General features: G+C 62.6%; 1 protein-coding gene across 1 annotated transcript; it reads right to left on the minus strand.

Annotated features, from left to right (window-relative positions):
• Positions 1–5,982: 5,982 nt before the first annotated feature.
• Positions 5,983–36,109, minus strand: FOXO6 (forkhead box O6). Its single transcript, XM_080566594.1, has 2 exons — positions 34,979–36,109; positions 5,983–10,724 (listed from the first exon to the last, which is right to left on the minus strand). The coding sequence occupies exons 1-2, from the start codon at positions 35,423–35,425 to the stop codon at positions 9,312–9,314; spliced, it is 1,860 nt and encodes a 619-aa protein (XP_080422720.1). The 5' UTR covers positions 35,426–36,109; the 3' UTR covers positions 5,983–9,311.
• Between the last annotated feature and the right edge of the window lie 33,287 nt (positions 36,110–69,396).

A 69,396-nucleotide genomic window follows, 5' to 3' on the forward strand; every position in this document is an offset into this window, starting at 1 on the left:
ATGCCAGGTGGGGTGGGGACATGGGTGTCACCCCTCGGCTCACACCCGGACAGGAGCAGACCACGCTCCCTTCGGGGACAGTTTTACTGCTGGCTTCACTGCCCCAGGACTGGGGGACGTGGGTGCAATCGAGTCCTTGCCATGCAGGGCAGGGCAGCTGGCCAGGAGGAGCAGTGAGAGGGGCTGGTGCTCGCCGTGCGGAGCAGGTTTGCTCCTACCGCAGGTGCTCCGCAGCTGCCAGGTGTGTTCGTGGCCAGGGGCTGTGCACCAGAGCTGCGTGCACACAGGGGCTGAACGCCTAGACACAAAGCTGTCTGCCAGGAGAGGCTCTGCCTCGTCCGCCTGGCTGTGGCCTCGCGGCCCCCCCGGGTGGTGGTGGGTTTGGGAAGGGCAATGCGCTGCCCCTGGACCAGGCACATCACCAGCACTGCTCCCCAGCCCTGTGCAGGCAGCGCTCTGCGGCTCCGCATTAAAGTCTGCGCCACGGCAGCAGCACAGGGCAGCCAGGAAGGCCACGAGCCCGCAGACTCACTGGCTATTAATCAGCCGGCCACAAGCCCTGAAGCCCTGCTCTCAGGTCTGTGGATTAAATTACGGCGTGGTGAGGAGCCGGAGGGCACCGGCCCCGCTGCTGTGGGAGCTGGGGCTGTGCTCGGGGCAGCGCCGAGCAACACTGCCACAGCCAGCATGGGCTAAGCTGCCCTGAGAGGATTTGGGGTCGACGGAGGGAAAAAAACAGTGGAAAAAAAAAACGGTTATGAAAATGGGTAGGGCCATACTGAGCAGGGACAAAGCCTGGCCTGTGTCCTTGGAGAGGGACGAGGACGCAGCACTGCACGCTCACACTCCCCAGGGGCCAGCAGAAGCCTGGCAGGGACAGCAAACGGGCACCGAACGGCCGGACCCGACCCGAAGGAGTCTAATGTCCCTGCATGGGTGGCCCCGGGGTGCCTGTGTCACTGCTGCTCCTGGCAGGCTGTGTCTGTCCCCGCACAGAGCTGAAGGGCCCTATCGAGCCCCCCCGGGACGAGCAGCCCCCGCTCTCCAGGGTCAGGATCTGGTCTCAGGGGACACCTCGCCGTGCCGCGGGCCCTGCACTGCGGGCACGGAGCGCTGCCGGCACCGGGTGCCAGCCAGGCTCCAGATGGAGCTCGATGGGCTTCGAGCTGCCTCTGACCCCGCTGGGCTTTCCCAGCAGATCTCTCCCTCTCTCCCTTCTGGCCCTCACTGCGGGGGAATTCAGGTTTCCTGGGGACAGCCCAGCGGGAGGCTCCTCGCTCCTCCTCCGGGTCTCCCAGCCCACAGCTCGCTGTCAGCAGCGCTCACGGCGTTCCCATGCCGAGGAGGCACAGGGGAGGCTGCAGCAGGGGGAGAAGCTCGCCTGCCCTCCCGCTGCCTCCCCTGTCCTGTCTGCGCATGCAGCCCCTGGGCCAGGTGGTTGGGTTGCTTCCTTGGGCATAATTCAGCAAAAGCAGCTTGTGATGTTTCTCCTTCTCCCCGGGGTGGGCTGCTCATTTTTGCCCCATAAGACAATGCCCTCTTTGAAAAACAAAGAAATTATAAAGTACATATGAACATATGGTAACATATATTCTAGGCTGCCTATGTGGCCAATTTTCTGTATGTTACCATATGGTGCCGCGTATTTAGCAAAAATATAACTTGACTGTTTCTCTTTCCATATGGGGATTCTTTTGCCTTAATTAATAACATTGAGCAAAAACTCTTTCTAAGGTTTCCAAGATTTCTGCAAGGGAATATCTTATGACAGACACATGCTCCTGAAGGCTTTCCTCCTCGTTTGTCTCTAGCCTTCTGTCCTCATCCTCTTCCACATGCTTCGAGGGCGGCTGTGGATACATCTGCCTGCGGGATGCGGATCTGCGCCCAGCCTCGGCTCTGCCCTGTGTCCCGTGGGTGCCCGTGGGCACCGCTGTCCCCTCCCCAGGGCCTGGCACTCAGCCCCGGTGACAAAGCAGCGCCGTGCCTGGGTCCCCCGGCTTGCCCAGGGGCTCTGAGGAGCCGAGCTGACGACGCACGGGGGTAGCGGGGAGGCCGCTGGTGCAGCCGAGCGAGCATCCGTGGCCACGCGGGGACTGCTTTCTTCAAAGAGTAGGAAGCAGCACACTTCTGCAGCTCTCCAAGTAAGCCTCTCAAGTGCCAGTTATCTCATGCAATAGCAAAATGTGTCAAAGCATCCTCTCAGGACAAGCCTGCCGCCAGTGCTGGTGAGGAGGAACCAGTCCCGGCTCCACCGTGGCACCCCGGCTGCCATGAGGATGAAGGCAAACCTCCCCCCGGGGCTGCCTCCCGCCGGCTCACAGGGCCCTGAGGATGCTCTGCTCTGGTGCTCTCAGCCTGCCCCGACTTCCCTCCTCCTGGATCCACGAGGCCGATGTCCCCATGCTGCTGCCCGGTGCCACCGGGCTGCGGGAATGGGACAGGGCCGTGGAGACCCCTGGCTGGGCGTGAGGGAGGTGGGGGCACCCGGCCTCCCTGCCCCTTCCCTGCTCAGAGCCCAGCGCAGCCCCTGCGGAGGTGTTTTTGTGGCAAAAATGAAGGCTTTGGGGTCAGTGGGAAGCAGCACCTCCTCGCCGGGCTGCCCTGGGGCCCTGGCTCCTCACATCCCAGCACTCTGCCTGAGGAGGTCACCAGGGACTCCTCCAACTCCTCCTGCCCCTGCCCCATGCATTTCCCCTCCTGCTCCCCCACAGCGCTGCGGGATGCCCACAGGGAGGCCTCCTGGTGGGGATTATTTGTGAATCCCATGGAGGGCAGGGCCTGGGCAAGGATCACGGAGGGGCATCCTCTTCCCAGGCTGCAGGAGAGGCAGCTGTTCTTGTCTCTTCTCAGGCAGAAGGAAGGGCTCTCATGGACCTTGTGCTTCCTACAAGGTCTCAGAGGGCTCCCTGGGTAGCCGGGGAAGATGTGTGTGCAGTGGCCACATCGGTTGGTGGGTTAGCTCCTGGTCTCAGCCTTGCTTGCCATCCCCAGAGCTTTCCTCCTCATGACACTAGGCTTAAATCCCGCTCACGCTTAAATCCCACCCAACTCACAGCCATCTGTCATCCTCTTGGTGTCCACCCCAAGTCCATCCTGGCTGAGGGTCTCCACGGTGGTCCCTGCAGCCTGGGGCGTGAGCAGAGCCGTCGGAGCCGTGTTCCCAGGAGCCGTGGGCGCAGCACCCCACCGCCACGGCCGGGGGAGCAGGGCGCAACCAGCACCTCGCCTGCAGCTGCTCCCAGCTCGGCACCGTGCAGCTGCTCGCGGTCCTCCTCCACCATTTCCTCCCGAGCCCCAGAGCAAGACAGGGGGTGGGACATGTGCAGAGCATCTTCACAGCCAGATGGAAATCATCCATAGCCCGAGAGGGGACCGCTGCGTCCTGCCGGGGACTGCGCGTGGTCGGCAGCCCCTCCGTTTGCAGCAGGGCTTTGAGCTCCTGGCTGGGAAGGCACAGCCACAGTCAGGGCACCAGGGCATCATCGGCCGGCTTCCTACATCTGTGTGGTAGCTGGCTGCATCCCCACGTGCCGTGGCAGAGGTACCAGTGGGACCTGGGGATGCCCCTGGGAGCAGCCTTGCAGGGAGGAAGCCACCACCCGGAGACCTTGGCTTCTGCACTGCCGCTGAGTTTTGGTAAGGCGCACACGGGGGTTTCCAGGGCCCTGGGAGAAAAGTGGAGGTTGGCCCAACATTTTAAAAGGGGAAACAGGACGACGCAGGTAATTACAGGTCTGTCATCCTGACATTGATCCCAGGCAAAATAATGGGATGGCTGATATGGAATGCAATGAATAAAGTATCAGAAAGGGTGATATAATTAATGCCAATCAACAGGGATTTATGGAAAATAGATCCTGTCAAACCAATCTGATGTCTTTCTTCCTGTTTTTTGTGTTTTTTTTTTTTCTTTTTTTTTAACTAGGTTTACATGTTTCCCTGGTGAGGCAGTGGGGTTTGCTGAGGACACAGGTAACAGCAGCAAGGCACCTGGGCTACAGAAACGTGGGGGGCTCAGGTGAGAAGGTGCTGGGCTGGAGCGCTCCCAGGTCGGGCAGACACCGCAGGCTGCTCGTGGTCCCACAGGGGACTCTTCTCCTCGGCAGGTCCCACCGGGTGTCACCGTCCCAGCAGCGCCCGCTGGGGTCCAACCATGGTGTAAAGTCCGGGCAGGGACCCTGGGGCTGACAGCCCAAGGGTGAAGGTGCTGCTCGTGGTGAAGGTGCATCCTGGCTTTGTGTCTCTGGCGCAGCAGGAGCACCAGTGACACAGAGGAGCTGGTGCTGTGCCCCCGCCACGTGCTTCTGCTGGGCACCCTGGGGTCCCCATCCCTTGTGCACTAGTGGGAGAGTGGTGCTCGAGGGCAGCCTCGCCCCTCGCTGCACGCGGAGTTGCTGCAGCACTCCATAGGACGCCACAGGAGCTCGTGCTGGGGCATTCAGGCCTGGTGGCCTCTGGTTTGGATCAAATCCTTGGTTCAATCCTGATCTCTCAGGCCTCGGTTCTGCCCCTGGCTCCTGCAGACTGCTGAGCTCCCCCTGCCCAGCAGAGAGACCCGCACCAGCTGGCTCACGGCCATCGCCACGTCCTCGCCAGGCCCTGCAACCTCTGCGGATGCCATCAGCAGGCACCTGGAGTTGTAGGGCAGGGTTCCTCATGGGGCACCCTGGGCAGCTTTGCCTCAAGCACAGTTTCCTACGGAAAGCTGCGAGGAGAACGCAGCCCCGTGTGCCCCCCAGATAACACCACGGGTCTGCTCCTTCGCGCCCCCCCAGCCGTTCAGCCCCGTGTGACAAACAGGTCCCCAGGGTGGCACTGTGTGCTGTGCTGGAGCCGGGCAGCACAGGGACCCTCGCGCCACCAGCACCGCCTCGTCCTGCAGCTGCCCCGGGCACAGACCTGGGGGTGCCCCAGTGCCGGCCCCAGGGCTGGCAGCACCATGTCCCCATGGGGCAAGCCCCTGTGTCCTCCTGCAGCCGGCTCGGGGAGGCCCTGTCCTCCACAAAGCCAAGGCAATTAGGGTCACCGCTGATTGTGTTCTCTGATAGGAAAGTCTTTAGTCCTTAGCTGATACGTAGCTGTGACCTGGGGACGACACCGGACCCACCAGAGCAGAGTGGAAGATGCTCAACCAGCAGCTGGTGGGGGTGGCTGAATGTCACCTGGCTCGGGGGCTCGGAGCAGTGGTCCAGGTGGCCTGGCCCATCCCTTGGTCTGCCAGGTGCTGCCCTCCCCGCACAGCCCACGGAGAAACCTTCTGGAAATCCACCTGAGGGGAGGGCGGGAGGATGGGCGCCGGGTTTTGGAGGGGACCTCTCCCTCAGCAGCAATGTTCTGCTTCGGGCCTCTGAGAACCCCTTAAACGGGTTTTAGCTTCTCCAGCCTGCTTGGATGAGTGGCGGGGAGCCCCTCGGGTGGCTGAGTCCTGCTTCTGGGGACAGCTGAGGGGTCTGGCAGCAAAGACCCATCCCTGGACTGAGCCGCGTTGCCCCAAGACCCTAAATCACTGCCTAAAGCAGGAGGTGCAGCTGCTTGGGAAGTTTCGGGAATTTTTCCTGGGGCAGGAAATGAATTCAGCCACCAAAGGGGAAGTTCCAGCCCAAACAGCCCAGGCAACTGCACAGAAGGGGATTTCTGGGGCTGCGCCCAGGGAACACCCCGCGGGGCAGCGGGTGCAGGGCGTGCGCATCCCCATGCCCTGGGCAGGGCAGGGCTGGCCATGACGCTGCAGCTGGCCACCAGCCTCAGAAAATATTGGCAAATTCAGTAAATGGATCTATTTACAGGCTGCCAAGGAGTATCTCCAGAGGCTTCGGCCAGCGAGGACTGCCTGGACCCCCCCACAGCCCAGCGGGGGGACAAGCCCTGCTTCCGCAGACATCGCGGCTTCTCTGTGGGTGTCCCCAGGTCCCTCCAGTCCAGCACAGTCCCCGCCATCCCAGCCCAGGCACACTAAGCGCTGAAGCCAGCAGCCCAGCCTTGTAATATTTAAAACAATTTTATTCATGAAAATATGCTGTACAATGCACTATACACAGTTCTTTACATTGCCACATACACAAACTCTAATAGCACAACCAAGAAAGTTACCATTGCCTACGATAGATGCGTGGTGAGAGATGACGCCTGTCAGAGACCCTCCCCCCCCAGTCTGTACAGTTATAAATACGAGGGAAAGGACGGACCGAAGCCGCCGTATGAAGCAAACCAGTGGGCCCCCCCCAGCGTCCCCTCGACGCCGGCTCCTGGCTCCGGGCAGGGCTGGGGCTCGGTGGGCGCAGGGCTGGGAGCAGCGGGCGCTCCCTGCCCCATGGGCTGTCCTGTGGGGCAGGGACGGGGCTTGGGGGACAGGAGGGGCTGCGGGCAGGGGGGTTGCTGCAGCCGGGCGAGGTGGGAGGCGATGGGCTGGTGCCCGGGGAGCTGTTGGTGGAGGTTCCAGAGCGAAACCCGGCCCCGATTTCCATCCGGCAGCAGTGCAGGCAGCGGGGTGCTGGGAGCATCCAGGCTCACCAGGGCTCTGCCAGCCCCACGGGCATCACCAGCTCCCCCCACGCCGTGGTCCAAGCACCCAGGTCCAGCCCATCCCCGTCCCCTCCACCCAGAGCCCCCCAGCTCCTGCCCACCCCTCCCCGGGGTGCTTTCTGGGGGGGCCCACGCCCCGGCTCCCGCTGTCCCTCGCACCGCACCGCACGACGACTGTACACACGACGCTTACCAACACGACTCCACCGCACACACGACAACCCCACGGTCACGAACCACAAAGACAGCTTCGCAATGGGACCTGCCCCGGGGGTGCACGCCCGGGGCCACCGCGCCGCGGGGCAGGGGGAGGCGAGCGGGGCTGGGGCTGGGGGCTCTTCTCTTTCTGCTGGTGTGGACGGGGGTCCCTGGGCACGGGCATCCCCGTCTGCAAACGCCCGCGTGCCGGGTGCTGGTGAGCTGCTGGGTGTGCCCATCATGCAGACACCCCCCCCCCATTTCTCCCCTGCTTGGGGGGCACACGGGACAGGACCCCCGCTCTCTCCCGTGGCAGCCCCAGTGCCTTCCCTGCCTCTCCTCACCAGCTCCTTCACACCCCCATGCAGAGCTGGGGGGGCCGGGTACTAAATAGCCATTTGCAATCGCAATCGGTTTCCGATGATTTAAATACGCCTGAAACAAGAGGTGGTGTATAAAATGAATGATCCTGACCCAAAGAATAATTCTTTTTAAAAAAGCATTCAAGAAAGATTATATATAATAGAATATATTAAATTCTGTACATGATCAAATAATGTAAACATAATTAATTAACCTGTAAGAATGTCTTTAGAGACTATGCCCGCTGTGTGCCCAGGGCGGAGGTGAGCGGTGGCACGTGGGGCTCCCCTGGCACGCTCTGCCACAGACCCGGGGCCAGGAGAGGCGCAGGGGGTGCCCACCCACGGGTCCCCCTGCCCCAGCTCCGAGCACCCATGCTGTCCCTGTGGCTCAGTGGGACCCAGCACTGGCACCACGGTGGGAAGGGAAGAGCCGGGCTGGGAAAACACGCTGGTTTCGCACAGCTGCCCTCGCTGCTTCCCAGGGGCAGGGTGTACAAGAGAGCCTGCAATGCCCAGGAGGAAGACAGATCCCATGGGCCAGAGCAGCGGCTCCCACCGCCCCCTCCTCCCAGCCCCTCCATCTCCTCTGGACTGTGCTCCTGCCTGGCTGCCCTGCTCCAGAAACCCCCCTGTGCCCGGGCTCAGCAGGGCAGGACGCAGCAGTCCAAGGGCTCAGCCCTGCTCCATTTGAATTGTGGTCCCAGTCCCCACTGAGCACCAGCCCCTGGCAGACTGGTGCACCGGGGCTGACCTCTTGCTGACTCCTCCGGCCCCTCTGCCCAGACCAGCTCTCCACCGTCTAGTTCCTGGGGACAGGAGCTCCTCCTGAAGCCAGTAACAACCCCAGGAGCTCCTGTCCCAGCCGTGAGCCCCATGGCACCTCCCTGAGCTCTGCCCATGGGGCCAGCAGCATGGGTCACACTGGCCTGGGAACCTGGGGAGGGGAGGGCAGGGTGGGCACTGCTTTCCCCCTCTCACACACAGACAGAAACATAGCCAGGGTGACCCACACCACAGCCCCCCAACTTCTGCCCATAGCCCTGGCATCCAACACCGCAGCCGAGCCAAGACAGGACGTGCGATGGGCACAGCCCCCGCTGAGCACGCACTGCCCCCGGCCTCTCTCCTCTCCCTAAGCTAGACCCTTCCTTCCAATGCAATAACTCAATGACAAAAGAGTGCACGAAATCAAATAAATACGCCCCCCCCTCCCCGACCCTGTGACTCCCCCTGGCCTGCACCGGCACAGGGCACGCGGCTAGCAGCACATCCTCTGGCACGGCCACCACGGCACAGCCCACACCAGTGACCGCAGTTCTGCAGCACAGCCACGGCACTGCAGCACAACCACGGCATTGCAGCATGACCGTGGCATTGCAGCATGATCGTGGCACTGCAGCACCACCACAGCACTGCAGCATGACCACAGAGCTGCAGCACAACCGTGGCACTGCAGTGTGACCGTGGCAATGCAGCATGGCCATGGCACTGCAGCACAACCACGGCATCACAGCGTGACCATGGCGTTGCAGCATGACCGCGGCACTGCTGTGTAACTGTGGCACTACAGCATGACCTCTGGCTTGCACAGTGCACATGTGCTGCTGCAGCTTGCACACCCTTCCTTCCATCACCAACCCTTCGTGTTGCTTGGTAGACAAACCTGCCAGAAACGCAGCAGCGGAGGGGGCCTGGGCACGCGGGTTACACTCAGGTCCCCAGAAGGGTTTGGGGAGTGATGAGCTCCCCGGCCTGGGGCAGGCTCCCTTCTCCTGACACTTCAGCTTGGAGGACTCGCTTCCTAAGGTGGCTCTGAGAAAAGGGTCCCCTTCTGGAACATGACGCGCACGGAGCAGGTCCCTGCACCACCAGCTGTCCCTGCTCCACCACCCAGCCCCAGGACCTCCGGCACAGGGCCGAGCCAAGCCGGCACCGGCGTTCGGACCCCCTGGAGAGGGCTTCCCCCCCTGCTCCCCTGCCCGCCCTGGGACCGCCTGGCTCCACCACTCCTGCCTGCCCCGTGTCCCCTGGCGCCGCCGTGCCCATCTGGGGCCGGACCCTGCCCCATCTCAACGTTTGACCCTAGGGTTTGTGTTTCATCGCGAGTTTGACCCGATGGCTCTAGCCCATCTGAACAAATAAAGGCAGAAGAGAAAGGAAAAAAAAAAAGTTTGTCTCGGCGTTCCCCTCGCGACGTCTCGGTGGCGGGCGCCTGGGCGGGCGTCACCCAGGCACCCAGCTCTGGTTCGTGGGCTGCGGGCCCCCGGGCAGCGCGGGCACGTTGAGCGCGTTCTGCGGCGGAAGCGCCGAGTCGAAGTTGAAGTCCATCTCGTCGCTGTCCATGAAGTCATTCAGGATGATGGACTCCACGTCACACTCCAGGCTCCCGTTGAACATGTCCAGGTCCAGGTCTGCTGGGAACCTGTCTTGGCCCAACACGGGGGGGTGGACGGCCCCCGGGTAGGGGCCCTGCAGCGAATCCAGCAAGCTCATGTGTGCCCCTTGGTTAGTAGCGTAGGAATGCAGGTGCCCGTGGTGCGGCATGGCCGTCATGCTGCACGTGTCACTGGGCAGGCTCATAAGGCTGACAGGATTGGCTAAGGCACTGGTGTTGACCGCAGGGTGGTGGCTGGCTGGTGACGGGTGGTACAAAGCGCTGCTCTTCATGAGCGAGGCCGAGTGGGCTGGGTAGGAGGACAAGCCCTGCTCCCCGCCGCCGCACAGCAGCGGGGTCTGTCTGTGGCCACGGGCCGGCACCATGGGGCCGGCCTGCGGCAGGGGCAGGTCCCCCGGGACCATGCTCTCCTTGTGCGCGTAGGAGATGGAGGAGAGCAGGTCCTGCAGCGAGGCGTTCCTGTAGGAGCTGACCGGCGAGAAGGTGGCCTGCTTGTTCTCCTGGATGGTCTGCATGGGCAGGCGGCGCATGAGGCTCATGGCCGGCTGGCTGTAGATGGTCCCGCAGTACGTGTTGGTGGCGGCCCCCATGCTGGAGCACTTGGAGTTGAAGGTGAAGCTGGAGCTCCGCTGCCGCAGGGCGGCTGGGGGCAGCTGCTGCGAAGGGCTCATGCTGTAGCCGTCCTGCAGGTCCTCCAGCAAGCTCTCCCCGAGGCTCTCGTTCAGGCTGATGGTGCCGGTCAGGTCGGTCAGCCGGGGCAGCTCCACGGAGCAGCGGGCGCTCAGGGAAGGAGACATGGTGCTGGAGGGGCTGGGGTACATCAGCGGGGAGGACGGCGTGCCATCGTCCTCCTCCAGCTCGTCGGGCTCGTGGTTGGACATGATGGGCGAGAGGCGCCCGCTCAGCGTGCTGGCCGAGGAGTTGGCCCGCGTCCTGAAGTCCGCCCAGGCGTCGTACTCGTCGCTGGCGTGGGACGCGGGGCTCTCCGACCACTTGGCCTGCTGGGAGGACGGGCTGTCCTCCCCGCGCTCCTGCGTCACCTGCAGCTGCTTCTTCTTGCTGGCCTTCCCCTTGATGCGCAGGAACTTGCTGTTGTTGTCCATCGAGACCGCCCGCCGCCGGGGCGTCTTCCCCGTCTTGCCGCCCTCAGGGTTCAGCATCCACCAGGAGCTCTTGCCCGTGCCCTCGTTCTGCACGCGGATGAAGCGGGTGTGCAGGGAGAGGTTGTGCCGGATGGAGTTCTGCGGGGACAAGAAGCAGAGGGGGCGGTCAGACATGGCTGGGGGCAAGGGCAGCTGGGGGGGGGGGAACGTGGGCTCCATCCCCTGGGTCTGTCTGGGCCGGAGGGGCAGAGGCAGCTGCAGCAGGGGCAGACTCAGGTCCCGCACTGCACCGAAGCCAGCGAGGTCTGCACGGGGGTCCCACTCTTCTCCATCCCTCCCATCCCCACCGCCCACGTGCCCAGCAGAGCTCAGCAGCACCCCCAGCCCATGGGGAGCAGCAGCAGCAGCCGCCTGCTGTCCCCACCACCACGCACCCTGCACCCTCGCCAGCTCCATCGGCAGAGGGACACCCTCCACCTGCAAATCTTTGGCTGCCAGCCCCCTGCACCCTGCCCAAGGCCGCTCCCGGCAGTGAGAGGCACTGGTGCTACAGCACGGGGGCTCTGCAAGCCCAGCTTCATCCCCCCGGGGCTGGCAGGGAGCGCTGTCCCCGGGCACGCTCTGCCCGCGTCTGCACCACGCGGGGTGACGGGTCGGGTGGTCCTGGGGAGCTGCCTTCCTAGTGCCGGGCAGGGAAGGAGAGGGGCCAAGGACACGTGCTGATCTTTGCAGCCCCCGGGGAGCCACTGCAGCTCCCTGCTTTCCCCAGGAGGACGGAGGGATGCGGAGGGGGAAGGAACCAAGGTGCTGGGGAGAAAGTTTGGTGCCGTCGCCGGCGTACAGTGGAATACTAATGAAGAGGCGAGTGAGCTCCAGCCTCATCTATCATATTATGTAATGGCTTACTTCTCTGCACTTCATTTATTTGGAGATTGCTCCCAGGCTGGCTCCTCGCCAGCAGCCACCAAATCCAAGTCTACAGAAATCAATCTCGCGCTGACTGATTAAGCCGTGTTTAGAACTAATTGCTCCTTCGTGTGTGGGGAGAATAAATTACGGGCTTTAATTTCACATCTTTAAAATGCAACTGCAGGTATGGGCTAGCCATTAACCCCTTCCTGCATGGCCCCACGCACAGCTGGGGAGGGGGCAGGCGGTGGCTGGGACAGCTCGGGGACAGGCTGGGAGCGGCGGTGTCTGCCCGCACCACCCACCAGCACCTCCAGCTGCAGCAAAGCGAGCGCAGCAGGGAGAGTCCCCCCCCTGCCCCCCCTGCCCTTCCCTGGGGACACCTGATGGCCCAAGCCCCCCTCCGTGTAACCGCACCGCGGTGCAAACTGCAGGGGAACGAAGCGGAGCACGTGGCTGTCACCAGGTTTGCAGAGCCAGCAGCCAGCTTTGCCCCGCGGTGCCACCTCGCACTCAGGTGTGGACACCCAGGGATAGGGACACCCGAGGACATGGACACTCGGGGATGGGGACATGGGAGCAGGACCGGCTGGGTGCTCCCAGGGGTCCCAGCACGGCCCCGCTCCCGCCCTGCCAGGCAGGTGATGCAGCAGCCCTCGGCTGGGGGCAGCTGCCCTGCACAGAGCAGGGACAGGGGCCAATTTCTGGGGTCCTTGCCTTCACCTCAGCTGGCTACGGGGGACAGTCAGCGCGGGGCCAGCCTCCTCCCCAGCTCCTGCCTGCCTCCCGCTCTCAGCTCGGGGCAGGACCCCCGGGGGCACCTGCACCACCCGTGCCCAGGCTGGCATCAGGCAGGGACCCGGCTGGACGGAGGAGGCTGGCGTGGGGAGAGGAGGCGAGGCTGCTGCCTCTTCTGCAGCAGAGCTTCATTAAGAGCCAAAAGACAGCAGCAATTAAGCGCGAGGCGCGGCGAGTCCGGCTCTCTCCTCATTAGCACCCCGACGCACCGGGCCCTGGGTGCAGGGCGCAGGGCAGGGGCAGGCAGGAGCTGATTAGCAGCGGCGGGCGGGGAGCTGCTGCCCCCGCGGGCGGGGAGCTGCTGCCCCCACGGGCGGGGAGCTGCTGTACCCACCCCACTGCCCCCGCCACCCCACTGCCACCTACAGCGCCCAGCCCCGGGCCTGATCACCTGCCCCAAAACATGGGGCTCAGCAGGGCAGGGATGTGCAGGGGACATCGCAGCCTGCAGGGCCGGCAGCCTTCATGCCAGTACCTGCCTGGGGCGTACTGGCAGGTTTTGGCAGGGTGCAGGGGTGCATGCAAAGGCCGATGCCAATCGCAGGGACCCCACTGTGCCTCCCGCACCGCTCTGCCCTGCTTTGTCCTGCAGTCCTGTATCACCTCTCTGTCCAGCCTGCGCCCCCTCCCTGTCCCCACGTGTGCCCACCACACCCCAGACCATCCAGCACCTCATGCCCCTCGCCAAGGCTCAGCATCCTGTCCCCCAACAGCCCCACGGCGGAGGGCAAGGACCCCCCCAGCCCCACGATGGACAGCAGGTACCCCCCTCACAGCCCCACGGCGGAGGGCAGGGACCCCCCATCTCCAAAGCTCCTCCGCAGCATGCCAGGGCTCCCCCCGGCCACAGCAGCCCACCACCATCTCGGGCAGCAGCCTGGAGGGGCAGGAGGTGCCCTGGGCCGTGCACCTCGCTGCCCAAACGCTGCAGGCAGCCCCCCAAGCCCTGTGCACCCCGGGGGGGCGATGCCGGAGGCTTCCCCAGCGCCGCAGAGCCCCGAGCCCGGCTGCTCCCTGCGCCCTGGTCCGGGGCGGGGGGGGGGGGCTCCCTTGGAGCACCCTCGCCCCCTTCGCCGCCGAGCCTCATTGTCAGGGGAACAGGCAGTGTGAAATCGGTCTGATTAGCAATTAGTCCCATTGTAAAAGGATTAGCCGGACCCCATTGTTTGGATGAGTGACTCGACTGGCAATTTGCATCTGGCAGCGCCGGGAGCGTTTTCCCCCCGCGTCCTTTTGACCGGCCGGGGGCTGCCTGCGGGGGGCCGTGCCCGGCACAACCCGGGGGGCTGGGGGCGACCTGGGCGGGACTCCCCTTGCAAGGGCCCCCAGCACCCAGCTGCTCCCCACACCCCTGTGCCTGCCCTGCATCCCCTCCAGCCTCGGGGTCTGCAGGCTTTGGGGTGCGGGGGGGGTGGGAGGCTGACATCCCATAGGGGTGCACGGGGCACGGCACGAGTGCAACCCAAGCGAGAGCAGGAGTGCACAAGGCCCAGCTGGGCACAGGGCAGGCACCGCCAGGCAGCGCCCATAGTGCCGAGGGTGCCACCCCGTGCCCCCATCCCCTGCCCCGCGGTGAGCCGCTGGAAGCCGGTGATCGGCACCTGGGAAACCCAGCGGAGACATCGGCTGCATTGCGGCACCCCGAGCTATGCCACGGCCGTGCCAAGCCCCTGGAAAGAGCCGGATCCGACGTCATTTGGGGTGCCCACCCTGCAGGGCCCCAACTCGCTGACCCCCTGCTCCCCCCCCGTCATGCCCACCCTGCCCCATCCCTGCCTCGACCCGCCCGCAGCACACAGATTTTGGGCACTTTCCCTGACGGAGAGCTGGGCAGCGGGCATCCAACGGACCTCTCTGGAGCCACCTGCGAGTTTCTCTGTGCCAAGAGCTTGGGCAAACTGGGGCTCATCTGCGACATGCTCACGTGCCGTGTCCCTGCCACGTTCCCTGCTCCTGCGTGCTGTTCCCAGCACCAACCCTTGGCCTGCCACCCTTCCATCCATCACCTGGGGACCTTCTGAGCAAAACCTCAAAAGCCCAACACCACAAAAACCCCAAAACCAGCCCCTGTCCTGCATGTCCTGCACCCTCCTGTGGCCCCACACGCTGGCCACATCTGCCCTGGCTGCAGCTGCAGCCCACTAATGAGCCCGGTGCCTGGCGGGGCCCCACACGCAGGCTGACGGGAGGAAGCAGTGTAGGGCCACTAACGAGCACTCTGCCGCCCGCTCTCCGGCAGCATGAGTGTGGCTCTGGGGGTTAATTGATGCTTATTTACTCCTCACACACAAAAATTGCCAGTATTGGAGGAAATATTTGCGGGGGCAGAGGCTGCCAACAGCCTTGATGGTGCCCTGTCCCAGGGGGATGCCACGCAGGGGTGACAGAGAGGCTGGAGGTGGCACAGGGCGCTCGCTGCCAGGTGACAGCAGCACAAGACATCGTCCTCACGCGGGTGACAGCACAGCCCACACGCACCAGCACCGAGAAGCCGTTATCCCCAGGGCAGCCACCAACCTCCTGCCACCGTCCCCTGGGGACAGCCAAGCCCCACTGCCTGCCGGCAACGTCACCGTGCCCCCCGCTGTCCCAGCGTGGGCACAGCCCCTGCGCTCAGCCCACCAGCCCTGGCACCGCCGCAGCGCATCCCGCGCGCGGCCCACGCCTGCCTGGCGAGCAGATGGCAGCGGCACGGTGTGGCAGCGCCGCGTGCCAGGGGGTGGCAGCGCCCCTGGTGCCCGCGGCACCTCCCGCCACCGAGCACTGCCAGGTGCCGGCAGGGAGCGGGGACGCCACCCCTGTCACCGCCGGTGGTGGCTCTGCGGCACCACGGCTGGGGGAACCCAAACTTTGACTCCTGCCCAAGCTGCCAGCGGCACCGGCGGCAGGAGGGAGGCAGGAGCGGGCCTAGGTGAGGCAGAGAACGGAGCAGCTGGGGTGGGGATGCTCACGGGGGGCTCGTGCCCCCAGTGCCACCCCAACCAACTCCTTGCAGGAGGCAGGGAGCCCAGTGGAGGCTTGCCCTCACCAGCCTGGACAGAGGCACTGCTCCCTTCTTCCATAATGAATTTTCCAGCCTCTGCCCCATTCTCCCTGTGTCCACCTGCTGGGAGCTGGCAGCCCTCCGGCCGGTGGGACGCAGCATGGCTGCATGTGCCCCATGCTGCCCCATAGCTGCTGGCGCTACTGCCCCATAGCACCCCCTGCCAACTGCCCCATAGCCACACAGCCAGCCCCCGATGCTGCCCCACAGCACCTCAAGCTGTGCCCCACAGCTGTCTCTGCAGCACCCTACAGCCACCCCCCGCAATGCCCCACAACACCCCCATGGGGACCCAGCGCCCTCCCCAGCCCGTCCTTCCCCCGAGCACCGCTCCTGCAGCCGGGCAGGGCAGGGGGGCCCAGGGGGGGCCGGGTGCCCCCGGGAAGGGCACTGGGGGGGCAGAGCGAGGCCGCCAGCCTCCCCGGGGAGCCCCACACCGTGCGGGAGCAGCCGCCCACCACGGGGGTCTCGCCGGCGGCTGCCGAGCAGAGGCGAGCGAATTCGGGTCAGCGCACCGGCTGAGCAGAGCCGGGCTGACTGCTGCTAATTGAGCCAGGCGCCCATTAGAGGCGTGATGGGCCGCGGCCGTCCCGAGCCCTCCGTCGCAGGTGGCTGGCACGCGAGGAGGCTGGCGGCAGCCTGGAGGCTGTCGGCGCGGCCGGTGCTGGGCCTCGCCTGCCTCCTGTGTTACGGGCAGCGTGAGGCTGTCAGACAAAGCCCAGCCAGCATCTCGTTAGGGGCCGCTAATCACCCCTGGGGGGGGCAGAGGGGCAGCTGGGGCTCGGGGAGGCCCCACGCAGGTGGGGCAGAGCTGGGCCAGGCCCGGCAGGGATCAGGGGCCGGGGGCCTGGCCCTGCCCAGCCCCACAGATCGGTGCTGCCGTAGGGCAAAGGCTGGCTCCGGGCCTGCCCCATGCTTTGGGGTACAGGAGAGGGGCTGGGAGCCTGGGCAGAGCCCACACACCCCATGCTGGGGTCACGGCGTGCCCCACACCGACCTCGCCGTTTCCCGGTGGACACCGGCACCGCTCCCCCTGCCAGGCCCCGCCAGCCCCACCCCAAGCCCCCAAAGCCAGGAGGAGGCCCGCTGCTCCCCCTGCCCCCCGTGTTGATCTCAGAGCGGGCCCTGCCCCACCTCTGCCCCACGGCCGTGGGTCTGAGCCCCAGCCCGGCCCCGCCATGCCCGCGGAGCTGCCCCATGGCCGGGCGCTCCCCCCCGCTGCCCCTGTGGGCCAGGCGGCAGGGCCTGAGCATCGCGGCTGGCACTGTGCCTCCCTCCCCTCGTGGCCACGAGCAGCCCCAGCTATTTTCAAACCAGCAGGAAAAGGCGCTGACACAAACCCAGCCACGGCCCCCGCCTGCCCCCCATTGCCCCCCGTGCCCAGCGTTTGCCCCACAGCCCCCAGCAGCACCCTCCATGCGCTGCAGCCTCCACGCAGTGCGGGGACAAGCTGGGACCCCCAGGTGGGGGCCGGAGCCCCCAGGTGGGTGCCGAACCCCCGGACAAACGGCACACGGCCGCTCGGTTCAGCGCTCCCCACACACCGGGGCTGCCCGTAGGGGACATGGGGGCGGCAGGGGGCAGGTCGGCCTCTGCCAGCCTCATCCTCGGGAGGCTCCTCGTGGCGGCAGCGGTGGCAGCAGGGGAGGCAGGCGCGGGGCGGCCGCGCATCCCTCTCCCGGCCCTGGTTACCGCCGCTGCCAAACAGCTGGTTGCTACGAGTTGTGCAGTGGGAGTGTGTCCGTCGCCATGGCAGCCGATTTATTTTATTTTAGCCAGCTGCCGTCGCTCCGTGCCCCCTCCAAAAAGCATCCTCCCCGTGCCCCCGCCTCGTCCCCAGCGCTGAGAGCCCCCCACGGTGGGACAGCCTCTCCCCGCTGCTCCTGGGGGCACAAGCACAGCACCAGCGTCCTCCCCGGTCAGGGACGAGGCTCAGGGGACGAGGCTGGGTGCATGGGGACAGCACCAGGTGATGCTGGAGGCAGCACCCAGGTGCCCGAACGTGGGGCTGGGGGTGCCTGGGGACGGGTGCGGGGGTGCCCTGGGGCTGGCGGCGCTGCCCAGGAGCTGCACGGGGCTGGGACAGGGAGGACCCAGCCTCAGCCAAAGCAGACACGAAGGAGGCTGAGCCCACGCTGGCTGCCACCCAAAGGGTCCAAGCAAGGAGGTGACCCCCTCCCCCCGGGCAGCTGCCGCAGCCCACCCCAGGGTGTGCTCCACTCCTCCTTTGGCTAGCACCTGGGGCTTCTCCCGGAACAGACCCAAAACCCACCAGGGCCTCCCCAGGGCCACCTCCTCCTCCAGCCACAGCCTCTCCCAGGTGCGCTGAGGTCAGAAGGGGCCAAAATAGTCCCCATGCTGCTGGGACCATCCCCACACTGCCGGGCTCTGCTGGGGTGCACGCTGCGGGAGCGACCTGCGCCGCTGCCATCCTGCGCTGCTGCGCTGCCTCTGATCCCCGAGCACCTCGGGGCCGCCCCACTTGCTCCCCAAGGGCTCGTTAGATCACTGCAGGACAGACTTGGATAACGAACATGGCACTCGCCTCCCAGGGCAGCTGGCACAGGGCTGGGTCCCCCAGGTGGGTCGCTGAGCCCCGGCTGTGGGTCCGTGCCCGCAGGATACGGCCCGGTGCCAGCCTCCAGCCCCACCAGTCCCACGTCCCTGCCCCATAGCGCAGAGCCAAGGGAGGGAAGGGGGGCAGGCAGGGTGCTGGGAGGGGGCTGTGGGGCAGACGAGCCCCAGCCGTGTGCTGGTGCTGCCTGCCCCTGCCAGACGCTGCGACCTGGTGGCAGTGCCCAGCCCATGCCAGAGCCCGCTGCTCGCCCCTGCTTCTGATGTGCCCCCATCCCACGGTGATGCCGTGGGGGGGGCAGCAGCAGCAGGGGTGGCTGCAGGTGATGGGGTGGGCACGGGGTCAGGCCACACTTCCTTTGCAGCCCCCTGGCAGCGCTGCCCACCCAGCCCCACATGCAGCACTGAGCCAGCCCCGGAGCAAACCACATCCTCCCCCGGCGCCCCACAAATTCCACGCGCTGGGAAATCCCACCAGCACCGCTCCCCAAGGGACCCAACACACAGAGCCGTGCTTTCACCCCGCAACAAGACTCCCCAGAGCTGGAGAAGCCCCGGTGCCTCCCTCCGGGGTCCCAAGGGCGCCGGCACCACCAGGGATGCCGTGCACGGCGCCTGCCTCCCGCTGGAGGCAGCGAGGCTCCCAGCCCTCAGGGGCTGCTGCGTCCCCGCCAGCGCCCCAGCTCCGGCCTGCCCGGACCCCTCCACTGCTCCACACCGGCTGGGACGCCTTGGAAAGACCCTCTCCACCATCAGCCACTTATCCAGTAATACTCTAATTACACCCCAGAGTTGGCCACCAAAATAGCTGCAGTAAATCACACGGAGCTGCCATGTAATTTTTGCATGAAATTACAGTATTTTTTCCCCTGGGTTCAATTTCCTCCACACCAAGTTCTTACCGCAGCCAAATAATTAAAGCAGCCACGCTCCCTTTTCCTCGGGTACCGTTTCAACTCCCCGCTGGCTGCCCCCCCAGCCAGGTACCAGGGCACAGCTGGCTGGGGACGGAGCTGCAAAACCCCACAAAAAAAAAACATTTTGGGGGTTCTCCCAAGGGAACCACGGGACCCAGCCATGCGGTGTTCCTGCTTTCTGGGCTGTGATCTACTCTGGAGCTGGACTGTGCCCAAAAGCGGCCCAGGAAGCTGGGCACGGGGCCATGCACCGGGGCACAGAAGTCCCTGAGGACCCACAGGAGGGAGCCTGCCCTGCTCTGGATCTGCCCGGCCTCACCATGGCCCCTTGGCCCCCTGGGACCCCCATGGTGGGGATGCTCAGAGCAGCAGCAAGTCCTTGCTCCTGTGGAACCAAACCCTCCTTCTTCTCCTCCATCAAAATGTCCTCCTGCTCCATCCCTGATGTCCTCCCTGCACCGTTCCCAACGTCCTGCTCCGACCCCGATGTCCTCCTTGCTCCATCCCAAATACCCTGCTCCATCCCCAATGTCTTCCTGCACCATCCCTGATGTCCTGCTCCTGGAGGCGAGGGGATGGTTTGGCCATGCCGGCAGGGATTGCCGGCAAGCTAGGAGCACTGGGAGCACTGGGAGCACTGGGATCACCATCACCGTCAGCCTGCGGCAGGCAGAGACCAGGCGGGTGGCTGGGGCCGCGGGGACATCGCTGCCTTGTATCCCTCCTGGTGAAGCACGTTCTGTGCCCCAGCTTTATTCTGGTAAAACTGACCTGGTTGTTGAAGAGCCCAGAGCAGGTACCTGTGCAAGTCTGAGCCCCACAGGTGGGCAGGGGAGGGCTGGGGATGCCGAGCCTTTGGGCTAGAGGAGAGAACATTTGGCACGGGGCCTGGCTGCACGGCGCAGAGATGCGAAATGCTGCAAGAGGTCCCTATTTGACAAACGTCTGTGTAAAATCATGCGCAGCTCCCAGCCAGTGGCGGTGCCGGGTCCCCCTGCTCTGTCCCCACCGCCCCCCTCCTGTCCCCGCTCCCTGCCCGGCTCCGCCTGCTGCACGTCGCAGCCCCGGCACCCTGCGGGCTGGCTGCGGCCCCAGCCGGTGACAGGGCTCCAGAAAAGAGCGGCGGAAAAGCTGGAGGCAAAATGTCTCCAGCAGCCCCGCTGCAGCCGGCACCCCCAGCACGGCCCCATCTGCCCCGTTTCCCCCCCACCTGCACCGGCCTGCCCCCACATCAGCCCTGCCAGCCAGCCCCACGCCCACACCGGCGCACGCAGCACCGCAGATACCCACCACCAAAAAAAAATCCCAAACTGACGTCCCCCCAAGACCCCCCAGCTCCCTTTTTCCCATCGCTACCCCCGGTGCATGGGATGTGGGGGGCACAAAGTCCCGTGCCACTGACAGAGCCCACCCGGGACGGGCAGAACGGGGGAGGCAAAGCCGGCACGGGTGAGCTGTCACCGAGCGCGGTGCCGCAGGGACCCGAAGGACATCGAGCGTCTCCTAGCCGCACACAGCCCCTGCTGGGAGAGGGGGCGACACCAGGGGGGGTACCAGAGCCCCCGTGCTGCAGGCATCCTGCCGGGCCAAGACAGGCGACACGCTCGGCGGGTCAATGTCACCTCGGCGGGTCAAGGCCACCACGGGACCACGGGGCGCTGGGGACGCTGCGGCCCCGCCAGCCCTGGGGAGGAGGGAGGCCACCCCCGGTGCCGGGGGTGTCACCGGCTGGCAGCGGGACGTCACCGCGTCACCCCACGCACGTGTGCCCCTGGTGAGACCCCCGCGTGGCACACACACACACACACACACCCCCCACCATGCAGCCCCTCCCCACCCGGCCCCCCCCTCGCCCACGTGCGCGTGCACAGGCGCGCAGCCGGCGGTGCGGTGCGGTGACTCAGCTGCCCCGCCGGCAGCAGCTTGCCTCGCACCTGCTAATTGCGGCCCCCCCGCCACCCCCGCAGCTCCTCGCGCCGGGGTCTCGCCAGCCCGCGCTTACTCACGGTGGGGGGGGGGCCTCCCCCGTGCACATCAGCCGCCGAGCCTGGGGTGGGCGGGGGGCTCACGGCCCTCCCCCCCCCGTGTTCCCATGAGAGCGGGGACCAGCGACATTTATTGTGCAGGTGCTTCACATAAGGGGGGGGGGCAGCACCACAGGCTCCAGTTTCCTCCCAGTACAACCAGCCTGGGGCTCTGGGGGGGGGTTGCCACTGGGGCTGGAGCTGCACCAGTGCCCTCCCTGAGGCCGCTGCTCCGCACCTGGCTGCAAGCAGGCGCACGCCGGTGATCACAAAAGGGAATTGCCATTGACCCAGACCCCTTTTTTTCAGCCTCTTCTGGCTTTTCACCATTTAGGAACACCGACCCCACAAGCCCAGCGGCGATGGGATGGGACACGGGATAGGGCACGGGGTGGGCACCACGTCCCTGAGCCGCCTCTCCCCTTCCACCTCCAAGCCGCCGGGCTCCCGAGCACGAGGCAGAGCCGCTGCCGGGCCACGTGCCTCGTCTTCCCCCGCGGGTCCCGAAAACGCAACCCCGGGGCCCGCCAGCCTGTCCCCACCACGTGGCCGCGGCCACCCACGGCCCCCGCGGGCACAGCCCGGGCACGGCCCTCGCCCCTCGGCCCTCGCCCCGCTTTGGGGCGGCCGCGCCGGGTGCTCCCCGCGCCCGGCCGGCTGCGGATGCTGGGTTACCCGGGCAACGGCTGATGACATCGCGGGATGCAGGGGAACTCTGCTCGAGGTGCTCGGGATGCCATCGCTGTTGCCAGGGAAACGGCGGGGCCGGCGACATCCCGCGGGTACCTGAGGGTGGCGGGGGGGTCCCCCTGCACGAAGCCCCCCCCAGCACCAGCGCATCCCGCAGCGCCCGGCCGGGGGCTTCGCTCCCCCCTCAGCACCCCCAGACTGATCCCAGCCACTGCTTTTCCCTCCCAGGGCTCAGAAGTGCCAGGAACACCCCAAGATTTCCCCAGATGCCCCAAACTTTCCCAGCTGTAAACCCCAGCCGCATGTCCCCGGTGGGGATGCGCCACCCCCCCCAAGGCAGGGTGTCACCCCCCAGGTGCTACAGGGTGACAAGAAATGCACGGGGAAGTCTCTGGGCTGCACTCGCTGCCACACAGGGACGAAGCAGAACAGAAGGGGCAGGGGAAGAGGTGTGCACGGCCCCTGCTCCCCCAGCGGAACCCCCCAAATTCCCCTCCGGGGTGAACCAGCGACATCAGCAGCGCGAGCAGGATGCGGACACACCTGGGCAGGCGGCAGCGTCCCCGCGGGATGCTGCAGAGCAACAGGAGCACAACAATCCCCCTCCTGCCGCCCCCACGGGAGCTCGGCAGCGCTACCTGCCACGGCAAGAATTGCATCAGCCGGAGCCCGCCCGAGCCGCTGGCCCTGCCCCAGCCCCACGGGGCCGCCCCGAGCCCCGCCGTGGGTGCTGCAGTGGGGCCAAGTCCCCCCTCGCCCAGGGCACCTGGAGGAGCCAGCGCCCTCGGGGCTGTTCCCGGTGCAGACGGGGCTCTGCAGAGCACAATACCCCAAAAACCTGCCCGGCCTCTGCTTGGCACAGCCCGCCTGCGAACCAGCACCAGGGGTGACAAAACGCCGGGCAAAGGGACGGGAGGAACCAGAACGGGGCCACGAGGGGCAAGCAGGCCCCAGCGTGCAGGGAGAGGCAGAACCATGCGGGTTTCAGCTCCATCCAGCCCTCGTGGTCGCTAATTTTGGTTTTAGGGTTCTGCATGGCGGGGCGGGAGTGGGGCTAACCCTGCAATAGGGCTTGGGGGGAGTTGTGGGGCCTGGGCTGGAGCTGGGGGGTGCAGGCTGGGGGCTGGAGAGGGGAGGGCAGTGAGGAGGAGGAAGATGAGGCTGGGATAAGGGGGGAAGCCCTGGGAACCCCCCCAGCACTGCAGGGAGGCAGCTGCCACCAGGGCGATGCCACCCGCTTTCTCCTGCCCGGCGCACACCAGGGGTTGGCCGGGGGGACACACAGGGACCCCGACCCCCGGGGGCTGGGGGGGAGCCCAGTGACATCCGTGCGTCTCCCGGGGGACCTGGCAGCCCTTCAGTCGGGCTCCATCCCCGCGGGGGCCCCCACCCGCTCCCACGCGCTGCCGGCCTCCCGGCTGCGTGACACCGAGCTCTAATTGAATTAGACGCTGCTGCCTGGGCAGAGCAGCCTGCAAACCATCCTCGAATTCCTGGGCACGGCGCCCGCTCGCTGTCTGCGAGCCACCCCCCCTCCTCCCCCTGCAGTGACCCAGAAGCGAGGAGCCTGCGGCCCCCCAGCGCGGGCGGGAGAAGGGGTCCGGCCGGCCTCAGGGGGGCTCGTTAAGCAGACAATTAGCGTGGTCGGAGGGTGCAGCACCCGCGGCCCCGCCGGGGTCAGATGCGCGGGGCTGGCCGGCGAGGCAGCGCGTCCCCGCGCCAGCTTCCTCCGCTACAGAATGTACCGAGGGCTGCGGCGGCCCCAGCCAGGGACACGATGTGCTCCCCGCTCCCGGCCCTGTTTTTCCTGGCCGGCCTCCTGCTCCGCTGCCGGCGGGGCGGCCAAGCGCCGGGGCTCAATGCGGCCTTTGTTCGCTCCGCCGTCGCCTCCTTTCACACCTCCGGCCCCCCGCCGCCTGCCCCCCCCCACCACCCCCGGCCGCTCAGTCCCTTTTCCGAGGCTCGGGGCGGAGGTGCCGCTGCCGGGGACGCTCGGCAGCTCCGAAACCGCGGGCAGCACCGCGCCGTGCCGGAGCCCAGCGGCTGCAGCCCCAGAGGGCCCCTGCTCCTGCCCACGGCCCCGTCCTGCTCCAGGCCCCCTGGGACCATCCAAAAGTCGCCTGCCCGCAGCGGGGCCCGGCGGGAGGCCGGGTGCACCCCGCGAGCCCCCAGACCCACGGAGGTGCGAGGCGAGGTCGTGCCCAGCAGCTGGCGCAGCTCCACGCTCTCTGCACACTTCCTAAAGTCAAATCAAAGCGTGGCCCCAAACCACCCACATCCCACCTAACCCCGCAGGGGCTGCCTCCTCTCTGCCCTTTGCCACTTTTCTCTCTTTTTTTTTTTTTCTTTTTTTTTTTTTTTTTCCAAATGGGCCAAATTTGACCCAAATTTCCTTTTCCTATTCGGAAAAGGCTCCGCACCAGCAAAGGGTCCCCAGCTGGCTCAAAACCCAGCTCCACGCCCCCATCCCCGTGTCTGCCAGCTGGGCACAGTGAGGCCGGGCACAAGCCCCGTGGGATAAAGCCCAAACACGGGGGCACAGCTGCCCCATGGGCCCTGCCGGAGGGTGCAGAGGTGGTGACGAAGAGGTGCAAGGGCACGCTCGGCTCACATCACAGCAAAACCTCCGTGGGTCTGGCACTGAGCATCCTCACCGAGCCTCGCAGTGGGGCAGACAGCCTGGAGGCATCCCTCCTGCCCCCCGAAGCCCCTCTCTCCCCATTTTGCTGCTGCCGCCCCCCTGGCAGGGGGGGCTTTCCTGCAGCCGTCTGGCAGCTAAGCCCCTGTCGCCACGGGGGCATTAGCAGCAGCGCTGCAGGGAGCTCCCCGGGGAGGAGTAAGTGGATCAAAGGGTTTTAGCAGCAGACGGCTCCCAGACAGATCTGGATTGTCTTCAAGGCGGCCACTTGCGGCTACAAATGCACTTTCTGCCTGCAGCTCCCGAGCCAAAAGTTTCACACCGGCTTTATTTCATTTAACCCCTGGCGGCTCCCAGCCTCGCAGATGCTCGTGCCAGGAGCCCCCCCCAGCCCCGCAGCCAAAACTCGGCCCCAGCCTCCCCCCAGGGTAAACCTGGCCCTGCAGGGGCGGCTCAGGGCACTCAGCGCTTGTGCCAAGACCCCCAAAGCGCCCAGTCCCTGTGCCGGTCACCAGCACCGTGCCAAGAAGGAAGGTAGGGGAGGGGACAACCACGGGGACCTCTCCGGGATGGAGACAGCCTGGGGACATCGTCCCCAGCTCACCGCCCTTCACAGCACCCCCCGGCCCCAGCCGGCGCTTGCCAGGCGGCGTGGGGGGAGCTGGGGCAGGGAGAGGCTTTGTTGGGAACGGCCATGAATTATTCAGAGCGCACCATAATTACAGCAGCCCCCTGGTCCTGCTCGCTCGGGCAGGCAGGAGCAGGATTCCTGCCGCGGGGAGGGCAGGGGGCAGGGGACAGCACCCGGGGCCCGAGGCCATCGCTGCCCCTCACCTCCCCATGGCAGCAGCAGCAGCACCCCGTGCTTCCCAGCCCTGCACCCCACGTTGCTTGGTGCCGCATCCCAAACCTCCCCGTGCCGCACCCCAGGCTTCCCACGGTGCGACCCACGCCAGCTGGTGCAGGACCCACATCTCCCCAAACCCCCAAACCCAGAGCCGCATCCCCCTGCCCTGCACCCTGCCCTGGGGGTGCCCAAATCCAGTCCCCCCTTCCTCTGAGAAGCCACAAGCAGAAGTGGGACCAGGGCCAGGCCACGTGCTGGGACACGGCCAGGACCGCGCTGCGCACCCCGGGGACCCCCACATGCCTCTGTCCTCAGCCCCCCACCGCTGCCATCCCCCCCATGGCCCCACAACCAGCACAGGGCCCCGGGCAGCAGCTGCCCCACGCAGCCACTGCTCGATGGCGGGCTCGGACTCCATCGCAGAGCGAAAACAAGAGCGGGGCAGCCACAAAATAACGCAGGGGTGGTGAGCAGAGCCCAATGCCAGCATCCCCACGCCGCCTGGCCGAGAGAGCGGGGAGGACGCCTGAGGACACGGCGCCTGCACCGGGGCTGCATCGGCACAGGGCGGGGGACGCCCCTGCACGTGGGGTGACAGCAGCCTGGCCCCGTGGGGCTGGCCCCCCTGCGGGCAGCGCCGCAGGAGGGCTGGGGGCTGCCCCCGCCGCGGGTCAGGGAGGGCGCATGGCGGGGCTGGGTTCGCCCCGAGCAGCCCCGGCTCTGACGCACCCGTCTGGCATCTTCTCATTACACTGAGAGCTTCTGTTCTGCTGCCCGCGTTTGCCACAGCGGTGGAAAAACTCTTCTGCAGGCCTGGCAGCGCGCCGTGGGAGCGCGGGGTGAGCGGGAGCAGCAGCAGCATCCCCACGGCACGGGGCCCCCCATGGTCTCCAAACATGTCGCGCACGCGGGGGCTGTGGGCAGGGGTGTTGGGGACCCTGTCACACCCTGGGGGTGGCACCGCACCCCCAGGCCCCTGGGCATGGTCCGGGCCAGGAGCGATGGGGCGCGGGATCCGGCAGGCATGGGGGGACAGGAGCTCGCCCCCAGCTGATGCACCTTGCAGTGATCCTGTGCAACCACAGCGTCCCAGGCACGTTCTGAGGTCCCCACTGTCCCCTTCAGCACCCCCTGCACTGGGAGAACAGGGCCCAGGGCAGGCAGGAGCAAGGAGCAGATGGTGGGAGACGAGCTGCAGGTGTGGGGTGTGCTGGGTGGGGGTAGGAGAGTGGTGGGGTGCGGGTACGGGGTGCCCAGTGAGCACAGGTGGGTTTCTGGGTGTGTGGGGTTAGGGAGTAGGGTGTACTGGGGGGTTCGAGGTACGGGTTGCACAAGGGGCGTGGGTACAGGCTTGCAAGGGGCAACGTCTGGTTGTGGGGCTGGGCAGGTGGGGTGCAGAGTGTGGGGTGCAGGGTTCTGGGTGCTGGGTTTGGGGTACAGGGTGCAGGATGCAAGATGAAGGGTGCAGGACAGGGCTGCACGGTGCAAGATGAAGCATGCAGGGTGCACGGAGCAGGGCTCGGGGTGCAGGGAGTGGGACTGCAGCTGCAGCCTCTGAGGTGCAGCATGCAGGGTTTGGGGCGCAGAGTGTGGGACACAGGATAAAGCACATGGGGTGCACAGTCTGGGGCACAGGGCTCCGGTGCCACTTCACAGCCCTGAGGGCTCAGCTTCCCCGCCGTGCTGCTACAGCACCCGCCGCCCGTCGGCACCGCGGCAAAAAGCATCAGACGGGGCTGCTGCCGCGCTTCTCCCGTTCCTCTTAAAAGTCTGCAGCGGGCAGCCGGCCACCGCCGTCCCCGTGCCCCCCCGTGCCCCTCGGAACCGGCCGAGCCCCCCTGCGCCGCCCGTGCCCAGGTCAACGCGGACGGGTCAGGCTCAGCCGTGATGTGTGCGTGTCCACGGCCCGGCATCCCACAAGAAACCTAACCGATGGGACCTGCAATTAATACCTGCAACATAATAGAGCTGATTACAATAATTGGCGTGATAATTGCGTTACACCTAGGGAAGGGTGTAAGCAGAAAGCCCTACAGAAGAGACTCTTTGTCTTTGCTTTTTTTTTTTTTGTTTTCTCTCCAGCTCGCAGGTAATAGCCAGGAATGGGCAAACCCTCTTTTAATGGACTCTTAATAATGCTGTAATTTCCCTTTGCAGGGAAAGTTTTCCAAACAGTCAAAGATTCAAAACAAAGCAATGATTGTTCCTATTAGCATTAAATTCTACTCTGGGAGAGAGAATAAATCAAGCAAGGGGATTCAATTCAAAACAGAACTATAAAAAATCCAATAATGATTTTTTAATATTAATAAGAAAAATATATTGTTATGCACCCTTAGCATTTAAACTTCTAATCCAATCAGCGCAAAGTGCAGAGATAAATCATGGCAGCGGAGGAGAAGGGAACAACCATCAAGCAGGCAGCAATAAAACGCTGTCTTACATCCCTGGGACAGACATAGGTTTGACAGACTCAGAAGAAAAAAAAAAAACAACATCCAAATTTATGAGCCTGTCGCTGCTCGAGCCTGTTAATTCCCTGCCTGCTTCTCCGCACGCGCCCTGCACCTGGGGCCGGAGCGCGGCGCTGGCAGCCGGGGACGCGGCACCAAAAGCACCCGGACCCGAGAGCAGCTGGGCGGCCCCGCACCGGGGATGCTCGAGGCCTCGCCGGTGCAGCGGCGGCGGATGCTGGATGCAGCTGATGGTCCCCACACGGCCCCGATCTGCACACGTGGACGCGTGGAAGCGCACAATCCCCCGTGGGGCTGGCCGTGCGCTGAGCCAGGACGTGTCCTGTCTGGGTCACAGCCCAGGAGCAGCCCCGGTGCCATCCTGCTTGAACTTATTACCAACAGCACGCGGCTCCCTGCCGACGCACCGAGCAATTCCCCCTGATTTATCGGCCCCGGCAGCCAGAGCACAGCCACGTGGGCCAGCACCGAGCCCCGGCGAGCGGCAGAACTCCGTGCAGCACGCGGGAAACGCCGGATTTTGGCATTCCCGGCCCAGCAGGTCCCAGCTCCCCCTGGGTCCCCTCGGACCGTGCTCTGCCAAAAACCCGAAAGCAGCCACGTCCGGCAGCCGCGATCCCGGCCACGCGACGGCCGAGGACAAAAGGATCTCAGAGCCGCAGGGAGCTCCGGGACAGCTCGCGAACTGCTGACAGCACGAAGCGGGGCGAGGAGAGAGCGAGGGCGTTCGGGGACAGACGGACAGACAGGCTGCTCCCGCTCGCGAGCACCCCGAGCTTCCATTCGCGCCGGCTCCTTGTGGCTGAGCCCCTGGCAGGGGAGGCTGAAGGGAGGCGAAGCGCTAATTGCAGCTCTCGTCTCGCTGGTACCCCGGGGGGGTTTCCGCTCTGCTTTCCGATGCTCCGGTCAGGGGCTCGGGGAGCAGGCGCCAGCCTCGTCCCCGCGCTCCCTGCCCTGCCGCCAGTGACAGCTCGGCTCCCCAGCAGAGGAGCAGCCCCCTCGGCACTTTGTGACACATTTTAAGGTGAAATAATAATAAAAAAAAATCTGAATTAAAAATCCCAGTGCCTGTTTTTCGTGCTGCCCCACCACCAATGAGTTTCCAGCACCGCAGCACGCGGACCCCGCTGCGAACCAACTCGCGGCACTGGGCGCTTCGGGCTCGGCGGCCGGCCCGGAGGCTCAGCCTCCACCACGAGGACACGCCACGAGCCTGGGGGCACCCCACAGATGGGGACGGTCACCGGCATCCCTGCACCACCCTGACAGCCTGGGGGTCCCCAGGGCGGCACCGCTGGGTGCTCCCCTGCACCCGGGGCCGCAGCCGCCTCCTCTGCTCGCAGGGCTGGAGCCAGGTTCCGGGGGCACGGCAGAGGCTGCCCTGGGGGGGCGCAGGGGGGGCCCGGCCATGCTCCAGGACAGGGCCACGCTCTCCAGGAGCCCCCAGCCAGGGGGCAGCGGTGAGGGGTGGGCGAGCTGGGGGTGGGGACACGGTGGGGCTGAACTTTTGAACCAGCAGGCTGGAGATCAGTGCATTACCTTAACGCGAGTTAAAAATAACCGTCTCGTCTCTTGAAATGAGCCTGTCTGCAATTACAGCTTGGCATGTCTGCTCCGGAGCGTCCCCGGGCTGGCACGGCGCCAGGTGGCAGGCGGCTTCGAACAACCCTCGCCTTTCTTTTCTTTCTTTCCCCCCCATTTTTTTCTTCCCAGCAAACCAAAGGTGGCTTCTCGGCTCCCAGCTCAGCTCCCAACGCCCGCCGAGGCGCAGCCGTGACTTCAGAGAGCAGCCCGGCCTCCGCCACCCGGCAGCGAGGCCCCGACCCCTCCCTGTCCCCCGGGGACACGGGGATGCTCCCGACAACCCCAAATCCCAGGGGGCCGGGCTCCGGGGGTGCCCTCCCAGTCCTTCCCCACGCTGCCCTTGCACGCACGACGCGTGCCCGACTGCAACGTGCAGGCGTGCACGCACATGGGAGCGCACGTGGCGAGCCCTGCGCACGTGCACACGCGTGGCCGGGGGACAGCGGGGCTGCATGTGCACCACATGTGCACACACGCGGGTGTGCAAGGGACGGCGTGCAAGCTGAGCCGCCACGTGCGTGCTCAAGCACGTGCAGATGCAGCGGGCTCCCCGCAGAATCGCTCACTGTGCCCTGGCCATGCTGGAGCCCAGGCAGCAAAACCAAGCACCCGTCCTGCATCACCGCGCGTGTCCCCACTGCCAGCACCCCTGGGACAACTCCTCTGTCCCACAGCCCCGGGAGCTGCTGCGCCCCTCGCACAGCGGGAACAAAGTGCTGGAGGTGGGGGGGACTCTGGAAAAAGCCACCCCTACAGACCCCACTGCTCAGCCCCACTGTGGCCACCCCAAGGGCCCGGACACTCTGGGCCAGACCACAGCTGGGGGCAGCTTGGGACACCCTGGGGCTGGGCAGGGAAGGGACCAGCCCGCTCCGGGGGTCCCCACCCGGCACCCACGCCGCCGCCGCGCCCCCTCCCAGCGCCGGCCGCCTCCGCCCCCCCGGCGGGTGAAAGCAATCTTTGTGCCGTGCTTTCAGTTCTCCTTGCTGGCGGGCGGCCAAGGCAGCACATAATAATGAACAGATGCTGTCCAAAATGAGCTTCAGCGGCAGACAGGCAAGCCTCTCCGAGTGTCCTTCCGTAACCCAAAGTGCCTTTCACCTCGGCACTAATCAGGCACCTTCAGCAGGAGAGCAGAGCTGGCGCGCAGCGTCTGGCTAATTAAAAGTAATGCAGGCGGGGAGACCCCGGCAGAGCCGTGCCTGGCTCCCGAGCATCCCCGCGGCCACGTGTGAGCCGAGGGAGGCAGCGGGACCGGGGGATGACAGCGGGGATGGAGAGGTCAGCGTGGGGCTGGGGGTGCCCCCACGGGTGGCAATAGGTGCGACGCAGAGCCCTCCAGCCAAAAACTGCACCAAGGGATCGGGGCCAGCGCGCGAGGCCTGCCCCTGCCTCCACACACAGTAGGGAAGAGGCTGCCACAGAAATCCCCTGGGTTTTTAGCAAAGCGTCCAAAGCAAAGCTCCTGGTGGCAGCACCCTGCCCAGGCCCCCCCAGGGCCGAGGAGCTCCCGCGCCTCCAGCCCGCTCCGCTGGGGCACGGCGTCCACACAAAATATTTACGAGGCCTTTTAAGTACAAAAGCCAAGCACCAGGAAATTCGTTTCCCAGCCCAGGAATCTGGCACTCACGTCACGGCACCGGGCTGCGGACGGCGAGCAGGAGGGAGGGACGCACGCACAGACACGCACGTGGGGACGGACGGACGGACAGACAGACAGAGAGCGGGCGCCGGGCTGCAAGCGCTCGTCTACTCCACAGGATCTTAACTGTAGTTTATATTCCAGCGGTTATTAAAAATAAGGAGGGGGGGGGGGAAAGCTAAGAGCGGAGCAAGCTGTTCATTTGGAGCCTTTCCCTTGGGTTTAATAAAGCCCCACTCACTGCTGTAGTATCATTTTTATGCTATCATAAAGCCGGACCATTTAGCAGGTTTGTGTTACTTCAGCAGTTAGCGCTGCATGAAAAGCGATTCCAGAAGAGAGGGGGGAAAAAAATTAAAAAAAAAAAATAAGAAAGGGAAGGAAGATGAAAATCTCCAGAACGAGATAAAAGAGCAAGGTGCGAAGGAGGAGCGGATCCTGGGGGATCCCTCGTGGCCATGCCCCTGGCACGCACCGTGGTGCACGGGAGCGCGTCACCGTGGCTCAGGGCTGAGCGAGCCGCCGAGCTGGGGACAGGGACAGGCAAGGAGCCCCCGCTGCATCCCTGGGATGCCCAAAGGGTTTGGGGTCCCCCGTGTGTCAGGGGGAGCCTGGCCCTGTCCCCACTGTGGGGGCTACAAGGGAGCTATGCGCTATGGAGAGGAAGGGACCAGGAGCCGAGCCCCCTGCGCGCCCTGACCCCACAGCACAGGGCCCCTGCGCCATCCTCGCACCCAAACACCTTTTCTACTCCTTTTTCTCCCCATTTCATTCCCATTGCGCCCCACGATGGGGACAGCAGCACTGGGGGTCTCTGCAGAGGCCCCGTGCTCCCCCAGGCCACCGGGACCCCGTGTCCCCATGCCCCTGCCCGCCGTCACGCTGCAGCCCCGGCGCCGTACGGGAGGAGGAGGTGGAGGGGAGGGCTGGGAAATTAAGGTTTGCAGCGCTGTCAGAGCCGCATCAAACAGGCATCCACCAGCTGATTGCTTGATTGTTATATTTTGGATGTCAAACCGGAGCGAGCAGAACCTTTAAAATGCATCCGTGCCGCTGCCTTTTTGACGGAGGGTGTTGGTTTCCCATTAACAAGTGGAAAGCGTGAGCTGGAGCAGAAAACTTCAAGCGCTTTGGAATTGATAAAATAACAACTCCCTAATTAAGCAGAACTGTCAGTCACGGGCGCCTGCTGCCCTGCATCGGGAAGCAGCAGCAGCAGCTCCCGGCGCACGTGCCCGCGGCGCCAGCCCAGCCGCTGCAGCACCCGGAGCCCTGGGATCCTCCACGGGGCCGGAGCACCCCTGCCCCATCGGGCCCTGGTCCCACTGCTGAGCACGGCCAAGCGTTTAGGTGCTGTGCCTCGGTTTACCTTGCTGTAAAACCCCAAAACACGCCCTGCGCTGGCATCCTTCCCCTCCGAGGTACGGAACCAGCCTGGGGGAGTGCGGCCCCCATGGACATCTCTGCTGGGTGCGGATGCAGCGTCCCCGTGGCCGGCTGGGTGTGGGATGGAGTCCTGGTGGCAGAGCCCAACCCAAGACCCCGCAGGGAAGCCAAGCCCTCGGCCTGGCTCTCCGACCTCCGCGATCTGCTCTCCCCAGCATGGGGAGGCTGCGAAGGAGCTAATTAAAGAAGCAGCCCATTACCCGAGACCCCCCTCTGATGCCACTGTGCTCGGTAATGAAACGCTTTAAATCTGCGATGCTTCTCCCAGGCCTGGGGCAGGAGGGACGTGGCATCTCCAGGGGCTCTTTAATAAGCTTTGAGCAGCTCGTTACTACAAAATTGACTGCCCGGCGCTGCAGGTGCTCCCGCGGCTTCACCGAGCTGCCCGCCTGCCCTGGGCAGGGCACAGCCAGCAGGGACACGGGTGCTTAACCCCCGGCACAGCGGTGTCCAAGGCAGTGACAACCAAGTGAGGGGGTCCCTGCGGACTGCTCCAGTGCCAGGACGAGGAAGGCAGCACCACAGAGCAGCGGGGGACAGCGGCAGAGGCACCACAGAGCCGCTCTGGCTGGCGATGGGGCTCCCCAGGACGAGTTGGAGAGCGCCAGGTCCCCGTCCTGCAGAGCCACCCCAGCACGCAGCTCCTCCCTCGGGCACACCACACACCGGCAGCATGGCCCCAGGTCCCCCCGCACGCCCAGCCCCATGAACCAAACCACCACCGTGCTCTGACACCACCACAGTTCTGCAGTGCGGGGCCGCCCATTCAGCCCCCCCGGCGCACCCACGCAGCCCCTCCGGCCGACGCAGCCCCCGCACGAAAGCTGCGATGCCCCGCGCAGGACGAGCGGCTCGGTTGGCACCAGACGTCGAACAGCTCAGCTGCCATCCCTGCCCCACGGGACAGGGGACACCAGGAAGGGCGTGGGGGACAAGGGACAGAGCTGGGCGCCCGGCGTTGCTCCCACGCGCTCCCTGCTGGAGGCTTCCCCGGGGGAGGCCAATGGCTGGGGTGCCGGCAGCGCTGGTGGGATGAGCGAGGGGACAGCCGGGTGACAGCTGGCAGGGGGTGAGGCCACACCACGAGGGTCCTGCTGCAAAGCCTGTCCTTGCTCAGAGGCCAGAAGTCGGAGCTAGTGCCGGTGGGCACGGGACGGGCAGCCCCAGACAGGCAGCCCCCACCGCCTCGCGCACCCACACCAACACACCCGCGCAGCGCCACCGTCCCCTCGTGGCCCTGTCTGAGCCCCTGCACACCCAGAGAGGACACCGGTCACCCCTCTGTGGGTGGCTTGTCCAGTGACAAGGGACAGGGAGGGCTTTGCCAGTCTCTGCTCGATGGCACTTCCCACCTCCCGTGTGCCAGCACCGGCCCCGAGAGGCACACACGTCCCCGTCCCCATCCACGGCTCAGCACACAAACTTGTTACCACACGCGGCCCCGTCCCCTCGTCCTGGTCCCTGGGCTGCCCTTTGGGGACACCCAGGGGACCCCCACATGCTCCACACCCCAGTGACCGGAGCTGCTGCCGGGAGCCCCCAGCACACCCAGCCACCAGCCCAGAGCCACAGCGAGCATCTCGCCGTGCCCCCCGGGCCCGCTCAGTGCGTGTCCCCGCGCTGTCCCCAATGGGTGGGAGCCCTGGGGACACCCAGCTCCCCCCACACATGCCCGAGGCCATGCAGGTCTCGCCGGAGGCACAGGTTGGAGCAGACCCACGGGACCAGCGCCTGCTCCTGCCTCCACAGCTCCCAACGGCGCAGGACGGGGACATCACCGCTCCGGGACGGGGACACGGCTGCTCCGGGACCGCTGCCCCTGCACACCCAGCACGAGCACAGCCTCCACCTGCACCACCACCTCCCACAGCCCAGCCACAGGTGGCACAGACAGACAGCATCCGGCCTCACTGTCACCAAAAGGGCCCTGTTTGCACCCAAAAGAGCCCCCCGAGCAGCCGAGCCAGGCTGGGCCACCTGCAGGGGACGGGGGCGCGCGGTGCCGGCACGAGGTCAGCCTACCAGCGCAGCAGGGCAGCATTAGAGCCCCCGAGCCTCGTTACACACTAATCACACTGGAGGTGACAGGGCTTAGGGGAGGGCTTAAGAGAAACCGTCTCCTTTTTACTGACACCATCTGGACACAGGCGATCTCTCCCCCTGCCCAGCACGGAACCGGAGAGCGGCAGCGTGGGGGGGTGGGGGGGTGGGGGTCAGGGCAGCCCCCCCCAGCCTCCAGTGGCCTCAGCTGGCTCCGCTGTGGCACAGCCAGGGGAGGGAGGCTCGCACACGCCGACCGGAGCGGGTCCAGGGGACGTGAGCGTGGAGCCGCGGGGGCTGCGAGGGGCAGGGGACGCAGCCCCCGTGCAGCCACGCTTGGGGCGCGAGGCAGCCTGGGGACACCTGCCCGGGGACACCAGGGGACCCCGCGTGCTGCACGCCCCGGTGGGCTGGGAGCGGGCTGGGAGCCCCCAGCACCCCCAGCACCGCCGGCCACCAGCCCAGAGCCGTCCCCCCCCGCAGCTCCCGGTGCAGGGGGGCGGTGGGGTCGCCCCTCGCCCCGGTGCCGCCGTCCCCCCGGCGGGGAGGAGCGGGGCGCCCCGGCTCTGCCCCGCCACCGGCCCGAGCGCAGCCGGCGAAGCGGGGACGAGGCGCACGGGGCCGGGCCACGCACCCGCTCCCCTCCCCGCAACCCGACCCCGGCCGCGGGGCCACCGAGCACCGGCGGGGGGTGGGGGGGCGCTCCGGGAGCGGGGCGAAGTCGGTCGGCGGGGGGGGGGGGGGGTGGGAAGGGGGGCGCGGGTACCTTCCATCCGGCGGAGCTGTTGCTGTCCCCTTTATCCTTAAAGTAGGGGACGTATCGCACCATCCAGTCGTAGATCTGCGAGAGGGTGAGGCGCTTCTCCGGGGAGCTCTCGATGGCTTTGGTGATGAGGTCGGCGTAGGAGAGGTTCCCCCAGGCGTTCCTGCGGGACGTCTTGGCCTTGCGGAGCTGTCCAACGTCCGCACCGGGCGGCGGCGGGGCGGCGGCGGCGGCTGCTGCTGCTCTGCGCTCCGCCGGGGCCGCCGCCGCGTTCTCGGTGCCCTCGGCTCCGCCGGCCGCCAGCGCCGGGGGGGGCCCCGCCGCGGCCCCATCCTCGTCCTCCGCCGTGAAGTCGGGGTGCGGGAGCGGCCAGGTGCAGGAGCGGGGCCGGCTCTGCGGCTCGAAATCCGGGTCGATCTCCACCTGATGCGCCTGGAGCTTTTCTTCCATGGTCCCCCCCCCCCCACCCCCCCTCACCTCCGGCGCTGCGCTCCCCCCCCACCCCCCGCCCCACCAGCAGTTGCGGTCGGTTTCCACCCAAAAATTTAAAAAATCTTTAAAAATTTTTTTAAAAAATTAAAAAAAAAAAAAAAAAAGAAAAAAAGAGGGAGAGGAGCGCGGAAAGGGCTCCGGGGCGGGGGGAGACGGGGACGGGGGCGGGGGCACCGGTCCGGGTGCGGGTGCGGGAAGGCACCGAGTCTGTGCGGGCTCTACCGGGCGGCAGCGACCGGCTGGGCGCTGGGCAACGGGCGGTTAACGGGGGCGGCGGGCCGGGGGGGGCGCCGCATATTCCTCGGGGGCCGCCAGCCCGGGGCCAGACGGGGCTTCAGCAGCCGCGGGGCGGCTCCGGAGCGGCGCTTCCCGGGGCGGCTGCGGGCGCTGCCGCGTCCATCGGGTCAGGCGGCGGGGCCGGGAGAGGGCGGCGGCGGCGGCGGCGGGCGGCGGCTCCGGTGTCCCCCCCCCCCCGGTCCCCGGTTCAGCGGCCGCGCACCGGCCGCGCACCTGCCCGCCGCCGCCGCCGCCGCGCTGCCGCCACGGGGCGGGCGGGCCACATGCTGGGGCGGCCCCGCTCGGTGCGCGGTGCCCGGCGCTCCGTGCCCGGTGCCCGGTGCTCGGTGCCCGGTGCTCGGCGCTCAGCTCCGCCGCGAATGCGGGCGCCGCCGTGACACAGGGGGAGGGCCCGGGGGGGGGCGGGGGGAGGGCGGGGCGGGGCCGGCCCCGCTCCCTGTGCCCGCGCCCGTCCCTGCCCCGCCGCCGTCCCGGTGCCGCCCCCCTCCCACCCCCCCCGGCCCCGCCGCCCCACGTGGTGCCCCCCCCCCCCGCCCCGCCCCGCCCCGCCCGCCCCCCATTGTTGCCCCGAGCCCGCCGCCGCCCCCTCATTGGCGGGAGGCGCCCCGCGGCCACGCCCCCTCCCCCCCGCCCGCCCATTGGCGCGGCGCCGGCGGGACGTCGCCGGGGGTCGCCCCCCTTCCCGCCGCGCCCCGCCCCGCGGGTGACGTCACGGAGCCGGCCGCATCCGCGCGTCGCCCCGGGCAACGCCGCGAGGCCACGCCCCTTTACTCCTGGCCACGCCCCTTTACTCCTGGCCACGCCCCTTTATTCCTGGCCACGCCCCTTTACTACGGGACGCGCCCCCTCGCCCGCCGCGGCCACGCCCACGCCGGAGGGGACGGGGGAGACCCCCGCCGGCAGGCCACGCCCCCGCGGCGTCAAGGCCACGCCCCCGCGGGCTCCCCGCGGCCTGCGCGCAAGCCACGCCCCCCGTCTGAAGCCACGCCCACCGCGCGAAGCCACGCCCCGCGGGCTGGGTGGGCGCGCCACGTGCGGGGCCCGATCCTGAGCCGTGATCCCCGGTCCCCGGTCCTTGATCCCCGATCCCCCGCGCCCTGATCCCCGGGCCCGATCCTCGGTCCCTGATCCTCGGTCCTTGATCCCTGACCCCACCGAGCCCTGAGCCCCGATCCCCAGGTCTGATCCCCAATCCCAGATCCCTGAGCCCCCTGATCCCAGATCCCCAATCCCCGATCCCTGAGCCCCAACCCCTGGGCCCCCTGAGCCCCGATCTCCTCTCCCCACGCACTGCCCCCGACCCCCTCCTCCACCCACCTTTACCCACGCGGGGCCTGGCGCTGCCCCTTCCCTCTCGCGCCCCTCTCCCCCTCCTCCCGCCCCGTCCCCAGCCCTCCCGCTGCCCCCCAGCTCCCACTCACATTCCCCAGCAGCCCCGCAGTGCCCCCAATCCCTGCGACCGCTCGGAGCCCTCCGGGTGCCCCGTCCCTCGCCTGGCACGGGCAGAGCCCTCCGTGGCTTCAGCACCGGGTGCTGCAGCGGCTGCCGGGCTGCCTCACCCTGTGCCTCAGTTTCCCCCCGGGAAGCAGTCCGGCAGGGACAAGGACGGACGCACGCAGCTGGGGTGCGGGTGGCGGGCGGGTGCCGGGTGCCTTCGTGGCTCCTTGCGCCTCGAAGCCACCCAAGCTTCCCAGCGCTCCCGTTCCCGGCACGCCCGGGGTCCCAGCCCAGGCTCAGCAGCCCCCGGCCCCGAGGTGAGGGTGCCCAGGGTGCAGCCCCTCGCAGCGGGGTGGAGGCGCAGTGCTGGGAGGGACAGGTCTGTGCCCCGGGCAGGGGCAGCGCGTCCCAGCTGAGGCTGCTGGCACCGGCGGCAGCAGCGCAGGGCTGGCTTCCAGCATCACCTTCCCCAGCACCTGGTTAATTATCACTTAACCGCCTGGCACCAGGCGGGAGCATCTCTATTAAGGCGGCTGCACGCTGCCACCAGCCCGTTAAGCAGCAGGCTTCGCTGCTCGTGCATCGCTGCGTGGCGAGAGGCAGCCTCGGGAGCAGGGATGGGGGCACCCGGTGCCACCATCCCGGTGACATCGGGGCTGGCAGCGGGGACATCCCGTGGGCATGCCCGGCCGCCCGGGGTGTTGGCACCGCGTGGCCGTGCTGGGCGAAGCAGGGGGGTGAGTGCTGGCATTTTTGGAGGCCCTCCCCAGCCCTGTCCCACACCGGCAGGTGGAGGTTCCCGGCCCCGCTGGAGGTGGCAGCAGGGCCGGTTAGCTCAGGCTGTGCCAGCGTCTCCCCAGATTGCACAAGCGGCCGGTCCGGGATCACGCAAGCCTGTCACCCCGGCTGCCCTCCCGTGTCCTAACCACGGGGGTGACAGCGCCCTGCGGCACCCTGCAGCGCCCCGCGGCACCGCCCGGCACCGCCCCAGCTCCCGATGCAGCGTGGTGGGACCGGGGCTGTCCCCGCCGTCGGAGCCGGCTGTGTGTCCCCAGGGGCCACCCCCCCACCTGCCAAATCTGTTCCTTTCCCGGCAGCTTCCAGCAGCATTTGGGCAAACCCTTCCCGCTGGGGTGTGGTGCGCCCCCCAGCTCCGCTGGCTCCACCTTTCTCTGGGTGATGAAGATGATGATGAAGATGAAGATGATGATGATGATTGATGGTGATGATCATGTCGCTCAGCACCTTGGCCGATCCTGTGAAGCTGAGGCTCCAGGAGAGGTGCCCTGCGTTTCTCCAGCCCCAGCAAGGTGCCCGCCCTCTCCGGGGTGGGAAGAACGAGGCTGAAAGGGGACACGGAGCTCGGTGGGGACAGGGTGAGCAGGGCCAGCTCGGTGGGCTCCTGCCCCGCACACGTGAGCTGCCCCTTGCAAACTGAAGTGGCAGAAGGTGGCTGTGACTGCCCTGCGCCAGCGCTGCCCCCGGAAAGCACCAACCAGGTCAGTGACAGCAGCCGGCGGAGGGACAACCCCCGTGCCGGGGGGCTGCGGGGTGCTCCGGGCCTGGGCTGCTGCAAGGCACCTGCGAAGCCGGGCTGAACCCGCAGCACAAGGACCCCCGGGACCCCCGGGACCCCCAGGACCACGCTGAGCCCTGCAGCGTTTGTTCCCTGGGGACAAACCAGGGCGGCGGGGCTTGGGCACAGAGCCACCAACAGCCGAAGGGACAGGGGCTGTCCGCGAGGCAGATCGGGGTGCCTGCCCGTGCAAGCTGCCTGCCCTGTGCTGAAAGGCAAAGGCAGGCGTTCGGCATGCCCTGCGAATTGAAGGATCGCCCGACTGCTGACCGGGGCCTTTGAGGAGTCAGGTGTGTGGTGGGGAGCCATCTCCTCGCCGCGTCCCTGCGTTGCGGCGCTAAAGGATCTCGGGCGGTGCGTATTAAAAAAATGCTTTCACGGAACATAAACTGGGAGTTAAGCGAACGAAATGATAAAGTCAAAAATGAAATATTTTTACTTTCCAGAAATGAGCTTGGTGTTTTGACATGATCGGAATAAACATTTTGACACTGCTGAAACAAGAAAGTCAAAGTGATTCCGCTAGACTTCTTCCTGGAGAAAATGGCAGCAAAATCGACAAGTTCCCAGGAAAAGGCTTGATTTCAATAAAAACCTGTTTTCTGATGGAAAACCCCTCCAGGTAGCGCCTTCCTGCAGCCTTGCTCAGGGCACGGTGCTCCCGCGAGGCTCCCGGTCACCTCCCGGGACGGGGGCTGGGGGTTCCTCGGGGCTGGGGTCCCGCAGCCCCCTGAGGGCTCTGCCAGGGCCAGGGGCATCCCGGGGTGCAGGGCCAGTCCCTGTCCACACCCGTGTCCTCACCCATAACCACGTCGTACTGGGTGGTACATACCTCTGGTCAGGGGGCACGTCAGTAACAAAAGTTTTCAGTGGAAAACCCAAACCTTCATTTTCAAAGGGCTGGAGCCTGGCTGAAAAACCAAGCGGACGGTTCAGGAGCGCGCTCATGTAGCTGATAGCTCCATTTTTTGTGAGACACCAGCTGGGGAGAACGTTTCTTACCAGCCTATGGCGTTCGCTGTCAGCATTGAATTTTGCTCCAGAACGGCGCTTAGGGAGCTCTCCGCTCTTTAATAATAGCAACACTTAATAACAGTTTTCAGTGCTAATTCTTGGTACTAATTCCGTGTGATTAGATGTATCTTTGCTCGATAGAGACCCGTGTTATGTCATGCAGCGAGTTCACAAACCCTCTAACCTCCCCTCCTGGCCCAGCTGCCTTGTCCCAGCACCGGGCAGCGAGAGCTCCCGGCACAGCGCACGGCTCCCCAGCCCCGCACCGGCACCGCCCGGATCCCCTGGCACAGCCTGGCGCTGCCAGCTCCCCGCCACGTGCCACAGCCTCCCCAGGGGATCCCCATCCAAAGCAGGGACCATTTGGCAAGAGACCTCTGTGGGACGCGGCTGGCTCCCGGTGCTGGTTTCCCACAGCTGAGGGCACGACGCCCTCATTTCTGCGCTCCCCGCTCGGGCTTTGCCCTGCTTCCAGGCACGACTGCACCCAAACCAGGGCCTGGGTGCCCCTGAAGCTGCCAGCCCGATCCCTCAGGCTGAGACCAGCCACGGCTTCTTCCATGGCTTCAGCCCCTATTTGCATTTAGAGGCGAAAACATCCCTCTCGGAGGGTGCACGTTAATGCAGCATCCAGGAGTCCCTGCACGAGAGCTTCCTAGTCGGTCTCATCTGCCTGAGTGAGCTGAAAACTGCTAAACACGCTGAGTGTGTCAGACCAGATATTATCAGAAATAAGACTACCTTTCGCTGGCACCCACGGCTTGCAGACACACAGCTACGAGCTATTTAAATCTTTTCCAGCTGTCTCCCGTGCTTCCAGAGTGTCTCAGCCCTGACGGGCCGTTTAACCCTTCCCTTCCACCAGGTGATGTGACTTCGGCTGGGTTCTCCTCTGCTGGCCCTCAGGAGCCGTGGTGCTCCCCGCGACGTGGGTCTCGGTGTCCCCGTGGAGTGGAGGAAGGGGGGGCCGTGCCTTCCCCCACCCGGCACGGGTCACTTCTGGTCCCCACCACCAGCCGGCAGCCGCCGTGCCCGGCTCCCCGAGCTCCAAGCAGGGGAGCTGCCCTCGGCCGGTGCCCGAGCCGTCCTCCAGCGCCTGCAGCCTCGCTCGCGCAGCCCCAGCTGGGGACGGTGCGGGGCAGGAGGCGTCCGGCTGCACCCCGTCCCCTCCAGCCCCAGACCTTGCCCTGATCTTTGCTCTTCCACCGACGACCCCGAGGCCTCCCGTGCTGGCACGCTGCTCTGCCCGTCCCCGCACTGCCCGGCCAGAACGGCTGACAAGGGCCATCTGCCGGGGCTCGGCGTCCAAGCCGAACGTGTCGGGCGGTTTTGAAGGTCACAGAGCAGGGACCAAACTGTATTTTCATACTTCTGTGTTTTCACACCGGGATACCGGCATCGCCGAGGCGGGGAGGAGGAGCACCCGTCTGCAGGAGGGGTGTGGGGGCTGCACGCAGGGCCCCCGCCTGTCCAAAGGGGAGGTGGGCAGGGTCCCAGGTGCAGACAGAAGGTGGTAGGAGGTTGTTCCAGTTGGACGTCCCAGTGCAACCAGGCTGCAGGGAGATGGTGCAGGGACGAGCACGAGCACGGGTCTTATTTGCTCTGAGCATTTCTCTGCAGGGCTTTGCTGCAAGAGGGAAACTCCCTCCACCCAAGGCACAGCCCCTGGCTCCTACAGGGACCGTGGGCATCGTGGCCCCGTCACAGCCCCAGGTCCCACATCGCAGAGAGCATCACTGCTGTGGATGCACGAGGGCATGGGGCTGGGCTGCTCTGGGAGCCCCATGGGAGATTTGGCAGCACCCTGCACTGCTGGGTCTCTGCACCCTGCTCCCCTCCGTGCCCCCTCCAAACCCTCCCTTGGCTCCCTGCTGCCCCGGGCAGCCCAGCAGCGGGTGCGGGCAGGTCGGGATGTTCAGGGGAGCCCAGCTGGAGGCAGAGGCAGCTGGCCAGGCTGCAGCCTCGGGCAAGCCTGTGGAGATGGGGCTGAGCTGGGGTGGCACAGGGGGCTGGGTGCTGGGAAGCTGGGTGCCCCGGGGCATTGCCACACCTGGGCGAGATGAAGGGCTGCACGGCAAGGTGCCTGACCTGGGAGATTTGTGGTTCTGCCCCTCCAGTTTGTGCTCACAGCTGGATGTCCCCAAAGTGGGGGGGTCCTCATGGACTCGGGAACCTCCTTCCCCTTCCAAACCCCAGCCGGGGTCAGGCGTCCTGTCCTGTGGGAGCCCACCCGAGCCCCTTCCCCGCCGCCTCCCACCCCAGGGGGTGGTGATGCTGTGCGGGGCGAGCACCCGGCCGTGCCAGCCCCTTGCTGGGAAGCCCTGGGTGGGTGCCGGCTGCGCCCTGCAGGAAGGTGATGCTCGCCCCCGCCCCGGGCTCTTGGCCCCATGAAACCCTGGCTGCGAGCCCCAAAATGGTGGCCAAGGGTTGGGGAGGCCAAAAATGTGCCTTCATTCCGTGGAAAATTACAGATGCTTTTTTTCTTTTTTTTTTTTTTTTCTGAAGGGCTTGGTGGTGTTTTCCCCGGCAGAGGCTGGCTGCTTGCGCCGGGGAGGGAGGCAGGTGCTGGTCAGAGGATATTTTTACCCGAGCACAGCGCTCGCAGCACGCCGTCCGACCGCCCCGCGCTCCCGCTGACCCCGAGCAGAGGGCGGCTCGGGGAGGACGGCCAGTTCCCGGCCCCTGCCCGCAGGGAGGAAAACCCTTTCCAAGAGCGCCGCAGGAACGCGCGGCTCCTCGCGACGCCCCAGGGCTGCCGGCTCTGCCCTGCGGCTGCTCGGCCCCGTCCCGGGGGTGACGGCTTCCAGCAGCAGGGCTGGGCTCCCCGCCCCGTGCGCTCACCCGCGGCGCCTCTCCAGCAGCTCGGCCAACAAACAGTGCGGGGCCCACCCTGCGCAGGGTGGATGCGGTCACCTGCTGCTGGCTGGCCTCGGAGACGGACAGGTCAATTGGTGCCGCCTGCATTTTGCTTCCAGTGTTCCCCAGCTGCGGCAGTGCCTCAGTTTCCCCTAAGCCTGGCGCGGCGCGCGGGAGCTGAGCTGTGCAAGGGGCCGTGCACGAGGTGCTGCTCATGGACCAGGCACCTCCGAGACCTCGTCCTCAGCCCAGGCACGCTCCACACGTGCACCAGCGCGTGCCGACTGACCCACAGCAGCACACGAGCCCCTCACAAACTCTGCACATCCTCAGCCCCCCAAGGCTCATGGAGAAGTCCTGAAGTCCCTTAGGATGAACTCAAGCCCAGGTTCTGCTCCCCAGCCGTCCTGCCCCCGTGCTGCGGGATGGTGCTGGTGGTACCTGGGGTTAGGGGCTGCGGCCAGGGACCCGGAGAGCTGGGACTGTCTTTTCCCAAGTGGCGGTGGAAACCCCAAATCCCGTGGTGGCTGGGCTCTACGTGCCATGTCCCCAGGGCTTTGTCTTTCTGCGAGGCTCATTGCAAAGGCTGTGCTTCCCTACAAACACTCCTCTTGCCTATTGTGGGTTCGGCTGGCTTTGGCAATGAGCTAGGGAGACCGTGTCAAAGCCTGTTCTTGTCAGCAAATGTGGACAAATTACCTAATCTTCTGCGGGCCTACAACAAAATATATGTCTCGAGCCTCCGATGCACTGCAGACATGCCAATAGCTCTGCAATTAGCTGCTTAAAAGCTGGACAATCTGCACAACTCTTGAAGCACCAGCGAGTACGGGATGGAGGATTTCAGTGCCAGGCAATCTGCACTCAAACACTGCGCGCACCGCTGCCCCGCCACGAGAGGCAGGGACGGGGCTGCTGCACGCAGACTGGTGAAGGAGCGCTTCGGCGATGGAAGCTGGCAGTGAAATCTTCACAAAGCGCCCCGAAATTCTGCCCCAGCACCAAGTGCCCAGCAGAAGACCTGGCCCTGGATGGAGCGGGACAACAGCAGTGCTTGGTGCCTCGCCTGTGTCAGAAGACGTCAGGATGGGAGCCCACAGGCGCACCCTGGCCCACGAGCAGGGTTGACACGAGCCATGTCCTCGCTCTCGGGGAAGCCCAGCAGCTCAGGCACGGGCAGCCCCCAGTCGGTGGCACGTCCCAAGAGGCTGGCCGGTCCGTCAACGGAGATCTGACCGTTTTTTCTTAGAAAAGACCCAGAAACACACATTTCCGTATTTATTGTAACAGAATGCATCTGATGGTGCCAATGCAACCTCATTTATGGTTGCTTAACACAGCGGAGGAGGAACCCTGCACCGTGCAATTACTACCCCATTGCAAGCTGTATCACACCTAAGTGATGTCCACATGCAGCAGGACCTGCCCCGCTCCAAGGCGGTCCCAGCAGCTGGTGGGTACACACAGAAATGGGAGCACTGGGAGCAGGGGGTGTCCCAGAGCTCCGTCATGCTGAGCGTTACAGGCAGCACAGAGACCGAGGAGCCTGAAGGAGGTCAGTGGGAAAGCTCAGCAGATTTGGGCCTTCAGCACGGAGAATACCTGAGAGGAAGCCACCAAGGGGTTACGCCTGCTGAAGGTGGTGTTTGAATCTCTAGACAGGGCTACAGAGAATGGCAGCGCCCCGTGTTTCACCCTGCAGGCACAGGGCGAGCGCTGCACAGCCTCATCACCATCATTTCCCCCCACATGGGGCAGACTTACAGGAACCCCACTTTGCACTGGCTTAGGGAGACATTGCCACAGCTGCTCCAAAAGGATGGATATGGTGCGTTGGGGTGGGAGCACTTCATCCCCCAAAGCCACTTCCGCAGCCGGTGCACGCCACCGGTCCTCTGCACCCCCGAAGCACCGGGGGATCACGCCACAAGTTTCCTTGGAGCTCGGGTCCATGGCCACCACGGACGTCCCAGGCCGACAGGCAGCAACTCGGCGCGTTGAGCAGCGTCCCCGCAGCGTGGGGCGTGCTGCCTGCCGGGGCAGGACGCGCTGGCCCCGCGCCCGGCGCAGGGCGGTGCTGCACTTTCTCCTTTCCACGGGGAGGCTGCAGCCAAGCCGACTTCCCCACCCTGAGCATCCCCACCCTGCCCGGCATCGCCTCCTCCCACCTCCCCGGGGAGCCTTCGGGAGGGGTGGCAGGCGCTGGGGCTTCGCTGCTGCCCCACAGGGGACGAATCCTCCCCCTGGGCTGCCGCGTCCTTTGGAAATGGTGGTGCTGCAGCACCAGCTTGGGCTGCTGGTTTGCCCAGCGAGCCCCCAGATGGTGATTTTGGTCCCTTCCTCCCTGGGTTTTCAACGATTGTCCTCAGATCTCCTGGGTAGCCCTCGGTGGTACCTCCCCGCGTGCCCACCTCTGTCCGGATGGCCGAGGCCATGCCCGGAGATGCAGGACGCAGCTCGGGGTGCTTGGGAAGGAGGTCTGCTCCCCCTCTGCACAACACTCATTAGACTGCACCCAGAGACCTCACGCGTGTTGGGTCATGGTGGGCATCACAAAACTGGAGGCAGCTCAGGGGCTGACACCAAGCAGCTCCAGGGGCTGCAGGGTGTTGGAGGAGAGGCGGAGGGAAGCGGGTTTGTTCAGCCTGAGGACCGGAAAGCTCTGGGGAACTTCGAGGCCACCTGAGAGAGGGTCACTGAGGAGGCAGAGCCAGGCTCTTTGCAATAGCCCAGGGTGAGAGGATAAAAGGCAACAGGCACAAGCTGAACTGGGATCGGTTCGGACTGGATATAGGGGAACACTTTTTCATCACGGGGGACGTCAAATGTCAGAGCAGGTTGCCCAGGGAGGTTGTGCAGTCTGTGTCCTTGGAGGTGTTCAAGACCTAAACGGTCTTGAAAAAAGTCCCTGAACAGCCTGGTCTGACCCTGCTTAGAGCAGAAACTTGCACGGCAGACCTCCAGAGACCCTTCCTCCCTGAATTTTCCTATCACGCTGTGTTGCTGCAGGTGGTGGGGTTTTCTTTTCCTGTACAGCTTTTCCCTTATTACCTCTTCTGTCTGAATTCCTTAAAAAGCCATTTTGCTGGTGAAGGAACATCTTGGGAATGGCTCTCTGCTTTCACTTCAGGAGCATTCAAGATTGTTTCCATTTTCTGGTGGCTTGGGGGACTTTTCACACCCGTGATTGATAGCGAGCCGCATACAGCCAGCCCTACGTGAGCGCTGAAGTTGCAAAGCAAAGCAACTCCAACCCACAGAAATGTCACAAGTGAGATAGTCCTCAGCACAGTAACTGTGCCTTCTTATACATATTCAGGCTGCAGGGTATTTAATTACGAGATCCCGGATTATTAGCACGCGCTCCTGCCTTGTTTGGAGGAGGGATGATGCATCTGGAATGACAAGGCTGCTCAGCACCTTCTGTTCCCCAGTCTCCATCAGTGAGTCACAGGCTCGTCCGCGTCCACGTCCTGCACTGAGCAAGGCAGAAGGGGCCCGTGCTGCTGCTGGTGCGACTGAGACAGGAGGCACCAGATGTATATTAACCAGGGAAACCTTCAGACCTGGCAGTGTTACCTGTGTCCTCCTCCCTCCGATCACCTCACCTGCTCCACACGTCTCCCACTTGAAAGTTATCATTTAATCCCAGGGGCAGGTCCTAGGAAGAAGAGAGGGACGGGGCAGGACGGCAGCAAGGCTCTGGCTATGTTGATGGGGAGACGCAGCCCCCAGGCTGCCCGCACCAGGACGCAGCCAGAGGGGAGGGAGGTCACCAGCACCTGCCCAGGCTGGTGCTGAGCCCCTTGGGCAGAGCCTAAACCCCCCCCAGCAGCTGCAGCCTGGGCTGAGCGACCCTCTGCAGGCAGAGGGTTTTCCCCCCGCATGGGACCGTGCTCCCCGAGCAGCCCCGCCGGAGCAGGCAGGGAGCTGGGCTCCCTCCGCCGACAGCAGCTCCAAATCTGCTGGCACGCATCCATTGCAGAAAAAAAAAATAATAAAAAAAGTGTGTCAGTGAAAACTTGTTCAGCCAAGCGGGCTTCCCTGGCACAGGGACCGGGGCTGGGCTGCTCCCCCCGTGCCACGGTGCCTGCCCCGTGCCAGGCGGGCAGGCACGGGCAGGGAGCGGGGCTGGCAGCAGGGATCAGCCCTGGAGGCTGCGCAGCTCCCACAGGGGACGGGGAGCAGGGGACCTGGCTCAGCCACAGGCTGCCAGCGTTTGCTGGAGCTCAGCGTCCTCCCAGCAGCAACGGTGGAGGGAGAGCAAGGACACGGCAAAGAGCTGCCATCCCCAGAGCTTTTCTGCCCGCCCTGCTGCCTCCACCTGCTTGGTGCCCCCAGAGCCCCAGCCCCTGGGGGCTGCGTGGAGGACAGGAGGCTCCGCACGCAGGGATGAGCCTCGTGAGGGTGGTGCCGGCTCCATCACCGCGCTGCTCCGTGGGGCTCGGAGCCAGCCCAGCCCGTCGGGCTGCTCAGGGGGCTGGTTGTGACAGCAGCTGGGACTTCTCTTTGCAGGTGGGGGATCTCCTACCTGTTCCCAGCCTGGGGCCAGACATTTTTTCCCCAGCAATGCTCCCACACAAGGTGCTTTCTGGGGCGCTTTTCCCACACCCGTGCTTTTGTGCCCCAATACCCCCTACACCCGGCCCGGGTTTCATCCTGATGACTTCAGGCCGTGCTTCACCCTCCTCCCCTGAGGGGTCTGTGAACTCCTGCCACCGGCTTGGCCAGCAGCTGGCCACAGCAGCAGCGAGCCTCCTGCCAGAGCCCTCAGCCCCCCTGTGCCCCACGCTCCGTGACACCCGCCGGCTGCTGGCAAGGGGAGCGTCCTGCAGGGAGTGATAGCACAGGACCCCCTGCCTGCCCCCAGCACCTCCTGCCCACCCACACCCCCAGGCTGGTGCCCCTGCCCCAGGGCATCGCTCCAAGCAGCCCGGGGGTGTGGGCAGACCCCGAACCAGCTGAGCAGATGGGCTCGGGTGCGAGCAGCCAAGAGGCCACGCAAATACACGCCGTGTTTGGAGGACAGGGTTCCCGTCAGTGAGTCTCTGGCTGGCTGGCTATGCATGTTTTGTAGGCAGGGGAATGCTCAGCTGCTAATCCACGTAATCCTGCTGTAGGCTGGATTCGTTTTAAAAAATAAATAAGTTGCTGAGAGCAGTTTTTTTGTCCATCTGACTCAAGTGCTGGGCTCTGACAGGGAGAGGCAGAACCACAGGAGCCTTATTTACATTGATTTTGCCTGAATGTGCTGCTTGGATCAAGGAATTAGAGGACTACAAGGCAAGAGCAACCTGCAAATCAGGCGAGGGCATCCCAGTCGGCACACAGGGTGTAAAGGTCTGATTAGCCACTTGCATGTACTTCCACCCCCGTTTAGTGCACCAATTTCATGTTTAAATCCAGTGCCCAGACGTGCATACAAATGAAAAAGACTGCTGTGCCTAATTTTTGAGATTTTGGTCCAAGAGCCATGAGATGCTGGAACAGAACACCCAGCCCTATCCCGGTGCAGGGGGGGCGCAGAGGAAGACCCCCTGCCAGGCTCCTTCCCAGCCGTGCTGCAGCCCTGGGGCCAGCAAATCCACCCGGTGCTGGAGCTGGGGCGTCGCTGGCAGGGGGTCCCCGGGTCAGGGAGGGTCCTGCCCACCCCAGCGGGTGGAGGGTGCTGAGCAGGGACCTGGAGCAGAGCAGAGGGCCACGGGCTGGTTGGTGACACGGCTTTGGTCAGCCTCTCCCCCCAGGAACACCCGTGCAGGGCAGCACAGTTCTTGTGTTACAGAATACAATGAGAGGTCTCAAAGCAGCTCCTGCTGTGCTCCCAGGAGAGGGGCAGCTGCGACCCGCGGCGCCGTGCGGGAGGAGCTGGGGCCTGAAGGGACCTGCACCCACGGTGCAGCAGGCACCTGCGGGCAGGAGCCAAGTTTCTGTGCCGATCCCGGGGCCCGATGCACAGCTGCGGCTGCTCGCAGCCAGCGGAGACACGCACCCAGCCCGCTGAAACTGGCAGGAGGCAGCAGGCGGAGCGCCCCGCGCACAAGTTTCCCCGTGGTTGTCGCAGGCAGAGACAAACCCGGCTGCCCTGCCTCGTGTCTCCAGGTTCCCGGGTAGGTGCCCGTGCCCGCGTCCACCCATCCCCAGTGTGGGAAATGCCTGACCCAGATTCGCTGCTCATTAGCAAGTCAAGTTCCTCACGAAAAGCAGGTTCTCAATGCCGCATCTGACCATGAGTAACTCCGCGGGGTTGCACAACCTCTGCTTGTGCCATCTCGCTTCCCCTTCCACCCTGATGAAATCTGGGGCCCGGGCAGCACCCTCGTTCAGGGCTGGCAGGTCCCCGTGGCGCGTGGGTGACGCTGCACTGCAGACCCCTGCAGGACTGTGGCCACCAGGTTTCCCAGACCAGGAAAAGCTGTTCCCTGGTTAGAACACCTTCAGCCTGTAAAAGAAGGGGATCTGACCCTAAATTCTTCTACGCCTCAGCTAGAACCGGTTGGCAGACCTTGCCTGCTCTTTGCTCACAGGCCAACCCCTCGCCAAAGCCCACAGAAGAGCCCCAGGGCTGCGGGGTGGACGTGGGTGTTTGCACGTGGGGCGAGGCGTGAGGTGTGAAGGAGGATGCAAACCCTGCCCCTTCGGGAGTTTCCCTGACTTCTGGCCAAATAAAACCCCGCAGCACTCAGCCACGTCCGTGTCGGAGGTGAGAGCGTCTGTGCTTGCCTTGGGCTGCTGGCGCCTACCAGAGATGTGCGAGGCACGGCCCGAGCTGCTCCCCACCTCCGGGTGGGGAGATGCAGCCACCAGGCACAGTGTTTGCTCCCCTCCTGCCCTCCTGGTGCGCAGGGACCTCCAGAAACCCCAGGCTGTCGGTCTGCCTGCTCCTGACACCAAATCCGCATCCCCTCAGCAGTGAAGCATTCACTATTGCCATCAGGCAACAGTGCCGCTAACCACCCCAGGAAACCTGTGCGCTGAGCCAGCAATATGCAGGTGCACAGCACATTGCAGTCTCTGCTGCACTTGTCCTCATTGCCCAGGGCGGCTGGCACACGTCGACACCAGGCTCTGAACGCCCCGAGCGCGGCCGTGCCCCTCGTGGCATCCTGCAGCTCTCTGGGCTCCCATGGTCCAGGTCTTCCGAGGGCAATGGGAGACACCGTGCGTGCCCACGGGGCCCCAGCTCAGCTCTGAAGTTTGAGGGGACAGCCAGAGTCACGGCACAGTGTCCCATGGGGAGGCACACAGAGCAACATGCCCTCTGCCTGGATGCAGTGGGTGAAGGCAAGGTGCGGGCACCCCGTGAGCATCCCCCTGAGGCCCCCAGTCCTTGTCAAGCAGTGACAAGTGAAAAAGGTTTGTAAGACACTCAAGGGAAAGGCTTTCTGTAGGGCCCTTCTGGAGACAGAGCTGGAAAGAAGTGTCTGCTCAAGGTCTTGCAGCGAGGAGTGGCAGAGCACAGCAGCTGCTTTCTCCTTGCCTCTGCCAGACCGAAGCCGTGTCCGCGGGTGGACCAGCCCCGCTCTCGTGCAGAACCATCCCACCACGGGGACATGGGTGCCCTAAGCCAGCCCAAACCCCCTAACCAGCCCCTGCCCTGCAGAAAGCACATTGTCTGACCTCAAAAAGGTGGAGCACGTTCTCAGAGCAGTTCTCACCCACCTCCAGGACCCCAAAATGCTGCAGGAGCCTCCCCGCTCACCGCGTTCGCCTTGCACCCCCGTGCCACCTCGCAGACAGGACACCTTGCCAGAGACATCCATCTCCTCGCACAGCAGCGCCTGTCGACCGCAGACCTTTCACTGCCTGGTGATTTAGCTTCCCTTCTGCTTCAAATTAGGGAATAAAAAGCAAAAGTTTTAATGTAATGGAAGTCAGTGCATTGGCCTCGCAAGTTGTTAAAATTTAAAAAGGCAGCAATAAATCTGCTGAGCCGAGAAGAGCTCTCTCTCGAAAAAAGGAGAGATTTGTTTTCTCTTTATTATCTTCCAGGTGATTTTCAAGGCTTGCTGATATTTTATTGCTTGTTAATTGTTCTCCTGTTTGAAGGAAGGGCTCCCGAGCCACCTCCCAGCCCTGGCCCAGGCAGGAGCAGCAGCAGGCCACCGATGCCCAGCTGCCTTCCCCAGGGAGGCTGCACCGTGCTGCTCGGTCGGGTGCCTTCTCTTACCTTCTTCCTTTCCTCAGCTCAAACTGAAAGGTCCGAGGTCAGGCGTCCCCGCTGAGCACAGCTCTCCTGGCTGCTCTGAACCCCGACCTTTGCTGAGCTGCAGAGCAGCGCGGCGCTGCCGTCCTGCCCCAAACCTCGCCCCTCCTCAGCTGGAGATGGGGACAGCTGGTGGGAAGGGGCTCAGGCTCTGCTTGGGGTCTCACCCAAAGCTTCCGATCAGCAGGAGGGAGCGACGTGAGCTGGGAAGGGGATGCTGAAGGCTGTAGGCACAACTTTCCCCCCCCACGAGGAGTACCTCGTGCACCCAGCCGTGCTATTTACTGCTCCGGAGAGGTGATGGCAGAAGCTGGAGCATGATGCTCAGCAGCAAACCTGCAGAGACCACAGAGAGCAGGTCCAGGACCGGTCACCTCAGCCCTGGAGAAGGCAAAGGTCTGCAATGCAGACAGGGCTGCAAAGCAGGGAGCAGCCCTGGAGGGCTGGTGGGGAAGGCAAAGTGACGCAGGGAGCTGCTCCCCACACACAGAGGGTTTTAAGCCCAATAATGGAAAGGAAATAGTGAAGCCTGCAGCACAAATCCTTCGTGGAACTCAAAGCTTTAGGAGGCAGGGACAGAAAACCAGAGTTTGAATCAGTCTGGGAGCACAATTTGGAGTTTTCTGGGGGAACTGGTCTAAAAGGCACAGGAAGGAAAGAGGAATTGTGTGGATCAGGAGCTCAGGACTTTGGTGTCCCTCGTTCCAGCTGTATGGACGGAGAAGCGGTTGTTCACAGCACTACCCAAAACCAGCAGCTCCTGCTGGAGTGCACTGACGTGAGGTCACCCCCAAACCTTCATCTTCCTGGAGCTGCCCGTGTGAACCCCTGGCAAGCTGTTAAATAACAACACAAAGAATTAATCACAGCCCCAGGGATTTACGAGCACTCAGCTCACCACAAGCGCCAGAAGCTGCCAGCAGCCCTGGGTTTTCCACCCCAGAGAGCCCCAAGCACCAGCCCTGCACAGGTGAGTGTTACTGGAGATGCAGTGATGAGGCAGGAACAAGCAGCAAACCTGGCACTCCAAGCACATGGCCCATTTCCACTCCAAAATTCCCCCAAAAAGCACCCTCTGTGCAGGAATCACCTGGCAGAGCCCCGCTGGGGTGCAGGCGCTGGGGACGTGGCTGAGCTCTTGCAGGGGAGGCTCCACGTGAGCCTTTCCAGAGGATGCTGCCCACCAGCACCTACACCCCGGGGCCTTTCTGTAGATTCTGGACTGCTGCAGGCACAACCTCCCCTGCCCGGGGTACGCTCAGCGAGGGGCAGGACGGGGGGCAGAAGGTGCAGTCTGGCTGAGGCTGTGGGTTGTGGCCACCCGTTGGGCTGCAGGGGGCCTGGGCTACAGAAAAACAGAGGTCAAGTTAGAGGTGGGCACGGCCAGAGGGAGAAAATCAGCGCTGGGGGGGCAGCTGGCCAGGCTGGCTGAAGGTCTTCATGCTCCTCCTGCTGCTGCTGCTCCCTGGGAAGGTCTCGTGGACGTCACTGAGCAGTGATGAACAAGGACACGGCGTAGGGCAGTCCTGAAACACATCTGGGGGGGTCCGAATGGACAGGAGGCAGGGGACAGGGTGAGGAGGGGTGGGTGGGGAGGGCAGAAGGACAAACAAGCATGCAGGAGCGAGTGGAGCGGCACAGGGGACAAAGCAGAGCCAGCTCGGGGTGGAGGAGGCGGATTTCCGATGCCCCGTGAGGATCCCTCAGCCTGCGAGCAAGCCAGGGCTGCCCCAGCCCTGTGCCCTGGGGACACCTTCAGAGAAGCAAACCCCAGAGCAGCAGCAGAGCAGGGAGCAGGGGCAGCGATGTGTGCTGGGTTGTGGCTTCCATCAGCTGCCCCGACAGACCCGGCCAGATCCCACCGCCGGGCCGGTGCCCCCCACGGGGTGACCTTCTCACCATCGCGGGAGCTGTCAGCTCCTGGCCAGCCCTGGGCATCTTCTGGGAGTCTTTACAATGCCGGTCTGCAAAACTGGTGCAGAGGACCTGGCGCTGCATGCGGCTGAGATCAGGACCGGCCGTTTTAGGAGCAGCTGATGAGGGGAAACAAATGAACATCTTCTGGTGGGCCCCCGAGCCGGGCAGGCTGAGCAGTACCCACGTGTTTAGGACTTATTTCAGAACCATGTCAGGAAGCTGTTGCATCCTGTCCCCATGGGACCTGGCTCTCCCCTCGGTGTCCAGCCCCACATACCCCTTGCACCTGACCAGCTTTCCTCTGCCTGTACCCTCTGCCTCCCCCTGCAGATGGTGAGGAATTGGGTGTACACGGCAGTGCCTCTGAAGGACGGGACCTCAAGGCCTCCCCAGGTAGCAGCACATGCACTGATCCCAGAAGATGGCCAGAAATTCCCACTGGCTGCCCGGGATTAGCTCCTGCTCATCGCAGCACCACATCCCCTCGCGCCCCAGAAGCAGGTGGGGACCATGGCCACTGGTTGCTGGTTCCCCTGGTGGGCACCATCCCCTTCTGCTCCGCCACCCACCTCCCAGAGGAGGAACCACGCGATGAGACCACCGCTGGCGGGGGATGCAGGCAGCAGCTTCCTGGCTCTGGGGGCCCCTTGGGGGTCTCAGTTCGCAGGACACCCCCCGCGCGTGGAGCTCTCCATGTGCCCAGCCAGCTCCAGGGGCCGAGGTGCTCCTCTGCCCATGGCATTTAGGGAGAACCACCCGCTGCAGTGTGAACATCGGGGTCCCCCCACAGTCCTCATCCATCCCGTGTGGATGACAGACCAAGTCCTGCCAGGAAAGGGCCAGGGGCAATGCATGCTGTGATATTCTCAGTCTGTTCATTAGCCAGGGTCTCCTAGTTTTCTTTCTTTATTTATTTATTTTTTGCTGCAAACCCAAGTGAGATTATATAAAGACCCTGGCAGGGCTGAGCATTCATCACATCCCAACACGAACCAACCTAGATTTTCACATTTGTATGAAAAATTGATCAGCTCCTCGCTAATACCGCAAAGTTAGAATCTAAGACTGAAAAACGCACCAGCCTTTATTTTACAGGGGTTATTTCCATTCACAAGCTGTGTCATTAAAAGCTTTAAAAGCTGACAGTGAGACCTGGTAGCTCCTCCGCAGATAACAGAGTCTGTGCTGCTTGGAGGCAGCTGCGCCTCTTAACCTGCCTTTCCCCCGCGATCTCACCGCGGTGTTATCTGAATTTCCCCCAGCCATTCAGTTATCTGATGAGAGAGTCCTGAAGCTGGTACCATTGACTTCTTAAATAATATCCAGAGCTGCTTATTGATTGTAATGTCCCCCCCACCCGCTGAAGGACTTGGGTGTAATCAGCGGCTCTGCTCAGTGTCACACGAGTGCTGCTGAGTGCCAGCGGCAGCTCCTGCCAGCCGTCTGGCTCAAGCATCTTGTCATCAGCCGTCTGCAGCCTGAGAGCATCCAGACGAAACCCTGCGTCCGTCCCTGTCCCCCTGCAAGGCTTTCTCCTCCCTGCACGGGGGGTGGTGAGCTGAGGATGCAGGGCAGGAGGAAAGCCAGTCTGCTCACTGGCACGCCAGCCAGGACAATCAAATGCCACAGGTGATGTGCAGGGGTCCCTCTGCCACCAGCTCCGGGCAGCCAGGGCTGAGGTCTGCAGAGCTGCCCAGATACACAAGCCTCCCTCCTTCACCCTGGGGCATCCCAGGCACCAGGCTGCTCCTGTTAACCCGTTATCTTTGGGCTCTCCCTTCTCACTGCCCCGTTTCTGGGCTGGGAGGAGGCAACGGTGAAAGCTGACATTGCCACGGAGTTACCTGACTCCAGAAACCAAAGCTTTAAGTACCAAATGTCACAATGCAATGGGAAGGTTTTGCCCACGTGTTTGCTCCGGGAGCGCAAGAGCCTGGGGGTGTGGGGGAGATGGCAGGCACAGCAGCAGGTTAGCTGGGACCAGCCTCCCCCAGCACGTAATGGAGTGGCACGAAGGCAAGTGAGCTAAATATTAAACCCTGGCAGATCAAGCCAGGAAAGACTTGGAGGAGCAGCTTGCTAATGGTGTAAAAGCTGGTAATAAAAGCTTTTTCAAATACATCAGAAGCAAAGAGCCTGCCAAAAAGTCTGCTGGGCCAAGAGATGGTAAAGATGCAAGAGAAACATTCTGCGAGGAAAAGGTCACACGGATGAATTATCTGCATTATCGCTCACTGGGAGAGCTTCACGTGGTCCCTGCGCCAGAGATGGTCTTTAGGGATGGGGTCTGGGAAGCATTTCAAACTGAAGCATCAGTCAGAAGCATCGACAGGAGCAAATCACCGGAACCGGGTGGATTTAACTCAGGAGTTCTGAGGAATCCGGTCGTGAGACCACTGAGCTGCTGAGCCCCAGTTATCCCTGGCAGCAAAGGCTGGGGAGCGCAGACGTGCCGCCCCTGGAAGGGCCGGAGAGGTTGGGGCAGGCAGAGCCGAGCCCGGCTTTGTGCTGGGTGGGGGGCCACGAGCTTTGTGGGGAGGTGCAGCATCAGCTCGCTGTGCTTGCTCAAGCAGGCAAGTTTTCAATGCGCAAAACTGGAAATCTGCTGTCAGCATTATAGGGCTCCCTTCTCATTGCCTATTTTTCATGCCCACCCCATGTCTTGCTCACAGACCCCTGTGCCCAGGGAGGCGGACAGCCGGCCAGCAGCCAGCGGCCAGCAGCCCTCCTGCTGTGCTGGTCGTCAACCTGCAGCCCCTGGGGGCAGCCCTGCCACCGCTGCCCACCCTGTCCAGGATGCGTCCCTGTGATGAGTTGTGCCTGGTGCTGCTCGCCATCTCCCTCCTAGGGAGACCTCGGTGGCCAGGTGTCACACAGGCAGCCACGGTTTAAACAGATGAATCCAACAATTAGTAGCTAGGAAATAAAACTGCGGATGAAATTCAACACCAGTGAATATAAAGCAGTGTGCATTGGAAAGAACAAGGCTACATATGTCTGTGCAAGAATGGGCTCTAAATTTGCTCATGTTACTGAGGGAAGCGGGCTGAGAAACGCTGCAGAGTTTGAACCACCAGCTCAAAGCTCAGAGATGGACCAAAAGGCAAACCAAGGCAGAGGGGTGAAGAGCCCAGCCCAACACACCACTTCACAGCCTTGGACTCCTGCAGCTGACGTGCACCAGGCGTCCCTGCAATGGTGAGGGAAACGCAAATGATGAAGGCACCAAAGGCAGACCTAAGGATTAGGGTGTGAAATAGGGGGAAGGAAGCCACGTCTCCTCCAGTGTGGGGCACGTGAGAACCAGGGGTTTGGGCTGAGGCTACCCCACAGAAAGGTCAGGTTAAACCAAACCACCTGTAATCACCTTGAGATTCGTGGCCACTGGTGCTGTGGAACTGAAAATGGTCTTTGGGCTCAGATTAGGAACCGCAGAAGCAGAGGACCACAGACGGGTTTAGATGGAAAGAGTTGTCCGGGGGGATCTCCAGTGCAGCCTCCTGCTCCACGCTAGAGCAGGTTGCTTGTGCCTGGTCCACTCAGTTTCTAAAAATCTCCAGCGGTGGAGTCTCCATCTCCTTGGTACCTCTGTTACGGGTCTGTATTGCTCTTGTGATGAAGAATATTTTCCTCATGTCCCTTTTTGTAATTTGTGTCCAATGCCTCTGGCCCTTTCCCTGTACGCCTCTGAGGTGAGACTGGCTCCATCTCCTCTAAACCACTGTTTTCAGAAGTAGCAGAAGAAATTTGGCCCCCCACCCATTAAAATCCCCTTTCCTCCCAGCAGAACAAGCCTGGTTCCCGCAGGTGAGCACCACGTGCCTTGTGTTCCACCCCCTCACCATCCCGATTGCCTTCTTCACCCTGTTGATGTCTCTCTTGTACCGAGTGCCCAAAACAGTACCCCAGAAAAATCATCACCAGTGCCAGCAAAGGTGCACTCCACAAGATGGTCCAGATGCAACCACAGTTGCAGGAAGCCCAGAAAATTGCTGCTGGATGAGTGCCAAAGAAAAGGTTCCTGTTCACATTGCCGTTTCCCCAGGAACCCATCCTTGGCTGTAATTTTGCAAGCTTGGTAAGAGACCAAACACCTGCCCACAGAGTGAGGGTCTGCAACTGGAGAAGATCCAAGATCTCCAGTCTTATTAGCTTGAGAGTCGGACAGGCTGCTGAGCAAATGGACGAGTCACCGGGGTTCTTTGTTCTTCAGGCTCGTTGTCTTGAGTATTCCACAGGACGTTGAGACAGCCCTGCTCCAAGAGGTTAGACGTGCACAGTGACGTCCACACGGGATCTGTGAGCACACGGGTGAGGTTTGTGTGCACACTCCCATCCTCGGGGTAGCAGCAATATGGTTTTGAGATGGGGTCTATATCAGCATGCCTGCACTGAGCCATAAAACACTCCCGTGCACCTGGAGACAGCACGGGCTTACCCCAGTAAGTCTGGGAGACCAGTGGAAAAGAGGCTTTGCTGCGCTCCCGTGGGCAGCTCTGGGGCTGCCAGAGGCTGGGGACATCCAGCGGGCTGGGGCCGGAGCGGAGGCCAGGACCATGGATGTAACCTGGAGAGCCAGGCCCGGGACCCAGGCTGCTCTGCCAAAGAGCTCGGCTGAAGGACAACGAGCCGGTGCTGAGAGGCGCCAGTGCAAACCACAAGAAAGCCAGGCTGGGCATCTTTGTAGCACTCTGAGCTTGACAATTAATGCACGCAAGCCACTGAATTATAGGCTGGAGACACTGGGAGCCCAAATGGCAGCTAACGAGTGTTGTTGATTGGCTTTCCGGAGGCCATGGAGACACAGACACTTATTCTTGGAGAGATGGATCCCAGAGGGACCACGGCGGACACCGGAGTCTCTCCGCAGCGCTCGCATCCTCTCTGTCCTGGCGCTGGCAGCAGGCACGTCCCCCTCCATCGGCTGGGAGCGAGGAGAGGACGCGGGGAGGAGGTGCAGGCAGCCCTCACCCCCATCTCCATGTTCAGCCTCCAACAACCCGACCAACTTCGTTCCCCCCTTTCAAGCCAGGTGCCTCCATCCTAACGCCTTTTCCCCTGGGAGGGACGGGGTGCGAGGTGCAGGTGCCAGTCCCATGGCTGTGAGTCTGGGAGTGCGGGTAGGTAAGGGGAGGCGCTCCTTAAGGCAGGTCGGTGTTGCAGAGAAAGGACCACAGCATCAAGAATTCAAACGCCAGCATCAGATCGTCATTGCCGTGCAAACACTCATGCATGTCAGTGCTTCCAGACACATGACCCAGCGCAGCAACATTTTTACAGTCAGCGCATGCTTCTCATCACACAACCAATTAATTGCTGGAACTATTTGAATCCTCAGTTTCAGAGGCCATGCTCTGCTGTCCTTCCTCTCATCTCCGCTCTGCTTTTTTCTTCCGTGCATGCAACTCCCTGGTTATTTCTGTGCTCGCGCTCGCCAAAAACCATCCAGGCGTGTGCCTGGCACCTCCTGCTGCAGGACAGCTCCAGCGCGGGCTGGAGCAGCCAAGGGCAACCAGATGGAAAATCGCTCCCCTGGCCCCACACCACCGCTTCAAGGTCAGGGCCCTGGCTCCAGGGTGACAGCAGCACCCTGGAAGCTTGCCCGGCGCTCCCGGGAGGAACAGGCTCGGGTGCTGGACCGGAGCAGACCCCGTGGGGCTGTCCTGCACTCAGGGGGCTCCTGCAGTGGCTGGGCGATGGGCCTGGGACCCTCACAAAGGATGAATAGGCACGTGTGTAGCAAAGCACTCATGTGACAAATGCAAAAAGCAAACACCCAAATCCCACCTCTGAAGGGCGTGACTGGCCCTCTGAGAGCATTTCCAAACGGGATGCCACATTTCTTAACTCTTTGGGATGACCCAATACGAGGACTGCTTAGTGCTGAGAAGGCTGATTTCAGAGGCTGGCAGAGGATCAGAGGCAGGGAGGAGGGCTGTGCTGCTGGCCCGGGGAGGAGGTGGCTCCGGGTCCGTTGTGCCCTTGGCCCTGACTGGGACTTAGACCCCATCCCAGCTGGGCGTGCAGCAGGGACCTTCCCCTTCCTAGCTCATCCGCGCCTGGCTCTGCCTCCCTGCTTCCATCTTTGCAGTTGCTATTAAAAAAAGGCAGTTTGAAACGTGTGAAAGTGAAATGAGATTTTCTTTTCTGTGTTTCTTTTTTTTTTTTTTTAATTTCCTGGAAATTCACATTCTGAGTAGGCGCAGATTTCCCCAGCACACCAGCAGAAAGCACAGATACAGGAGGCGAAATCCCTAAGGCTTCCCAGAGCTGAACCAAGGCAAGCAGCAGGGGGAGGCGAGCGCAGACACCCCCAGCCCCTGCCCCTGCCCTGGCCATGGCCAGGGTCAGCACCCGGTTGTGGGGCTGAGCAGGGTCTGTGGGGCACCAGCCTCGGTCTGTGCAGGACAGGCCCCCCCCCGGACACCCCCAGCCCCCGGCACTCCCGGCGGTGACAGGGCTCTGCCAGGCTCAGCTCAGCCCTCTGCCTCCCAGCTCCTTCCACCCAGGTCAAAGGCACCTGCAGGAGAATTTGTGCCCTCAGCCGTGCACCCGTTCCGGTGGCTGCTCTAGTGGGTTTTGGCGAGTGGGACCTCAAAAGAAGGATGTGCGCTATGAAGTGCCCACACACGTGTGCCTGTGCATGCTTGTGTTCTGCAAAGGTTGCAGAGAAGCATCCCACACAAAGCAAGGTTATTCCCTGCTGAATGATGAACAAGGTGGCAATATTTGAGCACTATACGATTTAGTTAGGTATGTTTACTCACTACACATTAGAAAACTGAAAAATGCCCGCTGCCTGGTCAAGGACCTCGTAATGCTCTCTTACAGCCCCTTCCCGAGCTTGCCATGCTACGAGCCACTAGCAAATTGCACAGTGATATTGTGGGTGAGGTTCATGCTCATGCTGGGGGGGATGGACCCCAGGACCCCAATGCCCCACACATCCCCAAAAGGGTGCACTGCCCTGCACAGCCCACCCAGAGCCCGTGGTACTGGTGTCACTGGGTGTCCCTGAGAACCATGGGTTTGCCCCACAAATACTACATTTACCTAGTATCAAAATCTATCCTTTCTCCAAAACAAACAAACAAACAAATATGGATATGATTTTCTTTAATTTTCCATTTGTCGTTGTCAAAATTATAATTTACCTTTTTCTTTTCCCCATTTCAAGGTTTTTTTAGCAGATTGCTATTGTCCATATCCTTTTGTCAGAGCCCAGTTACCCTTGGAAGAAGGACACTGACCTTGCTCCTTGTTTCCTTTTCTGTAATTTTCCCCTTGCTACCTAATTTTGCAAACCTCTGCACATTAGAAAAGGACTGTGGGAACAGAAAGAAGGTGAAAAACGAAAATAAACCCAGAGTCATTAAGAATTCTGGGACAAAAAATTATTGGCATTCTTTCATTAGTAGGCTAATTAAAGAAATAAGGAAGGTGGAAACAAGGATAAACAACCCAAGTGTCTCCCAGGTCACAACTGTTTTAACCCAAGAATTAAAAGACATTTTTCCTGCTGGAGCAGAACACAGAATGCAGACATTTGGGGCTTTTCTTCCCCAGTGCTATTGCTCTCCCCTCAATAAATTCCACACCCACGAGAGCTCAGTGCTGCCAGGTTCTTGCAGATGTCTCTGGAAGTCCCAGAGGATGCACTGACTTGCCCAGGGTGAGGATTTTAGAGGGATGCTGCAGGTGATGGAGGAGACACAGAAGGGCAAGGAGGGTACGAGCCTGTCCCACGCCTTGTCCCCGCAGCCAGCCCCAGCCAGCCCAGGGCTCTGCCCTGTCCTGGCATCAGCCCTTTGGGGTGCCAGTGGGAAAAACTGGGAAAAACCTCCAGCCGCGGGCACCAGCCAGAAGCAGTCCCGGCACCAACCCAAAGCCAGGACGGCCCTGCACGGGGTTCGTCAGCACGGCCAGGAGCAGACTGCCTTGCAGAAGCCAACGGCGATGACCGTGGTCAACACAGAGACAGCTGGGCAGGGTCTGCAGAAGCTGCTCTGCTCAGGGGGATGTCACGGGGTGATCCTCGTCTACGGGGCAGGTGGGGCCCGCAGCAGCACCCCCTTTGTAACCCTTGTCTGACGCTTCCATGGCGCGAGAGGGGACGCTCGTCCCTGCCTTCTGCCAGCCGCCTCCCCTGGCACATAACATCTCAGGGCAGGTGTTAAATCCCATTTCTTCTCCATGTCAGGAGAGCGTGTCTCTAAAGCAGAGTCTCTAAACTACTTCGGGGTAATGATTAGATTGCTTTGGGATGACAAAGTTCCCTGGAAAAGTTACAGGGACGGCTCATTGGCACTTGGTCAAAGCTAAAAGCACTGGATTCAGCAACGTGGACAAAGGAGAAAGATCCCGGCTAGCACGTATAAATCAGACACGATGGTTATTTCTAAGAAGATGTAATTCAGACAGCCTGACGTTACAGTATTTCTTGGGATAGGCTGACTGAAAGGAGTTCAGGAATCTGAAGTATGGGTGATGAGAAATTATCTTGGAAGCAGCATATTCACTTTATTGAGAATAGTGGTAAGATGCCCATAAATCTTTCTAAGAGCATTTCAGGTACTTTTATGACTCTTGCATGGGATTTATTGCATATTTTCAGGAAAAAAAATATAATTTAAAAGGACATTGTCAAGCACTTTTTATGGCTTTTATTTATTTTTTAATCTCCATTGTTTGCAAACCCTCCTCGGAGCTGGAAAACGCAATTCTGCCCTGTTACATCTATCAGACAATGAATTTTTCTTCCTCCCCGCTCTGCTGAGCCGAGGCGGAGGCAGCATGTCCCCCGCGCTGGGTGCCCCTGCTGCCGAGCATCCGCAGCAGCACCGGGCCTGGGCAGCAGCCCTGGAAAACCCCCGAGGAGCCCTTGGAAAATGGAGCAGATAAGGACTGCACGCAAATGGGGTGCTGCAGGGCATGATGTGGGGCTCAGCACCTCGGGAGGAGGGGGCTGCCTTCTGCCTGGTTCCTCCAGCACCACCTCCCAGCAGTGCTCAGATCAGACCCGGGCTGGATGCTCCTCAGCTCCAACCATGACTTTTTCCAAACCTGCAGCACTTCTGGCCAGAAACACAGCCCTGGAGCTTTGGCTACCGCAGCCTCCTCTGGAAAGCTTGAGTTTACTTAACCTTCCCTGGCTTTCCTCTCGTTAATTGCAGCTCTGCTCCTGACGCCAGCCACAGGGTGCTGGTGTCTCCCCTGCCCGACACCGCCTGGCAGCCAGCCGGGGCCAGCCGGGCCCAATGCTGCCCGTGCTGGGGGGCTCCTTGTGCTGCTGGGAGGCACCAGCGAGCGCCACTTCCAGCCCGACCCTTCCCAGCAACACTCCCCGGAGGCTCTGCAGAGGGGAAGAAGTTAAAAACATGAATCAGACAATTTGGCTCCCTTCGTCTCCTTTGACATCACCGCTGACCCCTCCAATTTTCTGATTTTTTTTTTCTCGTTCTCTCTCCCATAAAATATTTTTAATTCGGTGGATGTTGTTCCTTTAAATACATTGTGAAAACTTATAAAACCATGTAGGAAACTAACAGCAGTTTTCTTAGAAAGAAGCTTGTGCCAGCAAAACAGAAAAAAATCTTACTCAAGTGATGCAGAGAAAAGGAAGGAATAAAGGAAGGAAGCCAGCCAGCAGGGAAGGCTGATTTTCAAGCGTCCAGAACATTTGCTTTGCCAGAGACAATGTGTCCGTGAACATCAGGATTTTCCAGGCTTGTTCCAGAGAGCCCTTGGTCACCACATGAAACCTAAATGACAAAAACGGGTTCTAAAAGACGTAAAAAAGACGTCACTGGCGTGGTCCAAGCAGAGCGCAACCTGGGAAGCCCCCATCCCACGGGCTGTCCTGAGAGCTGTGGGCGGGTGGCAGAGGAGATGAGCCAGAGCACGGGGCCATGGGGGGGACCCCCTGGTGCCCTGGTGCCTTTTTGGCCGCCCAGCCCATGGGGAGGCTGACTGCTCACAGCGGTGCCTGCGGCCTCGCCGAGGAGGATGCCTTGGTTGGGATTGTTCGGTCTCTGTGCCGGTCTCCAAAGCACCTCGAATGGTCGTGTTGGACCACAGCCCTCTTGCCAAACGGAGGGCGGGTGCTGCTATCGCCACCTCCATCCCAGCCCTCCAGGGCTGGGTCTCAGAGAAATAAACTGCATGGAAGGAGGTGCCCAAACTCGGCGCGATGGTTTCTCCTTTCCCAGGGCACCTTTTCGGAGCTGCAGGCGTTCAGCCCGCTTGTGCCTACATGGAGAGGTGGCCCTGATCCACTTTCTTCACGATCCGTGTTCCTTGGCTTGCTCACGCTCAACTCCTCCTGGCAGAGGAGCCCAGGAACTGGTGGCATCCATCTCCCAGGCGAGGGAAGTGTCTCCTTGGAGTAAAATCACAGCAGCTAAAAAGCTTCCTCTGCAGATTCGTGAGTTTGTTTATTTCTGTTGCCTTTTATCTAGTAACTGATCTATTTTCTTGCATTTTCCACAGTGTCATTGGAAGCTGAAGCTCACAGTGGGCTCAGCAATTAGTGGTAGCACAGAAATATAAGGCAAAAACAAGTATTGCTAATGAGCTGACACATTAAACAATGAGTCACACTTCCATAAGGAGCCCAAATCGAGTTATAACCCTAAATAAACAAGCTGTGAGAAACAGTTTACAAAATATGAATGTGTTACTTATTTAACTGCTGTTGAGAAGCTGTGATCTGAACCCTGAGATGTATTTAAATATCTGAAACAAATATTCCATGTGCAGTTTATCAGAGCGGCGCGGTGAGGCTGGCACAGCCGGGCTGGCCAGGCCCCGTGGCCAGACGGGGATTTGGGTGAAAGGGGAGGTTTTGGGGTGGCTGCCTCCATCCTGCACCTCCCCATCTCCGTGTCACCAGGCAGGGGCTATCCGGCACCGGGCAGGGACACGGCGAAGGCTGAGAGCTGAGAGGTGCTGCAGGTGGGAATTCCCCACGATTCGGGAGATCTCAGGCACCTGCAGAAAGTCATCGCAGGGTCTGGCTTTTGTTTTGGGACCAAAAGGCAAAACACGGGGCAAACGATTAGTCTTAAGCCAAATTAGTAACTTCCTGGTTTGTTTTTTCATTTGTTTGATTTTTATTTCCTACAGCAATAGCAAAATGAAACATTCTGAGTTACCCTGAAGTAAATCTCCACTGCAAATAAAGTGTATCTTCTCTCTTCTTGGTTTTCTCTTCACCCCCATGACACGGTCAGTTTTAGAAGAAAAACAGTCATAAAATCACAGAATGGTTTTGGTTGGAAGTGACCTTAAACACCATCCAATTCCATCCCCGCTGCCACGGGCAGGGCCCCCTCCCACCAGCCCAGGTGCCCCCAGCCCCATCCAGCCTGGCCTTGGGCACTGCCAGGGATGGGGCACCCACAGCTCCCCTGGGCAGCCTGTTCAGGGCCTCACCGCCCTCACAGTAAAGAATTTCTTCCAAATATTCATTTTAAACCTACCCTCTTTCAGTTCAAAGCCGTTACCCTTGTCCTATCACCACACCCCCTGACACAGAGTCCCTCCCCAGCTCTCCTGCAGCCCCCTTTAGGCCCTGTCAGGCCGCTGTGAGGTCTCCCCGGAGCCTTCTCCAGGCTGAACAACCCCAACTCCCTCAGCCTGTCTCCATAGCAGAGGTGCTCCGGCCTCTGAGCATCCTTGTGGTCTCCTCTGCACTTGTTCTAACAGCTCCATGTCCTCCTTGTGCTGGGGGCCTCCGAGCTGAGCGCAGGCTCCAGGTGGGGTCTCACAGAGCAGAGCAGAGGGGCACAATCCCCTCCCTGCCCTGCTGCCCACGCTGCTGTTGGTGCAGCCCAGCACACGGCTGGCTTTCTGGGCTGCAGGCTCACATTGCTGGCTCATGTGGAGCTTCTCACCTCTCTGGCCTGCCCAGGCCCCCCTGGGTGTCATCCATCCCTTCCCTCTGGCGTGTTGACTGCATGACACAGCTCAGTGTCATCAGCAAACCTGCTGAGGGTGCACTCAATTTCACTGTCCGTGTCACCAGCAAAGATGTTAAATAGTGCTGGTCCCAGACCTTACCCCTGAGGAACACCACCAGTTACTGATCTCCACCTGGACATGCAGCAGTTGCCCACAACTCTTTTAGTGCGACCATCCAGCCAGTTCCTTACCCACCGAGTGGTCCATCCATCAAATCCACGGCTCTTCAGTTTGGAGACAAAGGATATCAAGGGGGCCAGTGTCAAATGCTTTGCACATTCTGCACATACAAAATGGAAATCTTACATTTTCTTCCGCATGCCCCATTTTGCTTTTAGACAAAATGACTAGCCAAGGTGCAGCCACATATCAGAGCCTTCCCCCCAGAATGACACTGAGAATTTATTATCAGCAGAAACAGCCCATGCAGCCCTCGCGCTGGGGGACCACAGGCTTTCGGTCACTCCCTGCTCAGCCATTACGCTTTGTCATTGCCTTGATAAGAAGGGGTAAAACCCTCTTCTGCTGCTGCTGAATCTCTGCACACTTAAGTTCCCAACGTGTGAGCTGTATCAGCAGCCGTTTGCAAGCTCAGAAAAATTCATGTAATAGTGCCTGGCTGCTGCTTGTGGAGGAGAGAATCCCCTTGGACATCCTGTGCTCCACGGCATGGCAAGGAGCAGGGACAGCGACCCCAAAGTCAGCTGCAGGTAAATCTCCTCCCAGCTGTGTGCAACCTTCCCTCTTCTCAGCTCTACTGGATCGGCGTGGTTCCCCCGAGAGGGGAAGTCCGTGGCAGGTTTGCCAGCTTCATTACCAGCTTCATTACTACTTTATCTGCACGTCTCTCTCCACCTTTGCAGTGTGGCAGGGCCAACACAAGCAGGGGACCAAGAGGCTCTATGCGGGAACCCCCCAGCTTTGTTCCTGCTCCCAGCCACACCGGCAGGACCTCACAAGTGGGATTCAGGGGGGACCGGGCTCTGGCACCAGGAGAGCCCCATCCCCTGGTCCCGCATGACAGGCGTGGGGTGGCTGGGAGAGCCCAGACAGCTCTGTGTCAGGCCTTCCCCTGCCCCAGGGCACACAAAAGGCTCAGGACCCGAGCAGGATGCCGTCCCCAGCATGGCTCGGATGGAAGCTGGCAGAGAGTTGTGTCGCCCTCCATCCACCTCTCCTGCTTAACGCCCCGGGAGGAGCTGGGGGCAGAGCGGTCTGGGAGGGAATGGAACCCAGAGCGGGGATGGTATGCAGAAAAGAGATGCTGTTTATCCCAAAGGGGACAGAGTACATCCTGGAGAGGTGTTTCCCCAGAGAGGCGTCGATGCAGGTCCCAGAGACCTTTGGGCTTTCCTGCAGCCACAGCAGTGCAACACCGCCGTGCCCTGCAGGAGGGGCTCAGAAACGTGCTCAGCTTGGGCTGTTCCCGTGCCCTCCTGCCATGATCCCAAGGCATTCAGAGGTTTGGTCCTTCTGTGCCTCCTCCGCTGCCCTGAGGGTGACAGTGGTGAAAGCAGGGGGACAAATTCCTGGGCTGGCACGATGAAGAGGTTTTAGAGTATATTAGGAATAAAACAAACCCTAGAGATGGCAAAGGGTGCTACTGTGTGGAGATGGCAAAACTGCTCATAACAAAAGGTAAGAGGCAGACGTGATCAGTAAGTATTTCTGTTCTGTATATTTGGAAGGAAGCATTTGCAACATGCAAGGACAATGAAGTGCACTTCAGTCTCTTTGTATCCAAGGAGAACGTCAAATAACATCTACACAGGACAAACGGTTTTAAATCACCCTAAAAATAATTGTAACCTCAATGATCGGTCTAATTTCACATGCTAAGGGTCTAAAAAGATCTGGCTGACAGTTTCTGCATTCCTCCAGTGTTGATGTTAAATGATCCTGTCACCAGAGAAATGGGGTACATCATTTTGGTCAGGACCGGAGCCCAGACTCTGCCTGAGATGTCTCCAGACACACCAGAAGAGCACAGACTGGGCTCAACAGTGGCTGGAGAGAGGCTCAGCTGGGGTGAGCAGGACCATCTCACCGAAACTGGCATCTGGGAGGCTGAACTGCCCCTTGTGGACATCTGTCTCCCCTAGGCATTCGCCATTCCTCCACCAGGTACCTCCAGATGGGGGCTTGACACTGGATGCGGTGGGTCTGGACCTCAGGGACAACCCTACAAGCTTTCTGCAGAGCAGCCACGTCAGGGGGCTCGGGGGGAGGTCTGTGGGCACGGTACCAGCTGCGCTGCTGGCCGCTTTCCCCAACCATCGGGAGGTGGCTTTGGATCATCCTGCGCATGACCACTGGGGAATCCAGGCTGGGGAGGTGATGGGGAGCTGTGCCCAGCTCAGGGCTGCCCACCTCCTACAGCAGCAGGAGCCCCTCGGGGGGGTCAGGACCCCTGCAGGGGGGGCACCCAAGGCCGCTGCCCTCCTCCCTGGGAGCAGCGGGGCACCCAGGCCGTGCAGGACGGTGCTGGCTTGCGGCTCATCTCTCCCACCCCTGCAGGTCTGCAGCAAGGAGACCCAGCTCCAATGGGAGAGATGTCTGCCTGCTTCACACGGGAAGCTGAGAGCAAGCTAATCCGTGTCCTGGAAATGCCCCTTTGTCTCCAATGTCTACAGAGGGGCCTGGGATGAGCAGCCCAAGAGACACACCTGCACGGGAGAAGTATGTTTGGCCATTTGAAGTCTCTCTCTCCACGTACCCAGGGACGTTGGAGAGGCTGAGCCGTGCCAGACCCAAGCTCCATCCAACCCCTGGACCATCTCCAACCAGGTCAGCAGCAGATGCTCAGAGATGCAACGCCGGCACTGAGCCATCCTTACCCACGGTATTTTTCCCAGCTTCTGACAGTAAGTGATTCAGGGACTCCCAGCACCGCACGTAGCATTCGGGTCATTCCTGCAGGTCCTGCGGCAGTCATCGGTGGCCCAATTGTCCAGGAATTTGTCTAACCTGCCTTTCCAGACTTTTACACTTTCGGTCTTTGTGACAAAGTGTGGCAGTGAGTTTCATGGCGTAATTACACACCGCATGGAGAAGCGTTGCTGAGGCACATGCTGGAAGGCTGGATGTGGTTTTGGTGTCTGGGATTTCTGTAGGTAGTGGAAAGTTCGCAGGTGCAGAGAAAAGAGCCACGTAAGTGATACAAGGGCTGGAGAAAACACCTTATGGGGAAACACTCAGCAAGCACGGCCCAACAAGAAGTGCAGAAAGCTGGAAATGGCCGGGGGATTGGCTTGCATGTCTGGCAGAGCTACAGAGACAGCCCATACTGGGTCAGGCACCCAGCTAGAAACACTCTATCTGGAACCAGGCAAAAGTTTTTTATCACAAGAGTTTAACTAAAGATCTGGAAGTCTCCATCTCTGGATGCTTCTGCAGACATGTTTCAGCTACAATTTTTGTGTCTTAAACTGCAAACCAGTGTGGGAAAGCCTCTGCCGTGGGAGGCAGTGGAGACCAGATCTTGCAGTTTCCAGCCTGTGTTAGTAAACATCACTGGACCAGCCAGAACGTTCCTAAAGGCAACCAACAAGAGCCTCAGCCTGCCAGCAGGGCTTAAATTACCCATTGAGAACATGCCCAGTGATGGTTCACACCAGAAAAAGCTGAAACCACCAGATCTAGATGGCCCGGTGGTGTCTGCCCTCCCCAAACCCCGTGAATCACAGCCGTGCCCCATTGCCAGCAGCACTTTCCTCCTGTCCCAGGGCTCTCCCACTGAGTACAACTTGTCTTGCTGCCCAGTGCCTGCCCAGCACAGCACATGGGAGAGATTTTGGTCTGTGCCCTCCAAGGGCGAGGGTGACCCTGCAGCAGGCAGAGTAAATCAAGGCGCTGTGCTCTGCTGAGTCTTTGCCCTGGGCTGGACATCGTCTCTAAAGCCACGTTTCTGCATGGGTCAGTCACTGTGGATGAACAACGCTCCACAGAAGTCCCACTCATGCTCTGGGAAGCAGAAGAAGTGCTGGGACTCCCCAGGTAATGGCAACACAGGACGAATCCCAGCCCCGGGCTGGGGGCATTTCTACCTCCCTGCCTTACCCCCAGACCACTTCCGAGCTCCGGCTGCCCCTGAGGGTGATGTTTTCCCTGCACAGATCCCGGGTGGTGCTGCCCGGCCCCGCACCATAGCCCGCTCTCCATCCCCGAGCAGTCAGCACCGAGCTCTCACCGCGGGCAGCCTGCCTCTGATAATTACTCCAGCATACACCTTGGGTCTTAAGTACATGGTTAGAAACAGATCAGTGTGAGACATCTCCTTAAGTCTCATCTGGGAATCGCTGCTATCAACGAGTCCTGCTTTTCCAGTCAAAGATGATTTACTCTGATCTGCACTATTGATTTTATTGTGGGAAATGTGGTGATACCTAGAGAGAGAGAGAGACAGAGATTTGACTTATGGGAGCGTGTGGGGAAGACTCCAGTCCCCACCGTGCTGCCTGCCTTTTCTGCATCTGCACCAGAATTATTTGTAGTGTTTTATGCACCCATCTGCTCCCTGCATGCTCTCTATAAATCTCACTGGCTCTCACACACACACACATGTTTGCTTTCCATGTAGATTACTTATGATGAGAGTCTAATTAGACCCGGGGAAGCCTGCCTACAGAGCGAGCCTGGGGAGAGCTTAATTAAAGTCAATGGAGAAAA

This window comes from Anser brachyrhynchus (assembly GCF_964034855.1).
Source record: "Anser brachyrhynchus genome assembly, chromosome: 24".
In the NCBI taxonomy this organism is placed as follows: Eukaryota; Metazoa; Chordata; class Aves; order Anseriformes; family Anatidae; genus Anser; species Anser brachyrhynchus.

Coding starts and splice junctions, on each gene's coding strand:
- FOXO6 (XM_080566594.1), bottom strand. CDS start 35,425: ATGGAAGAAAAGCTCCAGGCGCATCAGGTGGAGATCGACCCGGATTTC. Junction 10,725..34,978: donor ACAGCTCCGCCGGATGGAAG/GTACCCGCGCCC, acceptor TTGTCCCCGCAG/AACTCCATCCGGCACAACCT.